The sequence below is a fragment of the Pituophis catenifer genome, unplaced genomic scaffold (genome assembly GCF_029215685.1).
Source record: "Pituophis catenifer annectens isolate HBS135680 unplaced genomic scaffold, rPitCat1.0.hap2 SCAF_12, whole genome shotgun sequence".
Classification (NCBI taxonomy): Eukaryota; Metazoa; Chordata; class Lepidosauria; order Squamata; family Colubridae; genus Pituophis; species Pituophis catenifer.
In genome coordinates, this window is record NW_027256892.1 from 2525132 (window position 1) to 2597220 (window position 72089).

At 43.6% G+C, this 72089-nt stretch overlaps 1 protein-coding gene across 3 annotated transcripts; it reads left to right on the forward strand.

Moving 5' to 3' along the window:
- The first annotated feature begins 20236 nt into the window (after positions 1-20236).
- On the forward strand, positions 20237-58583 carry SLC25A37 (solute carrier family 25 member 37). Of its 3 annotated transcripts, XM_070952357.1 has the most exons (4): positions 20237-20585; positions 50002-50230; positions 54873-54929; positions 57933-58583. In XM_070952357.1, exons 1-4 carry the CDS (start codon positions 20295-20297, stop codon positions 58451-58453), a joined length of 1098 nt encoding a protein of 365 aa, XP_070808458.1. In that variant the 5' UTR covers positions 20237-20294; the 3' UTR covers positions 58454-58583. The 3 variants fall into 3 exon arrangements, with proteins under 3 accessions (XP_070808458.1, XP_070808460.1, XP_070808459.1); XM_070952359.1 differs by lacking the exons at positions 20237-20585; positions 50002-50230 and adding an exon at positions 50246-50493; XM_070952358.1 differs by lacking the exons at positions 20237-20585; positions 50002-50230 and adding an exon at positions 50515-51922.
- The last annotated feature ends 13506 nt before the right edge of the window (positions 58584-72089 follow it).

The following is a 72089-nucleotide window of genomic DNA, read 5'->3' on the forward strand; positions in this document are numbered from 1 at the left end:
AATTATTTTCCTTTTCTTTCTTTGCTTAAAGAATAATTTCAGTGGTTTCATAAGATAATGTTAGACTGTAATGTCTTAGCATAGTCATATTTTGGTTCGGTTCGCACCATATTAAGCCAAATCAAGATTTGATGTTTGGCTGGCTTATTGGTTGTTGTTGTTGGGGTTTTTTTTTTTGTTTTTTTTTTTTTTTGGTGTGTTGCTGTGGTTGGTAAATCATGACTTGGTATAATTTGTGAATCCAGCCAATGGTGGCTTAATGGACAAACCCTGATTAAGTCAATGATAATTTAGAATGATGTGTGGAACAGGGTTTAAACAACATTGTACAGTATTTTACTTACCTGAACAGGTGGAAAATCAGTCATATTGCTACTGCTCATTCTGCTGAGTGCAATCTTGGACTTCTGCTCCAAAGATTTCTGCTGATGGGACCACTAACATATAAAGAAAGATGGTGGAAATACTTCGGTAGAGCTTGATCTAATAAGGTTTTCATTCTGCTCTTAATTCTGAACTTGTTACGTAACATTTGTCCAAGCACAGAAATGAGAGGCGCCAACATGCTAAGCCATAAAAGGGTTGGTTTGGGCTTAGCATGTTACGTGATCTCAACCATTTGTAGCCTTTTTAGCACAACGTGGTGTAGAGCAGGAGAGAGATTAAACTGTAGATTTTACTGGGCTCAGAAAAAGAATAGCATGATCAACCATGTCCCATTTGGGGGGTGTTGTCGGGCGAGATGGCTGCTGGTTGATCAAGAAAGATGAAAATGGATTACTACATGCATCTACCCTAGGGAGTGTATCTTTGTGAAATCCTGCTGGATCTCCAAGATAAGGAGAGTAGGCCTTATTTCTCAGAAAAAAAAATTGTCCTCCCTCTAGGGCGCTTCAAACCAGCCGCACCCCCGTTATCAGACTTAATCCACGGCCTGCTTTAAGAACCAGCAACTCGAATGACTCCTTGCCCATTTAGAAAGTAGCTTAAGATAACATTGGCTTTAGCCTTCTAATCAGCTGAGAAGAAACTGCCATTTGGGGTGGGGGTGGTTGGTGGACGTTGCAAGTCCAGCTCCACCCTTCTTGGGCCAGAAAGTTGAACAAGGAAGGGAGAACTGAGTCTCCCACTGAGCTATTTGTAGACGTCTTACCTAGTAAAATGTCTTGAATTACAGCTTTGCTTCTAAGGGACATTTTGGTTGTATAATCCCATCTCTAGGTAGAATGACTACTGTATAAAATTATATCCATTGAGGGAGGAGACTCTTTCCCATTCCACTTGTTGAAGAAGTTATTGTGACTAATTCTCCACCCCTAGCTGAAAACATTGTTTTATAGCCAGTGGTGGATTGCCCCCGGTTTGGACCGGTTCGCAAGAACCATTTAGTAAAACCGGTGGGAGGCCCCGCCCACTTCCCCAGATGTCATCATCAGCGTTCTGCGCATGCGCAGAAACAAGGTGAGCATGTGAGCGATCCCATTGTGAATTGGTAGTAAAGGTAAGTAGAACCCACCCTGCTTATAGCAGACAGACAATCAATTCCTCTACCCTGTTTTCTACTCAAATTGGCACCAGCTCTCCAAGATGTCAGACTGGCAGGGTATTTCCTAGGTTGGTCACCCCACAACCTTTGTCACCCAGATATCCAGATTAGCATATGGTACTAGAATAGAATAGAATAGAATAGAATAGAATAGAATAGAATAGAATAGAATAGAATAGAATAGAATAGAATAGAATAGAATAGAATAGAATAGAATAACAAAGTTGGAAGGGACCTTGGAGGTCTTCTAGTCCAACCCCCTGCCCAGGCAGGAAACCCTACACCACTTCAGACAAATGGTTATCCAACATCTTCTTAAAAATTTCCAGTGTTGGAGCATTCACAACTTCTGCAGGCAAGTTGTTCCACTGATTCATTGTTCTAACTTTCAGGAAATTTTTCCTTAGTTCTAAATTGCTTCTCTCCTTGATTAGTTTCCATCCATTGCTTCTTATTCTACTCTCAGGTGCTTTGAAGAATAGTTTGACTCCCGTTTCTTTGTGGCAACCCCTGAGATATTGGAAGACTGCTATCATGTCTCTCCTAGTCCTTCTCTTCGTTAAACTAGACATACCCAGTTCCTGCAACCGTTCTTCATATGTTTTAGCCTCCAGTCCCCTCATCATCTTTGTTGCTCTTCTCTGCACTCTTTGTAGAGTCTCAACATCTTTTTTACATTGTGGTGACCAAAACTGAATGCAATATTCCAAGTGTGGCCTTACCAAGGCATTATAAAGTGGTATTAACACTTCACATGATCTCAACCCAGAACTGTGTTGGCTTTTTTGGCAGCTGCTGCACATTGCTGGCTCATATCTAAATGAATATCTTTAAGGAAACTGCCAAGGCACAAACTCTCCAGGAAAGTCCACCATGGCTCAAATGCTTCTTAAGACTCCTGGCTTTGGCAGAGAAAGTTGGAATCTCCTCTGTATCATCATGCCACAAACATAACATTGCTCCAGGCAATGAGAAAAAAAAATTAAAATAAAACCCAGACACCTTGTGTCTAAATGTCAGGTAGCAAAACTTCCTCCAATATGGACCTGATACTAATGGAAAGCACCACAATGAAGCTCTGGACCAAACCAGTTTAATTTTGTGGAAATATCATATTTTCTATTGGTTTGTTATTTCTGGATGTAAATAGATGGTATATTGGGAAAATATAGCTATTGTCAAATAATCATTACATTCGTTCTCTACTCGACATCCATTATAGTGGAAAGTTTGAATTATCGGCAAGTTAGGTTAACTTTAACGACAGCCAGCAAGAGCTTCCCTTGTTGACCTTACTTGGGCCTCCAGTTTCCTAGCATCCAAAAGCTCCATTTATTTATTATTTTATTTGTATGGCCACCTATCTCAACTAAGCAACACTCGGAGGCTCACAACAGTCCAATGAAAACAAGTTAAAAGGCAATATAAGGTAAAGGTAAAGGTTCCCCTCGCGCATACATGCTAGTCGTTCCCGACTCTAGGGGGCAGTGCTCATCTCCTTTTCAAAGCCGAAGATCCAGCACTGTCCGAAGACGTCTCCGTGGTCATGTGACCGGCATGAGTCAACGCCAAAGACGCACGGAATACTGTTACCTTCCCACCAAAGGTGGTCCCTATTTTTCTACTTGCATTTTTTACGTGCTTTCAAACTGCTAGGTTGGCAGAAGCTGGGACAAGTAACGGGAGCTCACCCCGTTACGCAGAACTAGGGATTCGAACCATTGAAACTGCCGACCTTTCGATCGACAAGCTCAGCGTCTTAGCCACTGAGTCCCTAAAAGGCAATATACAAACATACAAAAACCATCCATGCTCAGTGTAAAACAGAAAATCATGATCGGTGGTAGAATTCATCTGCCATCAGCACAACAGTTCATATTGTAAGAGCTCCCCACCTTTGCCAGATCCCCAGGCACGGAGTTTTCAGGACCTCCCAAAAGACCGGGAGGGTTGGAGCCAATCTAGATCCGGAGCGGTGATGTTCCACAGAAAAGGCTCTCTTCCTGGATCCTGCCGGATGACAAACTTTCATAGATTGGACCCATAACATGCCTTTCCTGATGGGATGGGTAGATCTAAGCATGGAGAGATGGTCCTTCAAATAACTTGGTTCTAATGCTATATAGAGCATTATAGGTCCTAACTAGCATCTGGAATTGAATCCAGAAGCAGAGTAGCAACCACTGCAGCCCCCAAAGTAATGGGGTACATGCATTGATAAGAGCAGAGCACATAATTGCTTGCACTGCTATATTTTGTATCAGCTGCAGCTTTTGGGGGCTCTTCAAGGGCATCCCCATGTCAACCCAAGAGGCCTGCAAGAGGAATTTATCCATCTTCTTTGGGCACTAGGATTACAACAGAAGACCAGAATAACGAAGTAGGAAGGGACCTTGGAGGTCTTCTAGTCCAACCCCCTGCTTAGGCAGGAAACCCTACACCACTTCAGACAAATGGTTATCCAACATCTTAAAAATTTCCAGTGTTGGAGCATTCACAACTTCTGGAGGCAGGTTGTTCCACTGATTAATGGTTCTCACTGTCAGGGAATTTCTCCTTAGTTCTAAGTTGCTTGATTAGTTTCCACCCATTGCTTCTTTTCTACCCTCAGGTGCTTTGAAGAATAGCTTGACTCCCTCTTCTTTGTGGCAGCCCCTGAGATATTGGAACATTGCTATCATGTCTCCCCTAGTCTTTATTTTCATTAAACTAGACATACCCAGTTCCTGCAACCGTTCTTCATATGTTTTAGCCTCCAGGCCCCTAATCATCTTTGTTGCTCTTCTCTGCACTCTTTCTAGAGTCTCAACATCTTTTTTACATTGTGGCGACCAAAACTGGATGCAGTATTCCAAGTGTGGTCTTACCAAGACCAAACTCACACGGATCTGGAGATCTGGGACAGATGGGGATAAAGAAATTTCCACTACTTTCTATCTTGTTTTCATAATCTAAACCTCTCTGCCCAGATTATTCGTATATCTGAACATATAGGTGTGTTCGGAGGAAAGGAATGCGATTGTATCCGTATCAACTTATCCAAATCAACTTATCCGTATCATCTCACAAGGAAGAATGTAGGCAATATCTTTTAGAGTCAGCTAGCATGCTGAGAGCATGGGAATGTAAGAATTCTGTTACCTTTAGACATCTGGAAAGAATTAGGTCCCTTCTCCTCAGAGGTGGTATTCAGCCGGTTCGAACTGGTTTCAGCGAACTGGTAGCGGAGATCGCGGATGGGCCTGCCCCCCCCACCCACCCCAGCACTATGCCGTCATATTTAGGCATGTTTTCGAGGCCGGGCACATGCGTGGAAGATGCGTGTGTGAGCAAAGCGCACGTACGGAAGATCAGGTGCATGCACGGAAGGTGCGCACATGCGCAAAGCGAGCATGTGAGCACGGGTCGAACCAGTAGTAACAAAATGTGAAACCCACAGCTGCTTCTCCTGCTACATGGCAGGTCCTGACTCCTCACAGCCACTGGCCTCCCACTCACATACCCCCTTCAGCAATATTGTCTCAAAGTTTTGAGTCTTCATAAAGCAATGTAAGCAGGCAAGGATGCAGAGTAAGAATGCCAACCGAAGCACCCTCACTGCACTTTTTCAGTCCCACCGTGTGGTTTATTAAAGGGGAAATGGTTTAACCCCCACCCCCATCTTCCCACAATGGAGGAGAAGCAGCAAAGGCAACCCTCTGATCATTTATTGAGGATGGGAGCTTGGTAATAAATAAATAGATAGATAAATAGCTTTATTGTCATTGTATGTGTATACATAGTATACCCATACAACGAAATTCACTTAACACCCAAAGACCAGGTCCAACACACATAACAGTCCCCAAACACACTCCCACCCACAACAATTCCCCACCCCTCAACCACCCAAACATCCACACAACAGACCAAGTAATGCTGTCCAACAGCTCACTGATGGTGGCCCTTTAGTTCATGGTTGAGTGCAATTATAGCTCTGGGATAAAAGCTATTCAGAAAATGTGTGGGCCATGATAGCAGTGGTGGTTTGCCCCTGGTTCGGACCGGTTTGCAAGAACCGGTAGTAAAACCGGTGGGAAGCCCCACCCACTGCCCCGGATGTCGTCATCGGTGATCTGCGCATGCGCAGAAGCAAGGCACCCGTGTGAGCGAAGCGAGCGTGCACGTGTGATCCCGTTGTGAACCGGTAGTAAAGTAGAACCCACCCCTGCATGATAAGTGTCCTTCCAGGAGTCAGAAAGTAGAATGACGCAAGAGGAGTACGAATCTAACGGTCCCACTTTGCATCTCCAAAGGTTTATAGTTTATTGGCTTGACTTCTCAAGGCTCATGCGTGTCTCGGAACCTCATCATAACAGAGAGGAGGTGTACCAAGGACTGATACAGATTGCCCAGATCCGTAGAAAGGCCTAAGACTTTTTGCTGTCCCACCCTACTTATATAAATTCCCTCTCCGATGAAGAGGAAGTAAGACAGGAATATTGACTTAAGGCCAAGAATCACAGAAATATTTTACGAGGGAAAGGGTTCCGTAGGCGATGTTAGGCAACCTGCGCAACCACATTCCAGAGAGCAGTAGCAATCGTGTGTCCTCTTGGCGAATTAACACACATTTCTCTGGCACCAAATGTTGACTTTGCTTCAGATCTACTTAGGTTTAAGTGCGGGCACCTGGAAAGACAGTGCAGCATCAAGCCTACATTGTAGGAAGAGAACCGTGTAGATCTATGACAGTGAAATAAAAAAAAATCAAAAGTCTGAGACCACCTTTTTCTTTCTTTTTTTAAAAAAAGATTTTTATTTTTATAGACAAACATACAGTACATAATCAATCCATCAGTGCATCTTCTGAGTGCATCTTTTGTGTCTTCTCCCTCCTCAATTATTTCTCATATCTTAATATTTATCATTTCATTTGTTATAACATTTCTCCCCTCTTTCTTTACAATATTACTCTATATATCTATCTTCTCCAACCAATAATAAAATTGCCCCCGTATCTGAAAATATTCCGATTCCTCTCTTTCTTTAAGTGTCAAGGTCAATCTATTCATTTCTGCACAATCCAATATTTTCTTAATTATTTCTTCCTCCATAGGGATTTTCTCTGCTTTCCATCTTTGTGCAAATACTATCCTCGCTGCAGTTATCACATGTACAATCAAATATATATTTTCCTTACTAAATTTCTCTGGTAAGATACCCAATAGGAACAGTTCAGGTTTTAAATCTATGTTGTTGTATCATTTCTTCTAACCATGTTTTAATTTTCATCCAATCATTTCTTGCTTCTGGACATGTCCACCACATATGATAATACGATCCTGGTGTCTGATGGCATTTCCAACATTTTGCAGATTTCTCTTTAAACATTTTTGCCAATTTTTCGGGTGGCATGTGCCATCTATAAAATATTTTATATTGATTCTCCTTATATGTTGTAGACATTGTTAGTTTATAATTCCTTTCCCATAGCTGCTGCCATTTATCTAACTCAGTTGAATAACCAACATTTTTTGCCCGTGCTATCATTGTTTCTTTTACCTGTTCTTCTGCTAATTCCATACTAAGTAAATGATTAGATATATTTTTTAATTATGTGTTCATCTGTTTCTGTGAGTATCTTATCCAGTTCTGTCATTTCCTGAGACCACCTTTTTCAACTAACATATTTAATTGTAAGGTACACCTTGTACCAATTCAACATTAAATTACATTAAAATACATACGAAACAATCCCAAATGGTCATTCAATAATTAGTCAAAATATATTGGCAGCTTTGTTAAATAAACAAACCCGTCATGTGACCTCCCAAAAATCTACTCTCAGTTGGAATCCAACAACTCACTCAGAATCAAACAAGGTAAAACATAATTTCTTTCCTTTCCCAACAGTAAGTCAAAATTCCATGCATTTAAAAACGATTAATTGCCATGGTTTTCCCTCTACTTTTTAGAAGATTCTTTTTTTAAAAAAATACCTCTGCAGATTTGTCTTCCTACACACACCGATGTACAGATTCGTCTTCCATGCGCGTGCATGATATACTTTTGGCTATACAAGAATGCACCTCGGTTTTAGCAAAAAGTACATTGTACAATGTACAAACAATGTACATTGTTTGACATACTATCCTTTAAAGTACAAAGGATAGTATGTCCTTTGTACGTACAATGTATGTACATTGTACGTACAATGTACATTGTACGTACAATGTACATTGTACAATGTACAAACAATGTACATTGTGGACATACTATCCTTTGTAGTGTTTGTAGAGCCAGTTTGGTGTAGTGGCTAAGGTGCTGACTAGAAACCAGGCGACTGTGAGTTCTAGTCTTGCCTTAGGGATGAAAAACCGGCTGGTTGACTTCAGGCAATTTGATCTCTCTCAGCTCAACCCACGTCACAGGTTTGTCGCTGTGGGGAAAATCGGAGGAAGAAGGAATATTATGTATGTTGACCGTCTGGAGTTACTTATATAAAAATGAAAAAAGGCAGGGTTAAAATAAATAAATGAAATATTAATGTTGAGTCCACTTTCCTCACCTCTGTCGGTCTATTTACAGACCCATGCAAGCAGATATATAAATGGTATTTTCCTTTCCCTCTTCATGGGAGAGATGGAGGCTCAAAATAAATGTATCTGTTTCTAATTGAATGGCAACTGCGGAAGTTATATGAATCAAATGCACAGAAAGAGCTACATGGCCAGAACTATCAGCTACAAGTCGCAAAGTATAATTATCTCCAAATTCAGCCTCTGTCTGCCTCTGAGAGTCTTTTACGGATCTTCTCAGTGCGATTGTTGTTATCTGTGGAATGTGGTCTTACGAGTGCCATTAAACACCTTCTGGATCAAGGGTCTCCAACCTTGGCAACTTTAAGTCTTGTGGACTTCAACTCTGGGAGTTGAAGCCCACAAGTCTTAAAGTTGCCAAGGTTGGAGACCCCTCAAAGCTGGCTGAGGAACTCTGGGAGCTGAAGTCCACAAGTCTTGAAGTTGCCAAGGTTGGAGACCCCTCAAAGCTGGCTGAGGAACTCTGGGAGTTGAAGTCCACAAGTCTTAAAGTTGCCAAGGTTGGAGACCCCTCAAAGCTGGCTGAGGAACTCTGGGAGTTGAAGTCCACAAGTCTTAAAGTTGCCAAGGTTGGAGACCCCTCAAAGCTGGCTGAGGAACTCTGGGAGTTGAAGTCCACAAGTCTTAAAGTTGCCAAGGTTGGAGACCCCTGTTCTGGATAGTCTCCTCATGCTGTCATTTTGCATGAAACAGGGGGGGAAAAAAAAAGAGAAACATGGTTTTGACAATTAGAAAAAAATACAGTAGTAAGAAGGGAGGGGGGGGAAAGAGAGTTTTCTTTTGTAACCAGTTTTATAATTATACTTACAATGGCTGCACAGATAATTGAAAGCTAATTTTCAAATTTTCAATTTTCTTTTCTTTTGGCGCTTTGGTATTGTTCTGTTTGTCTTTTTCTTTATTATTTTATATTAGGTTTTGTTTGTTTTTATCCTTTTTTTTTTTTAGAAACTCTTCATTAAATTTTATATAAGCCTTCCATCCTTTCTAAGGTAGGTGAAATGAGGACCCAGTTTGTGGGGGCAATAAGCTGACTTTATATAAATATACAAAAGGATGAAGGCTATTGCTTAATGCATTGTAAGGCGCCCTGAGTCTCCGGAGAAGGGTGGCATATAAATCAAATTTTAAAAAAAATCAACACCTCCTACTGCCAACTCAAGTTCTCCGCTCTGGAGATTGTGCAATTGCTTCATTGTACATTTTAAACTCATCGGTTGCACAATCGCAGTGCCAAAGAGCGTTGGTCTAACCACGTGGAGTTAGGTTAAGATGTTGCAGCATGAGGTTGGTGATTTTGGCCAGACAATTCTACTTCCTTTCCTCGCCTGTCTGCCAGTTTCCCTATGAACAGTCAACCAGCATCTGTGACTGCTCTGGGCACTCAATTCTGGTCAGGCTAGGTGAGAGGTTACCTGTATTACTTTTTTCAATTGGGTTAAGGATGAGGGTAGCATTTTCCTTCTTTTTCCACTTATTTTTTTTTCCCCTCCTCTCTTCTTTCTTTCTTTCTTTTTTTCTTTTTTGAAAATTTTTATTTTTAAACAAACATACATAAAAACATAATTACACACAGTGTGTTAGTTGGTTACAAATCTTTTGTGCGTCTTCACCATATTCATAGCTTACAGTTTATCTAAATTCTTATATTATCGATCTAATATATATCTGTATTATAGAGCCTGAGTGGCGTAGGAGGCTAATGCCTCCTACTAAGGCAGCATTTAACATCCAGCTGCCTGCAATTACTGCAAGTTCAATTCTCACCAGGCTCAAGGTTGACTCAGCCTTCCATCCTTTCTAAGGTGGGTAAAATGAGGACCTGGTTTGTGGGGGCAATAAGCTGACTTTGTATAAAATATACAAAAATATGAAGGCTATTGCTTAACACCTTGTAAACTGCCCTGAGTCTCCGGAGAAGGGCAGCATATAAAAATAAATAAATAAATAAAATATTATTGTCTTCATTAATCATTTATTTGACTATAGCTGTTCTTCCCTCATTTTATACAAACTATTCTAACATTTAAGTTAATTTATATTATAACATTCATTGCATCATCCTAAATCGATCCAATAATAATACATCTTTATGTTATATTTTATATAATTCTACAATTCTTGTATCATAAAAATCTCTATCATATTTCATTTCCCTCCTCTCTTCTTTCTTGAAGGTGCCCTTCAAATCCAATTTAATGAGGTCCTCGTCCTGTTCTAAAAGCTTTCTGTATTAAAAGCCAGCTCTTAGGAATACTGAATTTGCTAGCAAGAACCATGATCTTTGGGGGGGGGGGAGGTGGGGAGGAAAGGGGGAGAAACAATAGAGGTAGTCCTTGACTTACAACAGTTCGTTTAGTGACCGAAGTTACAATGGCACTGTAAAAAAGTCACCTATGACCAGTGGTTGAAATCCAATTTTTTTTACTACCGGTTCTGTGGGCGTGGCTTGGTGGATGTGGCAGAGGAAGGATACTGCAAAATCTCTATTCCCTCCTTACTCCTGGGGAAAGGATACTGCAAAATCCCCATTCCCTCCCCATTCCTGGGGGAAGGATACTGCAAAATCCCCAATCCCTCCCCACTCCTGGGGGAAGGATACTGCAAAATCCCCATTCCCTCCCCACTCCTGGGGGAAGAATATTGCAAAATCCCCATTCCCACCCCACTCCTGGGGGAAGGATACTGCAAAATCCCCATTTCCTCCCTACTCCTGAGGGAAGGATACTGCAAAATCCCCATTCCCTCCTCAATTCTGGGGAAAGATACTACAAAATCCCCATTTCCTCCCTACTCCTGGGGGAAGAATATTGCAAAATCCCCATTCCCTCCCCATTCCTGGGGGAAGGATACTACAAAATCCCCATTCCTTCCCCACTCCTGGGGGAAAGATACTGCAAAATCCCCATTCCCACCCCACTCTGGGACCAGCCAGAGGTGGTATTTGCAGGTTATCCAAACTGCTCAAAATTTCCACTACTGGTTCTCCAGAACCTGTCAGAACCTGTTGGATTTCACCCCTGGCCTATGACCATTTTTCACACTTACGACCATTGCAGCACCCCCCCTGCCCCCCATGGTCACGTGGTTTACATTCGGATGCTTGACAACCGGTTTGTATTTATGATGGTTGCAGTGTCCTGGGGTCATGTGACCTTCTGACAAGCAGTGTCCACGAGGAAGCCAGATCCACTGAACCACCTGGTTGTCAGGCCTGGAAGCCATCTTTTTCGTTGGATCTTCAGGCCTGCCACATTTACTACTGTGGGAAACTGGGAGGGGGGATTGTATGGAGCGGGGTGATATGTAGTCATAATAACATTCCTTTCTCAGAAAGTCAAGGTCATCTTGCCCTGCACTTGGGAGGCTGGAACTGGGAGGGATCTCCAGTTGGGACAGTGCTTGGATTGGACCATGTGATGGACTTGTGGGTGTTGGGCAGGGACTTGGACTTTCCTTTGTGTGTGGAAAACCTGGAAGCTCTGAGATTGGGGTTTTCCCAGATGTGTCAATATGACATCTCTAATAAAATGGAACTTTGAAGAAACTCAAGCGTCGGAGTTTTCTTTTGTTGGGGGTGTTGCTTGGAACCCTGACACAGGTTAATTTAGCATCTGCAGGGATTCACTTAACTGGGACGAAACTCGCTTAACACATTTCTCACTTAGCAACATAAATTTTGGGCTTAATTTTCTTCTGTCTATGAAGATTCTCAGTCCTCCAGATCATGGTTTCCCAAGAGGCAACTGGGAAGTTTTAAAAACTTTCTGGTTTTTAAATTTTTCTTCTCTATATTCCCCTGCTCCAATTCTTATGAAAGCTGCCCTCTACATAGTAAATGATATGTAGCACTTCTACTGAAATATAGACTAAATTTACATTTCTAATATGCATTATTATATGGAACGATATGTTTAATTTGATTTTTTTTTTAAAGTAAAGAAGTCCCTGTGGATTTTACTCCACTCGTGGTTGGAGGCAGTGCTTATCTATGTTTCAAGGCCATTGAGCCAATGCTGTCTGAAGACATTTCTTTGGTCATGTGGCCAGCATGACGTCATGGAAGGCTGTTATTTTCCCACCATAGTGGTACCTATTTATCTACTCACACTTGCATGCTTTCGAACTGCTAGCTTGGCAGGAGAAGTTTGATTTGGAGGGGTGTTGTGGCCTGCCAGCGGCCTGCGCGGATCGTAGCTGATCCCGACGATGAGGAGGCTGGTGTGGTGTCGCGCCAGCAGCCTGCACAGCCGGCGCTCGCGTCGGACAGCGAGGAGGCTGAAGAGGATGCAGTGCCAGAGGCAGAGACTCAGCCAGGGCCTTCAGAACCTCCAGAGGCTCCTTCCAGTGGAGAGAGCGAAGTGGAGGAGCCTCTCCTCAATGCTCGAGCACGCAGGGCTGCCAAAAGGCAGGAGTGGCTACTCAGGAGGAGGAGGTCTCCTTGAGAGTAAGGCTTGAGGATAATTGGCCACTCCCTTAGCCTATTTAAGTCGCACGCGGTTAGTAAGTTTCTTGTTGGAAACAACTTGTAATTATCATCAGAGCATTTTTGGAAAAGTCTTATCGTATCTTGTTTTCTGGGCTGGTTGCCAACCTTTGCTGGACTTTGGTTTATTCTTGCTACTTAATAAATTTGATAAGGACTGTTGGTGGAAATCCGGAGCTGGGGCAGAACAAGGGGTGGGGGAAATCTATGTGGTCTTCTGAAGTTATTTTAATTATTCTTAGGCCTAAAATGGAGAAGGGATGGTAATCACAGGATCTTTGTCTGTTTAAAATATGGTGGCTATTTAAAATCCCATCTTTACTGCGCGAAGGGAGAAGCCTTAGGTCAAAAATTTCTGCTTTGCAAAAGCATCCAAATTCACCTGGCACTTAACTGAAGTTTATTCTAACGCTGTTGATCTAACATAGGATTTATGTTGTCACTTGTTAGTATTCTTGTCTTTAACCTTACTTTTTTTTTTTGTAAGACATTATGAAAACTTCCTCTTTAATATGGTGCTGATAGCGTAGGACTTGAGAATAAAAATCCCCCAACTTTTATTCACTATTTTCTACTTTCTGTACCTGCTCATTGATTAATCCTTAATGAAAAATGCCTTCTTGTAATTAATGCACTTAAACATCACAAACACATCTTAGTTACATCTTTTTTTTTTCCTATCAGGATCTCATGTGGTCTTTGCTTCATTCCCAGTGCATACATGAGATATTTTTTTACATGGTTCTTAGCTGAACTGGTGGTCCTAATCATACGCCGCCCTGCATGAACATTTATGTCCAAAATTGTGAACAGATCAGCAAGTAAGTATGTTTTGATCCGGCCACAATTTTCCAGATTGTTATCTTTGTGTCTCCCTTACATAGATACATGACAAAACATCTAAAATCTTGCAGAATTCTGGTGTTTGGGTTTCTCCAGTAAGGAGAAGAACAAATTTTGATATGTCAAGGATGTCATTTTTGGATTCTAGCCTAGATAATCATATAGTTGTTCATAGGAAACAAGCAGCAACGAAATAAGTTATAGGTAACCAATAATTAAAGGCAGCATTTAAAACCAGACACTTTAAAAAAACGAATAATTCTTTTCCAAATCTCTTTCATTGATTATATATTTTAAAAAATAATGTTCCCTACTTTGTGATGTGTTTGTAATTATGAAAATTAGTAGTTGTTCAGAGAACCTGGGCCCAGAAAGTAATACACATTTACCTCCAGGCGTTAAATTCAGTTTTAGAAAATGCTGTACCCTCCTTTCTTTTTAAAGGGCAGTATATAGATTCACAAATAAACAAATAACATAACGAAATGCAGCAGCCGGAGCTGTTCAACACTGAACAACAGCTGTTCAGATACACTTTGAACTACTCCCATCATTTTTGAGCTGCAAGGTTAAAGAGACGTGTGGTGCAAAACAGTTGACGGCCGTTGACATAAACTGCATTCAGTCGAAAACGAGATATATTGCATTTGGTTAAAAGCACAAAACAGATGGAGGCCCTTCTGAAGCCACGCTTAAAGTATCTTGCTGGGTAGCAGCCATGCAGTTGTGGATTTTCAGTGCAAATTGGGTCTTGAATCATTCAGCAAGTCATGCTGAGTTGCCTGTCAGCTTAAGTTGGGCGGAGTCTGAGTTGATTCTTACGTTTACTTCTTCTCTGGCAGCATACCATGCCAGAGAAGTGTGGAAGTTAGTGAGAGAGAACATTTTCTCAATCTATTTCTCGTAAGGGTACTTTTGCTTGCAAAAGGAAACTTAAGAATCCAGACAATTTGAACTGGTTGGCCTTCCTTACCCAATGAATAATTGCATGCCCTTTAGATTATCTTGACTCCTATTTAACCCCGGTTGGCATAACCCTAGAAACAGTGGAATTTCTAAAGGCCATGATGGTTCTGTACTGGAGATAATTTATTATGTACACACAGTGGTGGGTTGCCTCCGGTTCGAACCAGTTCTATAGAACCGGTAGTAAAACCGGAGGGAGGCTTCGCCCACTGATTGGACTGTCATCTATCAGAAATGGTGTAGGGTCTCCTGCTTGGGCGGGGGGTTGGACTAGATGACCTACAAGGACCCTTCCAACTCTGTACATCGTTGGCTGTTGTATTTGCATCCTTTGTAGCATGTATTTCAGTGACATCATCTCCATCCAATGCATCTGGAAGTCAGGCACAATGGAAAAGGATTTTTTTTTTTTTATTGCTGGCACCAAGATGATGGAACTGTCCTAAAATGGGGGTTTTTCCAATTCTTCTTTTCAGAGAATTATTTCCCCTTGCAGCAATCGTTTGAAGTTTGGCCACCTTCCAAAATAATTGTTGGAATCCACATGATTTCTGATCATACTAGCTGAAGACTGGCCAGAGTTGGAGCTCAACATTTGGGAGGATTGCATTTATTGAGGATTGAAGGTCTCTTCTGGATTTTCTGCCTAAAAAAAATGTGATTTACGGTTTTGATAATTAAATAGGATAGATCAGAGGTCTTCAAACTTGGCAGCTTTAAGACTTGTGGACTTCAGCTCCCAGAATTCTCCCATAGCTATGCTGGCTGGAGAATTCTGGGAGCTGAAGTCCACAAGTCTTAAAGCTGTCAAGTTTGAAGACCTCTGGGATAGATGATAGAAAGGAGAGCAACACAGGTAGTCCTCGATTTACAACAGTTTATTTAGTGACTGTTCAAAGTTACAATGGCACTAGCTAGTGACTTATGACCATTTTTCAGAGTTACAACCTTTGCAGAGTCCCCGTAATCATGAGATCAAAATTCAGACGCTTAGCAATTGGTTCATATTTATGACGCTTGCAGTGTCCCGGGGTCATATGATCCCCTTTTGCGACCAGATTCACTTAACAACCATCTTACTATTTTAACAACTGCAGTGACTCACTTAATAACTGTGGCAAGAAACTTCGTAAAATGGGGCAAAACTCACTTAACGCCTCTTTTAATGACAGAAATTTTGGGCTCGACTGTGGTCGTAAATTGAGGATTACCTGTATGATGTGACTTTAGAGATATTGAAAATATATTTGAATTTATCACTGCTGTGAAGAACATTGAAAGTGACTTCTTTATAAAGAAAAAAAATTCTTTTTTCCACTTTATTCTTGCTTCCCCCCCACTTTCCCTTTCTTTTCCCTACTTAATATTACTTTGCGTTATCTTCTCATTTCAAAGTTTTAATAAAAAATTATGTCTCTTTTTATCTGCAGGTAGCCTGCAACTCACGACTGCAATGGAGGCCGGAATTTCTATTATTAAGCAAAGTGGTTGCTAAGTAAGTTGTGCCTGATTTTACAACCTTTTTTGTCCGGCTGGTTAAGGAAATCGCTGCAGTTGTTAAATGAAGCATGCGGTCATTAAATGAATCCGCTAGACACACACCTCCCTCCCCACATTGACTTGGCTTGGGAAGGTTGCAAGTGGCGATCCCATGACTCCAAGACTTTCCCAATGTTTTAAATACATCCTGGTTGCCAAGCATCCGAATTCTGATCATACTTAATTAATTAATTAATTTATATTGCCACCTATGCGACTCAAGGCGGCTTACGGGGATATAAAACCACATTTAAAAACAATAAAAACTAACAAAAAGAATCAAATAAATTAATATAGTACAATATAACAAAATCACCCCCCCCACCGCACGAGCCATTGAATGGGTTCCATCCCGTTCTGGGTTCCCTAGGCCCGCTGGCAGAACCAGGTCTTCAGCGCCTTCCGGAAGCGTATTAGAGTGGGGATCGTTCTAATCTCTGGCAGAATGATGTTCCAGAGAGAGGGAGCCACCAAGGAGTAGGCCGTTCTTCTGGGTCCCACCAGGTGTATTTCCCTCAGGGATGGGACCCGCAACATTTCCTGCCTCCCCGCTCTGATGGGTCAAGTAGATGTGACTGACAAGAGACATATGAGGATGCCGTGTTAATTTGCAAGCCACTTTTTTTTCAATGCCATTGTAACATTAAATGGTCACTAAATGAATAATTGCAAGTTGAAGACTGCCTGTTATACAAAATAAACATTTGGTTGGTTAATGGTGGCCTACCCATTTTAAAGCAGTCTTGCCAAGGAATAGAATAGAACAGAATTTTTTATTGGCCAAGTGTGATTGGATACACAAGGAATTTGTCTTTGGTGCATACGCTCTCAGTGGACATAAAAGAAAATACATAAAATAAGGGGACATAATATATATGCCAACTTTTACTTATTTATTTATTTATTTATTAATCAAATTTCTATACCGCCCTACTCCCGAAGGACTCAGGGCGGTGAACAGCCAAGATAAAATACAGACAATACAAATATTAAAAATCCCTTAAAATTATTAAATATTTCGGCCGAAACACAGATTAAAACACCCAATTTATAAAATCACGAATTCAAAAATTTAAAATTTAAGAATTTAAAAGAGGGGAGTTAGGCCAGGCCAGCTTGCTGAAATAGAAAAGTTTTGAGAGCACGGCGAAACGTGCGCAGGTCCGGGATCTTCCGTATCTCTGGGGGGAGCTCGTTCCAGATGGTAGGTGCCCCCACAGAGAAGGCTCTCCCCCTGGGGGCCGCCAGTCGACACTGTTTGGCCGACGGCACCCTGAGGAGCCCCTCTCTATGGGAGCGTACTGGTCGGTGAGAGGCTATTGGTAGCAGAAGGCGGTCTCGTAGATACCCCGTAGATACTTCCCGTCACTTTGGCCTTGGAGGTTAGTGATTAAACCAGTGTTTCTCAACCTTGGAAGCTTGAAGATGGGTGGACTTCAACTCCCAGAATCCTCCAGCCAGCGCTGCTTGACTTGAGTTCACCCAACATGCCAAGAAAACACCAAAAACAATTTGAACAACCTTTTTGTTCCAAACCAAACAAGCCACATCGTGATATGTAAATAAATAAATTACTGTATTCCAAAATGCTTTGGGGGAAAGAAGATGGGCCTGGATTTTTTGGGGGGGGTTATTATTTTTTTTTTTTTTTGCTTTAATTTATATGCCGCCCTTCTCTGGAGACTCAGGGTAGCTTACAATGCGTTAAGCAATAGCCTTCATACTTTTTAATATTTATACAAAGTCATCTTATTGCCCCCACAATCTGGGTCCTCATTTCACCTACCTTTGAAAGGATGGAAGGCTGAGTCAACCTTGAGCCTGGTGAGATTTGAACTTGCAGTAATTGCAAGCAGCAGTTGTTAATTACAGTGCTTTAGTCCACTGTACTACAGGCTCTTGTCTTTATTTATTTATTTATTTATTTATTTATGTCAGATTTATATTGTATCTACTGTGTTACTCTCTGCACCCTGCCTTAAGTGGTGAAAAATGAAAACAGTATAAATATGTTGCAATGAAAACGGTCAGATGATTAAACCACCGTGTCTGCGACTTGCCAGCCCTCTTAAGTTCACGGTGCAAAAAGCTACCCAGTTGTGGTTTGTTGTTGCAACAAACCAGGATGCCATTTCCTCCCCCTCGTTCGGCTCAAACGTCTTCTCTGTGGGGGCACCTACTCTTTGGAACAAAATACCCCCTGGAATAGGAATAATCCCAGATCTTCGCACTTTCCGACGTGCCCTGAAGACCTTTCTGTGGGTTGCCAGGTGTCCACTATTTGAGCGGACAGTCCGCTTTTTTCACATTATGTTCACTATTTTTTTTCACAAAATAGTGGACACTTTTTTTATTCAAAAGCTTTATGATGAAATGGTACGTAATCTAAAGCTGTACAGTCTCAGAGTATAAGGATAGGAGAATTGCGTTTTGTCTTTTTTTTCATAAGTTAGAATGAGACAAAGATCGAATATCCATTGAACTCAATTCTCCGAAAAAATTAATGATGAGATTAAAATAAAAATATATGATAAAATTATGTACAGTTCACATTTTTAAAATGTATTGTAGCTTGTGTCGACTGACCTAAAATGGCGTGTTAAAATGTTTGTAAGAAAATATATAATTTAATTGTAATTTTTTTTTTATTTTTTTACTACTTAACACCCCTCCCCCCTTGTTTCAACAAGCAGGGCTAGCATAAACATCTAAATTCTATGCCAAGGTCTTAGCAGATACACCAAGTTGACTCAATTTATTATTTACTGTTTATAAAAAAAAATATTATATGTATATAAAATCTTCTTCTGTTCACTGCCCTGAGTCCTTCGGGAGAAGGGCAGTATAGAAATTCAATAAATAACAATAACAATAATAATAATAATTGAGTTGAGCGACTGTGGAAAAAGAAATCATGTGTTGTCCCGATTGTAATTGGAGCCCTTGGAGCAATACCCAAAGGGCTACCCCGCTATTTAGAAATTCTAAATTTACCAGACTTGAACATTTTGACTCTACAAAAAACCACCTTACTCGGAACAGCTTACATCCTCCGACGATACCTTAACAGTTCCTAGGTCCTTGGTTAGGACTCGAGCTGCTGAGCTATTAACCAGCCTCAAAGGCTGTGAATCTCACTAAAGATTAAATAATAATAATAATAATAATAATAATAATAATAATAATAATAATAATAATAATAATAATTGAAAGCCAAGGCGCTTTTTTTTTTTTTTGCAACAGTGAAAAAGCAGAATCAGAGGCCAGTGGGATCCCGGATTGTGTGGATGGGGGAAATTTTATTTATTTATTTATTTATTCATTTATTTATTTTTAAATTTGTATACCGCCCTTCTCCCCGAGGACTCAGGGCGGTGAACCGCCAAGTAAAAACATAAACTACAAACATTAAAATACAATTAAAAAAGATATATATAAATTTGGCCCCATGCTTAAAAACAATAACAGACAATTAAAAACATTTTAAAAAAGTGTTAGGCCAGCCCGGCTTGCTGGAAAAAGAAGGTTTTAAGGGCACGGCGGAAGGCACCGAGGTCTTGGATTCTCCTTATCTCTGGGGGCAGCTGATTCCAGAGGGTAGGTGCCCCCACAGAGAAGGCCCTCCCCCTGGGGGTCACCAACCTACATTGTTTGGCTGATGGCACTTGTCCTTCCCCCCTCCCCATATCAAGACATTGCAGGCCGGCCAGACTGGCATTTTCCCAACTAACTAACCAAAATAATAATAATAATAATAATAATAATAATAATAATAATAATAATAATAATAATAATAATAATAATAATAATAATAATAAATCCAGCTCCATTGCGCTTTCCCAGACTCCAAGCCCGGTGCCCTGACGTCTCCAATCCCGTCTTGGCAAGGGAAGCGCAGGCCTGGATCCCCGGGCGCAACCAAGGCCCCTTTTTTATTTTTATTTTTTGGCCTTCCCGAGGATTTGTTGGCAGGACTGTTAAGTCCCCTTCCAGCTCCCAGCCCGAGCCGCCCCAGCGGGCTGGCTTGGCCAGGAAGCCGCGGCGGCAGAAGGAAACCCAGCTTTGTGTGCCAATGGCGCACCGGGCGCTGCGCTTTTACGCACGGCTATTGGCCGGCGGGTGGCGGAGCGGGGAGGAGGAGTGGGGGGGGGGAGGGCGTGTCGGGGGCGGGGGGAAGCGTTACTTTCCGAAGTGAACTTTCTCCTCCCCCCCCCACCTTCGCCCTCCCCCCACCCCGTCGTCTCCTCCCCCCCCTCCCGCCCTCCCCGCCTCCCTCCCTCTCCACGGTGTCTCCCCTCCCGCAGCGGCCGCTTCGCCTTGTTTTTACGCGCGGATGGAACTGAGCTGCAGCGTCGCGGGGAGGAACGGCGGCGGAGGAGGCGGCGGCTCCAGCAACGGCGGGCAGACGACGGCCAGCCTCGCGTCTTCCTCCTCCTCCTCTTCTTCTTCCTCCTCTTCCTCCGCCGCCGCCGCCGCCGTGGGGCTCCTAATGGACGGCGAGAGTCCCTGCGAGGAGGACTACGAGACCCTGCCTACCAACGCCTCCCTCTACACGCACATGACGGCCGGGGCGGTGGCCGGCATCCTGGAGCACACGGTCATGTACCCCGTGGACTCCGTCAAGGTGGGTCTGGGGGCGAGTGAGGTGCGGGGGGGGGAAAGTGGGACGCGTGGGCCAGAGCGGGAGAGAGCCTCCCCCTTTCTCCTGGGGTGTCCCTGCTTCTCAGATCTGGCCGGACTACAAAGCCCATCGCTGCAGCCGGAGAAGGCGAGCCTACCCCAACGCATTTGGTTGGGATAGAGGTTTGGAGGGGGGGGAGACCCTCTCCTGGGCATTCTTCTTTGCCCCCCCCCCCACATCCTCCAGTTTCTCCTTGCACCCTAATCTTGGGTTTCCCTCTTTTTTGGGGGACATTCCTACTTAGGGGTGCAAGAATTCACTTTAAGCGTTGGGGGGGGGGGTTCCTGTAAAATACAACTTTTGGTTGGGATAGAGGTGGGGTGGGGGGGAGACCCGCTCCTGGGCATTCTTCTCTGCCACCCCCCCCCCCCTCCTCCAGGTTCTTCTTGCATCCTAATCTTGGGGTTCCCTTTTTTTTTTTGGCATTCCTATTTAGGGATGCAAGAATTCACTTTAAGCGTTGGGGGGGGAGGTTCCTGTAAAATATAACTTTTGGTTGGAATAGAGGTGGGGTGGGGGGGAGACCCGCTCCTGGGCATTCTTCTCTGCCACCCTCCCTTCCTCCAGGTTCTTCTTGCATCCTAATCTTGGGTTTCCCTCTTTTTTTTGGCATTCCTACTTAGGGGTGCAAGAATTCACTTTAAGCGTTGGGGGGGGGGGGTTCCTGTAAAATATAACTTTAAAAAAAAAAAAAACCTGGGTCTGTGCAATTCTACAAATTGTAGTCAGGGATTGCGAAATGGCCCTGGCAGCTGGGGTTTGGGACAACCTGGCTTTGGGGCAGCGTTGATCTGCTCCAGGTTTATTTATTTATTTATTTATTTATTGGTTCGATTTATTTGTCACCCTTCTCCAGAGACTCAGGGCGGCTTACAATGCATTAAGCAATAGCCTTCATATTTTTGTATATACCTGCTTTGTAGGGCTTTCGGCCCCCCCTCCTAAGCGGTGTTCTTTTTTTATACAAAGTCAGCTTATTGCCCCCCACAATCCGGGTCCTCATTTTACCTACCTCGGAAGGATGGAAGGCTGAGTCAACCCTCAGTCAACTGGTTGGGTTCCCCCCCCACTCCCTCCCTCCCAGAAAGAGATCTGTTGGGCCACTTTTCTTGCATTGATGGTTGTCAACAAATCTACTTCTGCCTTGAGTTGTGCTATCACACTCTTGGAAAAGGTATACAAATCGGCCCCGGGGCCTTGCAATGGTATAATAATCACATGCATTGCTAATTATGGGGTTGGAAGTTGGGGTGTTTCCAGATGTGGCAGGTACTCGGCAGCCCTTCGGTGGCTTCACCCAGGTTTGGTGTGACGCGATGCTGGCCTTTCTCGGTCCGTGGGAGGGAGATTTGGCTCAAATAATCCCAAAGAGTCCTTCATTTGGAAACACACTTAAGAGATGCCGGCTTGGTCGTAGAGCAGATTTTTTTTGACAAGCGTGTGGAGAAGAGCATCAGCTTCAGCCTAATTAATTGGGCATTATTAATCCCTGGCATTAAGAATTAACCTCATTAGAAGGCCAGCAACTGCAACTGTAGTAAATTTGTAAAGAGCTGGGACAATGCCTAGAAATACTTCGTGTAGACGTCCCTGTGTAGCATCTACATGTTGAACTGGGCCCCAAATCTGGACTAAGCAGTAGCCACCCTGAGTCTTCGGAGAGGGGCGGCATATAAATTGAATTAATTAGATTAAATTAATTAAATAACTCTGATCATAGATTCCTGACCATCCACCTTCTTTTAGCTGGAAATGATCTCTTTTCTGGTGGCACAAATTGCTTAATCATCTTTCCTACCTTGACATTTTCAGTAGGGCTGATCTCACACACACACAATTTCTAAATAGTCCGGTTTACTCATTTGGCACCAACTGTTCCTTCAAAATATTGCTGAAGGTTGTGTGTGAGCTGCCTTATCCTATTTTTTTTTTTTGACCTGTACACTTATGTCTGTGTTTTAGGCCTTGCCTGCATAGTCTTCAGCAGGATGATTGATCAGTTTATTTCCAAGGAACCGTTTATGGCTCTATGCCCCATAAATGCATTTTCATTTTCATTTCTTTGAAATGCAGATGGTCTGAGAATTCAACTTCAAATTGCGATGTGGTGAATTCTGTAAACTCTAATCCTCCCAACCCATCTGCCAGGCATCGGGTTGGGAAAAAGTGATCTGATATAGTCAGATCAGTTTTAAGGACTCTCAGCCCAAACTAGTGAGACAAGGCAGACCATCAAGTCAATAACATCACTGCTGCTGTTCGCAACCAGGCGATTCCTGGTTGAGCAAAATTGGGGTAGATTTCTGAATTGCTTAACTTAGGCTGAGTTCCCTTAGCTTCAAAGAAAAGGAAGCTTGTGTTTCCTTCCAAAAATAAAAAATAAAAATAAAAAATCAATGCTTGCTTCACCTAGCTGAATTTTTGCAATAGTGGCAGTTAGGTGTTTACATGCTGTAACTCCTCCAGCAAAATGCGGTGTGAGAAACAGCTTAGCTTCTACCACGGAATTGCCTTGCGTGGACGGGCAACAGCGTGGAGCCTAATAACACCATGGGCGTGGGTCCGGTACAACAACTTTCATTAAGAAAAAATGTGGCAATGTGCTGCTCAATTGCATCAGGAAAGGCCTTGAGGTTTTGCAGGTGGATTTCACCTGTAGCTCAGGACAGGGATAGGAGCAGGAAGTCAAGTCATGTTGTTTTCCTTTTCTCCTCTCTCTACTGTGCTGCGTAGTGCGTGGTGAGTCCGGTAGTATTTCAATGCTGGCTTCAGGAATTCCTTCCGTCACACCACCTAATTCTGGTGCTAGAGCAGGTTGTTACCGGGTTGTATTCTCAGCAAGATGAATTCGTTGTACATTAGCCACCGTTCCACAAGACGTCTGCCTGAAAGCACCTGCATCTTTCATTTAAAAACAGGTTCCGTGGCTTGGGTGGTTGAATTCGGCATTCACGACTCTTTTCTTAGAATCCTATCTGGATTCTTCCTCCCGTTGACCCAAACTTGGGAAGTATTGGCTCAGCTGCAAAAATCGGCATTTTAAAAAGTATTTTGAGTCTTGGGGTGGGTGGGGGTGTGTCTCCTTTTTTTTTAAAAAAAAGTTTTTTTTAATTTTTTAGACAAACATTTAATACATCAGTCATTCCTTCCATGTGACATCTCGGTCTTGTCTCCAAAAATTCTTCTTTTTGTTGTTCCTTCTATCTTCATTCTTGCCAAGTCCATTACAGCAATTCCTCACTAACACAGTATTCTAATTATAACACTTTTTATACATAACTATTAATTTAGTTGTTTGTATCTCTTTTCTAACCAGTGGTAAAATTGATTCCATATCTTAAAAGTATTCTGAATCTTCTCTTTCTCTAATCATCCATCTATTCATTTCTGCACAGCCTAAATTTTTTTTTTAATTACTTCTCCTTCCAAAGGTATTTTTCTCTGCTTTCCAATTTTGTGCATAAACAATCCTTGCAGCTGTTATTACATGTATAACTCAAATAAATATTTTCTTTACTAGTTTTTTTTTTTTTTTTTAATTTGATTTATATGCCGCCCTTCTCCGGAGACTCAGGGCGGCTTACAATGCGTTAAGCAATAGCCTTCATTTTTTGTATATTTATATACAAAGTCAGCTTATTGACCCCACAAACTGGGTCCTCATTTCACCTACCTTAGAAAGGATGGAAGGCTGAGTCAACCTTGAGCCTTGGAGAGATTCGAACCAGCAGAATTTTTTTTTCTGGGAGGATATCCAGTAGGAACAGCTCTGGTTTAAAATGAATACGTTGCTGTATCATTTCTTCCGGGGGGGGGGGTGGATGAGGGGTGGGGGGGGTTCCCCTCTTAACGACATGATATCAGGGAACCTCTTTGGAGTTTGCTCCTAATTAAGGAGGGGTGTGTATGTGTCTTCTTCCAGTAATTCTGTGCTCCCCCCCACTTCTCAGTTAAGAAAAGCAGGTGGCATATTAAATGTGGAATCTTGCTCCTGAGGTCACAGTCCCTTTGTATCCTTATTGTGTGTCTCTTAACAGGATCAGCCTGTTTCTCTCTTCCAAGTATCAAGTTAATAGTGAAGCTTGTTCACCTGGGTAGCCAACCTGTGGATTAAGCCGGTGAACACCTTTGTGGTGAGAGAGACATAATTGGCAGGGGAAAAAAACACCCACCAGGGCTCTGCTTTGCTGTTAAAATTGCTGACACCATGTCAGTCTTTTCAGGATGACAAATTGAGACTACTGGAATGCAAGCACAAACTTGGGGGGGTGACAGCGTGAGTACGAAAATGGCATTTGTGCCTGAGCTGGACTATTGAACCTGTGTGTCGAGAGTCTGTTTTTCCTCGCCAGTGGGAGTCTGAGGTCTCATCCCCCCCACCCCCAATGAGCTACCATACTTTTTGGAGTATAAGACGCACTTTTATCCCCCCTAAAAGAAGGGTGGAAATGTTGGGGCGTCTTATGCACCGAATACAGCCATTTTTGGCCTCCCGAAACCGCACCCCGTGCGTCCCGTTTTCACGAAAAATAGGCCCGTTTTTTGCAGAAACGGGATGTGCAGAGGGTTTGGGAGGCCTGCAGAGTGCTCCTGGGGGCTGGGGAGGGCAAAATCTTTTTTTTTTTTTCTTCTTTACCTCTTCGAAATCTTGGTACTTCTTATACTCCGGTGCGTCTTATAGTCCGAAAAATACGGTAAATCATGCTTTTGTTGGTTTGGAATCAGGTCAGTGGTGAAATCCAATTTTTTTTTACTACCGGTTCTGTGGGCGTAGCTTGGTGGGCATGGCAAGGGAAGGATACTGCAAAATCTCCATTCCCTCCCCACTCCTGGGGGAAGGATACTTCAAAATCTCCATTCCCTCCCCACTCCTGGGGGAAGGATATTGCAAAGTCTCCATTCCCACCCCATTCTGGGGCCAGCCAGAGGTGGTATCTGCCCGTTCTCCGAACTGCTCAAAATTTCCGCTACCGGTTCTCCAGAACCTGCTGGATTTCACCCCTGGATCAGGTGTGTTGTGTGAACCCAGCTAGTTACGCCTTACTGCAAAGTGTCCAGACACGAAGCACACCCAGAGGTCCTAGTGTTATAGTAAGGTTATATTAACAGACTCTTGCAAGCCTGGAAGCCGATGTCTCTCCCCCCCTCCCTTTGTCTTTACAGTCCAAACTACAGAGGGGTCCCTTCTGAGATATTTCCTACATCCTCATTCCTTCTTTGGACTCGCCTACTTCTTATCTGACTGTTGTCTAGTCTGGGTCCTTCTTCTTGCCTCCCAAGGTCACATACCATTACATAAAGTATTATTCAACAACCATTGTACAAAGCAGGTTGGTGCTTTTGGTAGAAGGGTTTTATAATAGATGTCACAAGCATGTCTAAAAAGAAACGGAATGATGATCGCACATGAGATTTGATGTTGGCATAACCGGGGGAATTAATTGAACTGACTTCCTGGCCCTTTGCTGAGATTTTTAAACGTTGCCTCCGTTTATTAATTCCCTCTCAGGCCTGCCTAATTTTAATTATGACCGTTTTGAAATCAGCTAGCTGCAGATCAGGGGTGTCCAACCTGGGCAATTTTAAGACTTGTGGATTTCAACTCCCAGAGTTTCCCAATTAGCCATGCTTGAAGTTGAAGTCCACAAATCTTAAAACTTGCCAAGGTTGGACACCCCCACCCCCCCATCTAGATTCTTGGTACAAGATAGGCTTATTCTGCGGTAGGATTAACCCCACTTTAAAGGTTCAGATGATACGGTAAAGTAGTAAATCCAGAATGGAGAATGAAATTTTAATTTTGGTGGCTTGTGCAAAAGGAGAAAGGTAGAACGATGTGTGTAAAGAGCGTGGGGGTGGCTGATATTTTTGATCTCACAATAAATCCTTGTGCCAACTAATTTTAGCCAGTGATGGTATATGTTTTAAAGAGAGTGTTCAAAATACTGTAAAACAACGTGTACAAAATTGGGCAATAGCCAAATTCTGATACTACGGTATTCCCTTCCCCCCCAACTACCAATTTTTTTTTTTTTAATTTGATTTATATGCCGCCCTTCTCCGGAGACTCAGGGCGGCTTACAATGCGCTAAGCAATAGCCTTCATTCTTTTGTATATTTATACAAAGTCAGCTTATTGCCCCGACAAACTGGGTCCTCAATTTACCTACCTTAGAAAGGATGGAAGGCTGAGTCAACCTTGAGCCTTGGCGAGATTCGAACCTGGAGTAATTGCAGGCAGCTGGTCTTAATAACCAGCTTAATAACAGGGTGCCTTAGACCACTGTACTACCAAGGCTCTTTAATGGTTTTCTTGAAAATCCTTAAAGAAGCATTGCCAAGACGATCATGAAGCAACATAAACCATTTTAAGCATACCCTTTAATTTTTCCAGTATGGTGATTAGGCAGTCTTAACAGATTAGAGATCTGTAAAACAGAAAAGCTACTTGAGTTTGGGGAAATTCTCTTTGCTGCTACTCACATTACAAATTCCAGCTGCATACTTACACAGGTATTTGCAAACATTTGAGGTCGGTTTGAGTGGAAGTTTGGTAGGTAGGTAGGACAGATTGCTAGTGGGATTGGGGCAAATATATATTTGTGTAACATTAACTTGAATACGGTGACTAACACGGTAATTGTCAGCGGGCGTCAACCATTTGCAAATTTATTCTGTTCACGTTTATAATAATATTGTAAAAGCAACTATTTAACTCTCATTGCAAAACAATATTTAAAATTGCAACAAATTCTAACAAAGCTTAGGTCAGGTTTCTGTAAACAACTCAGGCTTTTATTTGGGGCTGCCTAGAATCAACTCACTATTAAATTGGGTTGTTTTAATTTACGGCCAAAATATTTAATTATTTTAAACTGTTTTTAAATTTTGTATGTTCTGTTTTTTACTTTGGCTGTTCACCGCCCTGAGTCCCATTTGGAGAAGGGCGGTATAGAAATGGAAATAAATAAATAAATAAATAAAGTTCTGGCTGTGCACCGCCCTGAGTCCACTTGGAGAAGGGCGGGATATAAATTGAATAAAATAAATAAATAAATAAATAAATAAATAAATAAATAAATAAATTAATAAATGACAAAAATTTAGGAAGGCAGTAAAGTTCTGGCTTGATCACAGGGAATGCAGACTAGATTTTTTGTTCTTCAGTAGGTTATTGAGAAAGGTACGAAAGTCAGATATGAAGAAAAAAGTATACCGTTTGTTGGTTTAGAAAAAGTGTGTTGTAAATTGAATGGGTTTCTACAATCTAAAATGTTTTCACATAAATATGGAATCAAAGTTTGCTTGCTAAGAGCGGTAAGGATTATATCTGATGAATATAAATAAAGCATGCACGAGACTACTGTCAATTAAATGTTCCTTTGAATAAGAAATAAGACCAGGTTGCGTGCTATAAATATACTTAGTTGGTAAGTATTTTTGCATACATTTATAGGGAGGTTTGTGGTGGCATTAGAAATGTGTTGATTAGAACACAGGAAACTCTGCGTATTTTGTATGCAAATAATTAAAGGTTTTGTGGTGAATGTTAGTTGGATTAAATGATACGGTGAGAAGTACGGATTTGAAAATTATCCTATCAAGGACCAGGGTAGTGGTTGTGTTTGACAAGGAAATGGAGTGGATGGATTGTAATTTAAATGGCAGAAATTAGCGGCAAGCGGATGAATTCGTAGTCCTTGACTTAACAACCACAATTGAGCCCAAAATTTCTGTTTGCTGAGTGAGACAGTTAAGTGAGTGTTGCTTCATTTTGCAACCTTTCTTGCCACAGTTGCTAAGTGAATCGTTGCAAGTTGGTAAGCTGGTAACACAATTGTGAAGTGAATCTGGTTTCCCCATTGTCTTTGTTCGTCAGAAGATTGCAAAAAGTGATCACATGATCTGAAGACACTGCATCAGTCATAAATACCTGCCAGTTGCCAAGCATCTGGATTTTGATCATGTGACCAGGGGGATACTGCAACAGTATGAAAGAAAAAAGAAGAACAAGATGAAATATAGGGTTAATAATTAAAAAGATGAGGGATCGGGGTTGCCTGAATTCCACAATGGAAAACATTAAATTGAAAATGAATACAGCAGTAGAGAGAGATGAAGGAATTGGAAGGGAGGAGGAAGGAGAGAGAGGGATGGAAGAGTAGGGAGGAAGGAAGGGAAGGTAAATCAGAGTAGGAGAAAAGGTAAGACGGGGAAGAGAGGAGGAGGAGAAGGAGAAGGGAAGGGGAAGTAGAGAAGAGAAGAAGGTGGGGAAAGAAAGTTGGAAGGAGAAGAGGGAGAGGTTAGGTTTGAGGAGAAAGATTGCTGTATAATAAAAAAAAAGATGAAGTGGAAGGAAGGCACCTCTGAACAAACAAATATAAATATATTAAGAAAAAGAACGAATTGTTTAAGAATAAAAGAGGATAAATATGCACAAATAGTAAAGTTAGAATTTAGGGATAAATGAAGAAGGTGTTTATGTGTGCAAGTATAGAAATACTGAGGTATATTCAAAAAAAAAAAAAAGGAAAGGGCGGAAGACGATATTGACAAAAATTGTAATTGAGTAAAATATATTTGAATTTGACTAATTGTATAAGATAAGAAACAACCAACACTGTTAAAAAAGAAAAAGAAAGATGTAGGTGAAGATATAGCAAAAAAATCTTGGAACCTTGGCAGAATTTCCCTTTCAATTCTCTTATAAAGCAACAGAATGAAGGCGGAGTAGAAAAATCACAAAAATAGGGTAGGGTTATCTTGAGTTTCTTTCTCACCTGCTCTTCCTTCCCAGGGTGAGATTAACATTCGTTTAAAGTTCCAGCCTTGAAGCAGAAATGCTCTTTAAAGGATAGGATCCCTGTTTCTCCAGGTGCTGCTGAAGTAGAAACTCCACCAATCTTGGGCAGAGTAACCAACACTGGGGATACTGGGAAATCGTTCAGGAAATTTTGTTCGTTTGTGCCTTAGGTTGGTTGGTTGTGGCAGGGTGAAATCTGCAAGTAAAAACAAAAAGTCCCATATCTGCAAGATGTGTACAACAGAGGTGGTTTCACATGTTTTTACCAACGGTTTGCCACGCGGACGCTCGCTTTGCGCACGCGCCTTTTGCACACGCGCCTGGCCTTCCGTGCATACGCTTTGCTCTCTCTCACGCCTTCCGCGCATGCGCCTGGCCTCAAAAATGTGGCTAAATAGGACGGCATAGCGCCAGGGCGGATGGACATGCCCACCCGCGATTGCTGCTACCGGTTCAGTACTACCACTGGTGTACAAATCCGGATGTCAACACGAGAAGATGACAATTCAAAGTGGGAAGGGGTGGACTCATTATTTCACATTGGCTTTGCCTAAGATTATGCCTTTATGCTAATAAGGGCATAATCTTAGGTAAAGGGGCCTTGGTGGCGCAGCGGACTAAACTGCTGTTAAAGTAGCACTTAGCTGCCAGCTGCCTGCAATTACTGCGAGTTCAATTCTCACCAGGCTCAAGGTTGACTCAGCCTTCCATCCTTCTGAGGTAGGTAAAATGAGGACCCGGTTTGTGGGGGCAATAAGCTGACTTTGTATAAAATAGAACACCGCTTAAGGGGGGCCCAAAAAGCCCTACTAAGCAGGTATATACAAAAGTATGAAGGCTATTGCTTAAAGCAGTGGTCCCCAACCTTTTTATCGCCGCGGCCCGCTGAGTGCGCGCAGGGGTGGGGCCACGGCCCAGGAGCCTTTGCGCAGGCCCATTGCGCACGGCCCAGGAGCCTTTGCGCAGGCCCATTGCGCACGGCCCAGGAGCCTTTGCGCAGGCCCATTGCGCACGGCCCAGGAGCCTTTGCGCAGGCCCATTGCGCACGGCCCAGGAGCCTTTGCGCTGCAGCGTTCCTGTCCCCCGGCCGCTGTGCGGCCCGGTGCCAGGTACTCCACGGCCCGGCACCGGTCCGCGGACCGGGGGTTGGGGACCACTGGCTTAAAGCATTGTAAGTCTCCAGAGAAGGGCGGCATATAAATAATAAATAAATAAATAATATGTTGAATCAATTTTCCTCAGTTCTCCCCTACACCCCATAAGAAGCTGTGTCTTTTGTTTTATTAAGCGAAAGGCTCTTGATTTGAGACGGCGAACTGAGGCCTGATCTGAGGCCTGTTTTTCATCACTGATAACTGACCCTGCCGTTCGGTTAAAGTCGTGAAGCTGCTTGTGTTGTTTTCCACCACAGAATTTCTCTGTGGTCAAGTAGGTGTAATCGTCACTTCGTATTTCCTATTTCCTATGTTCTAAACCAGTGATGGTGAAACTTTTAGAGGCCGAGTGCCCAAACTGCAGCCCAAAAGCCACTTATTTATCGCAAAGTGCCAACACGGCAATTTAACCTGAATAATGAGTCTTTCGTTTAGGAAAAAAACCAACTCTTTTCCTCCGGGGTGGGGGGGAAGGGCTCGAGAAGGGGATTGGGGCAGCCCTGGTGGGATCAGGCATTTTGCAGGGCAGCCTAGGGGGCGGGGTCCTCACCCTGGCAGAAAGTGAGGGGAGGGGGAGAGAAGAACCTGACGGAACTGGAGCTGCAGAAGCGGAGACCGATGTAACCTCGGCCCGCTGTAAACATCAGTCTCTGCTTCTGCAGCTCCAGCTCCATCAGGCTCGTCTCTCCTGCCCCCTAGGCTGTTTCACGAGATGCCTGATCCTACTGGGGCTGCCCCAATTGGCAAACTCTGTGCTGGGGCGACGGCGCGCATTCCCACAGAGAGGACTCTTGAGTGTCTCCTGGCACGCATCCATAAGTTCGCCGCCACTGTTCTAAATGATACATTAACACAATATTTTGTAGGCATTCACAACACAGTATTCTATAGACATACATTCATTGCATATGTATTCAGTATATCAGTGCTCTTGACTTCAGTCTTTCTCTCATTTTTGTACACATTTCTGTACTCTTCCTGAGCTTACTTTCTAGTTGGAATTCAGATTGTGGTGCTTTTTGCTCTGACAGCGGATTTGCTTGCTTTGTACAACACATCATTATACTAAATTAGCTTTTTTTTTCCAAATTAGTTCATTCTGGATGAGTTGGGCATCAACACCCATCATCCCCAGCCAGCATGGTGAAATATTGGTGGTTGAAATAGAATTTTATCTGGATGATTCTTGGCGTAGGGAGTGTTAGATCAATGGAATTTGCTCCGAGCCAATGACAATCGTGTCTCGGTTGTTCTTGAAACAACATTGTTCCTTCTAAGGAACAATGGAGATATATATCAAATGATTTCCCATTTTATCTTTATGGTTAACCGACAAAGCAGATTAGACTGTTTCTACAATGCTCGGCTATAATGTGGTGAGCTTGGTTGTTTTGGTTTCGGAGCCCTGCCACTGTGTTTTCCAAGCCATGGTTTATAAGTTGGCCTGTCAGGTACAAGAAATCGGGGACCAGGATGCAGTTCAAAAGAACTACAAATTTATTTCATGCTATCTCTATACAAGAATCTGAACTGCTAACGATCAAGGCGAATTGATGCCAAATAGGAGTCAACAGACTTCAAGGGAGGAACTGGACTTAAGACTGTTTTTTTTGTAATTTTTTTTTTATTTTTTAAATACAAAGATAAACCATTCCATCTTTCTTTATGCAGTGTGTTGTCTGGTCACGAAATCTCTGTTCTACATCATTCCTTATTTATAACGTCTTTCACATTCACGTTAACATTAATATTATAATATATCAAACATTTAAATATTGTAGAACTCTCCATTTTCTTCTTAGTATCTTTTAGTAATAACACCATATTGACATCAAATATTATTATTCTCTTCCCACACATACTAACAATTTTCATCTTATTTATACCTGTATCTTAATATATTTTCTGCTTATTTTTTTTTGTTGTCTTCATTATTCCCCAACCATTCATAAAATATTTCCCATATCATATAATATTCAGTTTGCTCTTTCTCCTTAATTGCTAATGTTAATCTATTCATTTCTGCACATTCTAATATTTCCCTTATCACTTTCTCTTCAATGGGAATCTGGACTTAAGACTCTTATGGGGGCACAGAGATTGCTGACTGATGATGGATTTGACTCCGCTTTTGGGCTCAGCCTTGTAAGGTGTCATGTGATCCAACTTTTATGACTTACTATTCTGAACCAAATGTCCAAAGGGTGGATCCAGCCATAGGATCATACTGTGATCTTCAAGCCATTAACCAGAGATTCTTGTGGCTGTACTTGCCTTCATGTGTTCCTCATGTGATAGCTTTACACATGAGAAATGGCTGTTTATATTTATTTTATTTATTTTACAACTGCAGCTGCATAGGAAATGTCTTTGGAGGCCAACTATAAAATCGTATAACAATTGCAACGTTTTATAAAAACGATTGGCCTGGTTTTACATCTGACAGAAGATGACCAAGCATTAGGCTACAATTCAATGATTTTTACTGAACCTCGCAATGTTTCTTATTCAGACTAATAATACTTTGAGAACAACGGATTTGAAGTTCCAGCTGTGTCTAAGAACGTGCATCTTTGTGTACAGAATTTGAAATGGCCACTCTTTCCAAAAAGAAACCACAGTTTTTTTCTTTTAAATTTTCAAAATGTAAACATTATTTTTAAGAGCAACAAACAATCTTATTTTCAGAATCCTGTGGAATTAATTGTAAATCATCCCCCCCCCCAAAAAGAGCCTTGGTAGTACAGTGGTCTAAGGCACCCTGTTATTAAGCTGGTTATTAAGACCAGCTGCCTGCAATTACTGCAGGGTTCGAATCTCGCCAAGGCTCAAGGTTGACTCAGCCTTCCATCCTTTCTAAGGTAGGTAAATTGAGGACCCAGTTGTGGGGGCAATAAGCTGACTTTGTATAAATATACAAAAGGATGAAGGCTATTGCTGAGCACATTGTAAGCCGCCCTGAGTCTCCGGAGAAGGGCGGCATATAAATCAAATTAAAAAAATAAAAATAGACCAGTATACCTGTCCATTGTAGCGACTCCTGGAAATCAAAATAGAATCAAACCTAGCTAGTTACTGGGACAAGAAATAGCAGAATAATATCAATACTGAAAATCAGACGAGAAAGTTTTGGGGGGGGGGGGAAAAACAACAAGGAATTATAAACCACTTTTGTTTTATAACTAAAGTACCTGGACGAGAAGTTAAGTTTGACTGGGAGGTTTTACTTTATTAAAATCCCTTGTGATTTAAGTAGACCAGGGATTCTAATACAGTCCTCAATTTACGCCCAAAATGGAGCCCCAAATTTATGTTGCTAAGTGAGTGAGAAATTTGTTAAGTGAGTTTTGCCCCATTTTATGACTTTTCTTGCCACATTTGTTAAGTGAGTGACACCGTTGTTAAGGGAATTTGGTTTCCCTTTGATGTTGCTTGTCAGAAGGTTGCAAAAGCAGATCACATGACCCTGGGATGCTGCAACCGTCATAAATGTGAGACAAGCATCCAAATGTAAAAATCACGTGACCATGGGGATGCCGCGACCGTCCTAAGTGTGAAAAAGGTCACTTTTTTCAGGGCCGTTGAAACTCCAAATATGTCACTAAGCGAAGTGTCGTAAGTTGAAGACTACCTATAAATAATTAACTACTTTGGCATTGGAAATAGCCCAGATTGTCTGCACAAATAGGGTTAGCATGTTACGTATCTTTGACTTGTTTGAGATGTGCTAATCTTCCAAAGATGATGCCTGAAGGCCTCTCTGTCTTCTGCCCCAGCTACGGACCCCAAAGAACGCAGCACACACAAAGTCTGTACAAACCTTAGTTTACTAAAATAAAATCAGTATTTTTTTTTTTTCAAACAAAGGCTGTTAATTAACTTTCTTAACAGCCTGCAAGAATCCAAAGAATAAATAATCTTAATCTTACTAGGATTGGCAGAAAGCCCAGAAGCAATTTGCAAAGAACTAAGATCGAGGCACGAAGGAGAGTGAACAAAGTTGTTCCCTGCAAATTGCTTCAGTCGGCGTTCCTCCTTAAATAGGCTAAGGGAGTGGCCAATTAGCCCCAAGCCTTACTCTTGAGGAGACCTCCTGAGGAGCCACTCCTGCCTTTTGGCAGCTCTGCGCGCCCGTGTATCGAGAAGAGGCTCCTCCTCTTCGTCCTCTTCACTTAAGGGAGCTTCTGGAGGTTCTGAAGGCCCTGGCTGAATCCCCGCCTCTGGCACGACATCTTCTCCAGCCTCCTCATTGTCCGACTCGAGTGCCAGCTGCACAGGCTGCTGGCGCAGCACCACACCAGCCTCCTCGCTGTCTGAATCAGCCACCAGCCGCACAGGTCGCGTACGGGCCACAACACTCTGAAGTGATACCTGGAATGTAACGTGGGGTGGATTTTGTGTTGTTTTCTAGGTTATGTTTAAAGCAGGGCTTAATGCATTCCCTGGTTATTTAATAGCGCTAATACGCACCCAGGGTGAAATTTACCAGTGCTGTCTCAGCTGCAGGAAGCACGTGAGGGTTGTCTGTTATATCACAAAAGCAGGGAAGCGTTCTTTGGTTTCACGCCTTGCTCGTTTTTCCAGTAAAGTTTGCTTCATCGTGACTTGCTAAAAAAAAGGTCTGGATGTTTTAATACAACAGAGCGATTCAAAGGCCACTTAAAATGCAGTGATCCTCAAGCTATTATTCCAGAGCTTCTGGCAACTGACAATGCATTTAAAATAAAGTTCCAGCTTAAAACGCTTTTTTTTTTTCCTCAAAAAAAGTAGAATGTTTCAAACGCTTTATATAAATTATTAGCATTTTTATTTTTTTGTCCAAACAGGGTGCTTTTGTTGACCTTTGCAGAAAAAGAACTGGTGATATAACTCCCGATTTCTAGTGTTTGGAAGCTCTTAGCGAAAGACGGTTGGGAAAGCTAAATTCTATATCATAAATGTTTTTAGGTATTTGCTAAGATTACAGTAGTGATATAGTCCATACTGTGAATCAGGAAATGCCTACAGCACATCTTTATTTTGCTGTAAACCTGTTAAGCCAGCTCTCTTTCTGCATTAAGAGAACAATTCTGTCATATATTACACCACAGTAATATAATATGTGTCAGGTAATATCAACTTTTAGGGATGATGGCCACGTTTGGAATGCTTTGGAAAACTTACTTATGATAATGATGGGAAATTGTTTTGTTTTGCAGTATGCAGGTAGTCCTTGATTTATGACCACAATTGAGCCCAAAATTTATATTGTTAAGGGAGACATTTGTTAAGCGAATTTTGGCCCGTTTTACGACCTTCCCAGCTACGGTTGTTAAGTGAAAAATAGCAGGTTTTTTTTTTTTTTTTAATTTGATTTATATGCTGCCAAACTCAGGGCGGCTTACAATGTGCTCAGCAATAGCCTTCATCCTTTTGTATATTTATGCAAAGTCAGCTTATTGCCCCCACAACTGGGTCCTCAATTTACCTACCTTAGAAAGGATGGAAGGCTGAGTCAACCTTGAGCCTTGGCGAGATTCGAACCTGCAGTAATTGCAGGCAGCTGGTCTTAATAACCAGCTTAATAACAGGGTGCCTTAGACCACTGTACTACCAAGGCTCTTACTAACTGTTAAGTTAGTAACACTGTTGTTAAATGAATCATGGGCTTTGCTTGTCAGCAGGTTGAAAAAGAGGTTCACATGACCACAGGACATTGCCACCGTCATAAATATGACCCAGTTGTCAAGCATCCAAATTCTGAACTCATGACCACGGAAAAGCTGTAACGGTCGTAAGTCTGAAAAAACGGTCATAAGTCACTTTTTTCAGTGCCATTGAAACTTTGAACGGTCACTAAACAAACTGTTGTAAGTCAAGGGCTACCTGTACTCCCGTATTTTTTGGAGTATAAGACACACCTTTTTCCCCCCAAAAAGAGGGTGAAAATCTGGGTGCCTCTTACACTCTGAATGTAGCCCCTCCCAGCTTCTCAAAGGAGGTGTCAAGTTTCCGAAAGATGCCCTAATTAATTCATGAGCCATGATCCAAACTTCAAAGGAAATATAGTCATTTATTAGGAGCAACATTCCAGCAATACTCGGATGCAGTTAGAGCTGATCCCACGTAGATTTATGTTCCCCTATGACCCTGTCTCTCCCCTCCTCTCTGGCCATGTCATAAATCACATTCTCCAATTAACCACTTTGGCTGGCTGTGAAACCTAACACCCTCCTTCTGATTGTGGTCAGGAAGAATGTATGGAATTCACTTCAGCTCTCCCTCCCTCCTGCTCATGGCAACTTGAAAGCTTTGCAAGTTGACAGGAGGTTTCAGAGGCTGAAAAAAGCATCAGAAACAAAGCTTCAGAAAAGAAGCCCCCAAACAAAGCTTCAGAAAAGAAGCCCTCAAACAGAGCTTCAGAGGCTTTTTTTCTGAAACTCTGTTTCAGAGGCTTTCAGAGGCAGAAAAAAAAAGCAAAAAAAAGCAAGGCACAGAGCTCACAACCAAGGAACCTGTTGCTAAAATCCACCTCTGGGAACAGCTGATTGGGGGTGTCCCGGGAGGCTGATCCACCTGCCAATCAGCTTTTTTCTTATTTTCCTCCCCAAAAACTAAGGTGCGTATTATACTCCGGTGCGTCTTATACTCTGAAAAATACGGTAACTTCCCGGTTTTTAAAATTGTGGAAACCTTTTGGGAAAAGTGCATTTTTGAGGTTTGATGGCTAATAACACCACTTTTTTTGGGGGGGGGGGAGTTTCAAGATAATCCTAATCCTCTGCTGGAATGGCCTGGGAATAGCCCAAACCTTCACCGAATTGAAAATCTATGGAGCCGACTAAAGAAACTTGTTAGTCAGAAACTGACGGTATCCTGAGTAGTCCCTCCCTGTGAGAACGAACTGGTCGGTGGGAGGCTATTGGTGGCAAAAGACGGTCTCGTAGGTACCCAGGTCCTAAGCCATGGAGCGCTTTAAAGGTGATAACTAACACCTTGAATCACACCCGGAAGACCACCGGGAGCCAGTGCAGCTCGCGTAGGAGAGGTGTTACATGGACGCAACGAGCTGCGCCCATAATCACCTGCGCGGCTACATTCTGGACCAGTTGGAGCCTCCGGGTGCTTTTCAAGGGGAGCCCCATGTAGAGAGCATTACAGTAGTCCATACGGGAGGTAACTAGGGCATGAGTGACCGTGCGCAAGGTCAGTTTGAAGGAGATTGTTTAACCCAAAGGAATAATTCATTGGTTGGCTTGAATGTCGCAACGTAACACTGCATTTTGACCCCTGTTGGCCAGTTTCACACTTCATGCCAAACCTCAGTTAAGCAGGGTGTATGTAGATCTTCCATACCAAGTAGATCCTGGCTCCTATTTTTAAAAGAAATGTATGGGCTGCTTGTGGGGAAAAAAAGGAAGAAAGAAAGAAAGACGGATATCCTTCCATTGATTGCGATTCATTGGTAATACTCTGCAGGCCACTGAATAACCGGATCCTTATTATGCAACGCGTTTGAACGGCAGAGCTTGGTTTGAAAGTTTTCAAGGTTATTGAGAGGTCTTCCCTTTCTGCAACATCCAGCATGAGCAATCGAAGTGGCCACTTCGGTCTCATCTCTCAGGCTGACTTCTCTTCCCTCCCTTCCCCCCCCACTTCTGAAATTAAATAAACTGTAAGAGGAAAAAGTCCCAAGTTGCGTCAGAAAACCTGCCTTGGCCTTCTTCCTGATAAAAAAAGCCTTTCAAAGCACTCCAGCCAAGAAGGTCATTCATTTGAGGCCACAACAGCTGGAACCGAGGGTGTGTTGTGTAACTGGAATACCTAGAGGGGAATTTATTTATTTATTTATTTATTTATTTATTTATTTATTTATTTATTTATTTATTATTTAAATTTCTATACCGCCCTTCTCCAGAATAGGACTCAGGGCGGTGAACAGCCAGAGTAAAAAACAATACATACAAAATTTAAAAACAATTTAAAATAATTAAATATTATTGGCCAAAAATTAAAATAACCCAATTTAAAATCAATTTAAAATTAACTCAGGCCAGCCCCGCTAGTTGAAATAAATGGGTTTTTAGGGCCCGACGAAAAATCCGGAGGTCTGTTATTGTACGTATCTCTGGGGGGAGGTTGTTCCAGAGGGTGGGCGCCGCCACAGAGAAGGCTCTCCCCCTGGGGGTCGTCAGCCGACATTGTCTGGCGGACGGCACCCTGAGGAGAATTTAACTTCTAGTGCAGTGATGGCTAACCTTTTTGCCATCGCATGCCAAAAGCTGGGGGAGTGCGGGATAGTCACGCGTGCGCGTGCCCACACCCATAATTCTAGGTGCTCTGGCCCCCCCACATGCATGCACGCACGATCCCACCATGCTCCCCCCCCACTTTTGGCATGTGATAGCATGGTGGGCACGATAGACCCGTTTTTTTGCCCTCCCTAGGCTCCAGAGACTTTCTAGGAGCCTGGGGAGGGCGAAAACAGCCTTCCCTACCCCACCGGAGGCCATCCAGAAGCTGGAAACAGCCCATTTGCCAACTTCTAGTGGACCCAGAAGGCCCCAAAATCAGCTGGCCAGCACACGCATGCATGTTGGAGCTGAGCTTGGGCAACGCTCGTGTGCCCACCAATATGGCTCCGCGTGCCACCTGTGGCACGCGTGCCATAGGTTCGCCATCACGGTTCTAGTGTCTCTGTCATTTGGGAGGAGGGATTTCCCTCCCCTCCTCAAAATAATCTTTTGGGGGAAATCCAACTTGGTTGCATTCTCAACAGAATAACAGAGTCGAATGGAACCTTGGAGTTCTTCCGGTCCAACTCCCTGCTCAAGCAGGAAACCGTATACCCGTGATGGCAAACACACGTGGCACAGGTAGCCATATCGATGAGCATGCGAGCTCAGCTGATTTTTGGGTCTTCTGGGCCCTCCAGAAGTAGGGAAACAGGCTGTTTCCTGCCTCTGGAGGGCCTCAGGGTGGTGGTGGTGGAAATGGAAGGCCCATTTTTCTCTCTCCCCACCCCCCGGAGGCCCTCCAGAGGCCGAAAACGGCCCGTTTGCCAACTTCTGGTGGGACAGATGCAAAGACACTAGACGTTAGAAAGGCCGTTTTCGCCCTCCCCAGACTCCTAGAAAGGCTCTTGAGCCTAGGGGGAGAGAAAAACAGGCCTAGCGGGCCCACCGGGCCATCGCCTGCCCGGTGGGGAGGGGGTGTGGTCGTGCGTGCATGCGCGGGAGCGGAGAGCATACAATTATGGGTGTGGGCGCGTGTGTGTGACCCCCCCTCACTCCCCCCCACTCCTGGCACACGATGGCAAAAAGGTTAGCCATCATTGCCCTATACCATTTCAGGAAAAAGATTGTCCAGTCTTTTTTTTACAAACCTCCAGTGTCGGAGTACTCATAATTTCTGGTAGCAACCATTCCATTGGTTAATTGTTCTCACTGTCAGGAAATTTCTCCTTAATTCTAGGTTGCTTCTCTCTTTGATTAGTTTCCAACCATTGTTTCTTGTCCTGCCCTCAGGTGCTTTGGAGAATAAGTTGACCCTCTCCCCCCCCCTCTTCTTTGTGGCAGCCCCTCAACTCTTGGAAGGCTGCTATCATGTCACCTCTAGCCCTTCTTTTCATTACTTTACTTTACTTTTATTTGATTTATATACCGCCCTACTCCCAAAGGACTCAGGGCGGTGAACAGCGAACAATAAAATACATATATACAAAATTTAAAAAGCAGCAATAAAATCGAATTAAATAGTTTGGCCCAGACAAATTAAAACCCCAATCAATTTAAAACAAATTTAAAATTTGAGTATTAAAAATATTAAAATTATTAAAATTGTTTAAAAAGAGGGAGAAAATTAGGCCAGGCCCGCCTGATGGAATAAAAAAGTCTTGAGAGCGCGGCGGAAGGTGCGCAGATCCGGGATCCTCCGTATCTCCGGGGGGAGCTCGTTCCAGATAATAGGTGCCCCCACAGAGAAGGCTCTCCCCCTGGGGACCGCCAGTTGACATTGTTTGGCCGACGGCTCCTCGAGCCCCTCTCTGTGAGAGCGTACCGGCCGGTGGGAGGCTATTGGTGGTAGTAGGCGGTCATATCCAATTCCTGCAACTGTTCTTCATATGCTTTAGCCTCCAGTCCCCTAATCAACTTTATTGCTCTTCTCTGCACTCTTTCTAGAGTCTTAACATCTCAACGTCTCAGATTGAATCTTCCCTCTGTCCCTTCGATCACTATGCATTCCTGTTTCTGCTCTACCACATTGTTAAGGTCTACAAATGTAGCCAGGAAAGAATGAAAAACAACCATGCAGCCACAACATATAGATGTGCACTCATCCAAAAACAAGCATCATTCAGCAGAAGGAGCGACACGGGGTGGGAGCGGATTGGGTTAATTTCATTAAGAAAAACATTCACTTTTTTAATTGCATGAGTTGCCAGCAGCTTGCACAATTTGTGGCGGGTGTATGCATGTGTATGTGCGTGAATGAGCGATCCAAGATTTGCTGAGTATGTGCACTGACTAATGTTTTCTGGCAATCCGCTTAGGAATGATGATGGGCAATTCCCATCACTGTTTGCCGGGGGAAGAAATTGGGACTAGGAATTTAAAAGGCAAATCCTTTGCCCAGTTATATGTTTACTCTGCAATCCTTGTCGGTTTTGCATTTTTGCTTCTGCCGGTTGGTTGGGCTTGGGATTGTTGTGCTTCCCCGATTAGATTTCTCTATCATTGAGTGCTTAACAAAGCCTCTCTCTTTTGCATCTTTGGAAAACAGAATAGAATGAAGATAGAAGAATAGAATAGAGTAGAATAGAATAGAATAGAATAGAATAGAATAGAATAGAATAGAATAGAATAGAATAGAATAGAATAGAATAGAATAGAATATAGCATAGCATAGCATAGCATAGCATAGCATAGCATAGCATAGCATAGCATAGCATAGCATAGCATAGCATAGCATAGCATAGCATAGCATAGCATAGCATAGCATAGCATAGCATAGCATAACAAAGTTGGAAGGGACCTTGGAGGTCTTCTAGTCCAACCCCCTGCCCAGGCAGGAAACCCTACACCACTTCAGACAAATGGTTATCCAATCTCTTCTTAAAAACTTCCAGTGTTGGAGCATCCATAACTTCTGCAGGCAGGTTGTTCCACTGTTTTCAGTGTCAGGAAATTTCTCCTTAGTTCTAAGTTGCTTCTCTCCTTGATGAGTTTCCATCCGTTGCTTCTTGTCCTGCCTTCAGGGGCTTTGGAGAATAGCTTGAGAGAGCTTCAGTACTGTGCGAAAAAGGTTATCTATCGGCAAGGGCTTTAAAACAGAGACACAGAGATGCCATTTTTCAAGTGGGTCAGATACTGTAGTACCGAATGTGTGCAGAGTTTTAAAAAGCTGGTGGAGAGGTTGTAGATAACTTTTTCAGCTTGGCGGTAGAACTTATCATCGCTGGACAGATGCAACAACCCCCACCCCCACAACAGCCCAGGGTGTTATGTGAGATGATTGGGTTTTCCTGTCCCACCCTCGAATTTGAGAAGCGGATGACGGGGGCTTAAGGCCTACGTTCTTTCTCCTCCTTGCTGTTTTCCTCCAAGCCGATTCATCAGTGAAGGCCGCCACCACAAAGGCAGCTTCATTTCCAAGGGCGGCTTGTCTGGCAGGGATGAAAAGGAAAGGAAGATGGATGGATCAGGGGTGTTTTTGAGAATATTTAAGCACCACACCCCGTTTAGTCAGAAGGAGCTTTAGATGAAATAAGTTCTTCGGTTTGTTTACACTATTAGGGAAAATTACTGTGTCTTACGAGAGATGTAAAGTTCAACTAAGTTCAAGAACTCATAACACCCTTCCTTCCTTCCTTCCTTCCTTCCTTCCTTCCTTCCTCCCTCCCTCCCTCCCTCCCTCCCTCCCCCCTCCCTTCCATCCTTCCTTTCTTCCTTCCCCCCTTCCATCCTTCCTTTCTTCCTTCCCTCCCTCCCATCCTTTCTTCCTTCCCTGCCTCTTCTCCTTCCCTCCCTCCCTCCTTCTTTCCTTCCTCCATTTCTCCCTCCCTCCTTCTTTCCTTCCTCCATTTCTCCCTCCTTCTTTCCTCCCTCCCTCCCTCCCATCCTTTCTTCCTTTCCTGCCTCTCCTTTCTCCTTCCTTCCTGCCTGCCTGCCTCCCATCCTTTCTTCCCTCCCTGCCTCTTCTCCTTCCCTCCCTCCTCCTTTCCTCCCTCCCTCCCTCCCTCCCTCCCTCCCTTCCTTCCCTGTCTCTTCTCCTTCCCTCCCTCCCATCCTTTCTTCCTTTCCTGCCTCTCTTTCCCTCCTACCCCCTCCTCCCTCCTCCTTGCCTGCCTCCCTCCCTCCCATCCTTCCTTCCTTCCCTGCCTCTTCTCCCTCCCTCCCTTCCTGTTGTGGACCTATCTATGCACACACAATACTACTATCAAGATTATGCTTCTCCAGCATTTTCTTATATTTCAATCTGGAACAAAGTTATTCATAAGAGAAGGTAGATTTGAAAGAAAAAAAGAACAAAGAGCCAATTGACTGGCTGTTTGTTAAAGAGAGGGTGGGTGACTCATATCCTGAGATCTTCCAGTTTGTTGGATGCCATAATTTTCAGCGTCGCTTGGAATTTTGAGAGGAAGTAAAAACAAACAAACCCACATCTAGTGGGGTTTAGGTGGCAACTACCGATGAGGTTGATCTTTCTGTAATGCAATATCCCCTCCACTCTCCTCCCCTGGATCAGACCTTTAAAAGTTGACCCAGTTTGCACGTACTAGAAGTTAAACGGAGGTAGATAATATTAGTTGCATCTTGAGAGCCACCGTTTGGCAATTCTAGCTCAGACACGTCTTTGATCAATTAGGACAATTGATTAGGTAGTGTAAGGAAAATAGAAGGCATACTTGGATCATATATATAAGACGTTGCATTAATGGCACACTTCTGTAGTTTAAACCAGCGGTCACCAACTGGTGGTCCACGAGAAAATTTTGGTGGTCGCATTTTTTATATTGCACTAAATCAGGAGGTCCTCAAACTACGGCCCCTGGGCCGGATACATGCAATGAATGTTTGTGTTGCTGCAGAGAGTCTCCCCCTTTGGGGTCTTTTTGTGTGGGTTGGAGGGGGGCAGAAATTCCGACTTGGGGGCTGCTTCAGCCTCCTGGTGTGGGGCTTTGGGCGAAGGCTGGAGGGAAGCGCCGCTGGTGGCAAAGGGCCTTGTTCCAGTGGGACTGCATCATGGCCTGGAACTGGCTGACCATCTCAGTCCGCTGAGCCTCCAGGCGCCGGTACCTGGCCTTGCACTCCTGCAGGTCTTCCCTCTGCTTGGAAAGCCTATGCTCGTAGTCCTCACTGAGGTGCTTCTACTGAGCCTCCTTCTTGGTTAGATCCAATTTGAACTGAGCTGTTTTGCCAACTCTTTCTCGTGGTGGCTGCTTAACTCCAACAACTGCTTTCTATTGGGGCCCTAAGGAGCCCGGGCGGGGAGGCGAGGAGTGGCTGGGAAGGGAGGGGTGAGTAGAGGCTGGCGAGGCACCCCTCGATGTGAGTGACATCGAGTTGGCCACACCCACCCAGTCACATGACCACCTAGCCACGCCCACCCAGCTGGTCACTAGTCAGATCATATTAGTGGTCCGCGGGATTTAAAATTATGAATTTAGTGGTCCCTGAGGTCTGAAAGGTTGGTGACCCCTGGTTTAAACAACAAACAACTCCAGTTCCTTCTTTAGCTTTACTATCCCATCTCTGTCATCTAGTAATACCAAGTCAAGATCTTCATAGGATTGGAAAGTCAGGCTGAGTATGCATTTATGCTTCAGCTTGTTCCCAAATCATAAGGACTAGAAATTAAGGAAGTAAGCGTTCTTAAAACTCTGTCTATTGAGATATTTTCAGCGTTGCTCATCTTCCATTAAAATAAATTATATAGACAATGTATAAAAACCAGACTGTATATTGCCCTTGACGCGGTTCTTTAATTTGCTTTACACTATAATCATTTAAAACTTATATTATCTCTCATTCAACTGTAGGTGTAGGTCTGTGTCTACACAAACACATAAGCACAAGCGATTTTTAATGGGATTTGCCAAAGCCAAGAATTTTGGCAGCTGGCAAATTGGTATTTATTCGCTATAATTCCTCTGCTGCGTTTTCTGAGGATTTAGAGCTGACAAAATGATTTTTGGAGATTAGATTTGCATGTTGTTCAGGCTTTTCAAATAGATGGTTATGTGGAAGTGGGATTTGCTAGACTTGGGTAACTGAGAAGCCTGGGATTTAAGCTTTGCTGTTTCTCTCAGCAAAGTATTATGAGATAAGAGGAATAATTTTTCTCTCTTGAGAAGGACCTGAATGTTACGAACGAGGATGTGTTGCGTGAACTGGGGACCACTTTATCCACAGAGAAGCTGAAGAAATCCCACCAGACTGAGTAGACTTGCTCAACTTCCCTTGAATTTTACAAGTTCAGCAGTCCAAGCCTGCTAGATAACTCAATAACTAACTTGATTATTAAACAACCATCCAAGAAAGGGGAAAGGTTAGAAACCAGAAACTTGGAATTAGTTAAGAACAGGGGTGAAATCCAGCAGGTTCTGACAGGTTCTGGAGAACCGGTAGCGGAAATTTTGAGTAGTTCGGAGAACCAGCAAATGCCACCTCTGGCTGGACCCAGAGTGGGGTGGGCATGGAGATTTTGCAGTATCCTTCCCCCAGAAGTGGGGAGGGAATGGGGATTTTGCAGTATCCTTCCCCCAGGTGGGAATGGACATTTTGCAGTATCCTTCCCCTGTCACGCCCACCAAACTACACCACGCCCACCAAGCCACAGTCACAGAACCGGTAGTAAAAAAAATTTGGATTTCACCACTGGCTAAGAAGCTATGTTTTTCTCCCAAAGTGTTTTTTCCAACAGGCGGGGCTAAACATATGAACATGTGAATGATTTTTTAAATGTTATCTAATTCTGGGTTTTATTTAATTGACCAAACTAAGTAATAATTTTAATTAGCAATTTTATGATGTTTGTGTGTCTATATTTTTCTTGACTGTACACACTGCCTTGAGTCCTACGGGAGAAAGGCGGTATAGAAATATAATTAAATAAATAATAATAATAAAAATAATAAATAAAAGGCGACTGGACTTCCTTGTTTTTTTTCCTTGAAAATGTTTTGGTTCTCATTCAAGAAGCTTCTTAAGCTTCTATTGACCCAAGAAAATCCAGTTACCTTTTGAAGAAAAAAAAAAAAAAACACCTTTGCAACTACAACTTGGATGATTAAGAATCTCTGTAGACATCTCTTTCTTTCTTATATGGTTACCTAAGAATTGTGATGCCCAGGAAAATGGGATGATGCCTTGGCTATAGCATATGGCCCAAGAATTAGGTTGGATCTTCTGCTAATGCTTGCAGAGTAGAAAATGTTCAGGGCTGTACATTTTCAGACATGTGTAACGAGCACAAAAGCGGCGTTTTTTTAACAGAATTATAGTCCTCCTGCATTAGTCAGGTTGATATTAGGCTGTTGGGACATGTCTGGTGAGACATCTGGAGTTTTGTAGGCATTCGGCTTGGATTTAAATCACGCCAGTCATTAGTCTTGTGCATTCCTGCGCTGTGATATTTTTGAATCAACAAGAGGTGGAGAAAGGACTGCCTTAAATCTGGTAGACCAGTCACAGCTTGATGCAGGAAGCATCAAGGGCCACAGCACCTGTCATGGATGATATTTCTGTCTCTGCTTGGGAAAAAAAAAGTAGTCTAGTCATTGGGTATTGTCAAAACTACTAGTAGACTTTCTGCTGACATCCAGCTGAAATCTACACCTTATGTTTAAGACTTTTAGATGCAGGAAACAATCTGATTTTTTTTATTTTTATCCACCCTGGGAAAGACACAATGTCAACGACACATCAACAAAGCAACATAAAGCAACAAAGATGATAAGGGGGACTACTGGGGACTAAATCATATGACAAGCAATTGAGGGAAATAGGTATGTTTAGTCTAGGGGTCGGCAAGACGTGGCTCTGGAGCCGCATGTGGCTCTTTCATCCCTCTGCTGCGGCTCCCTGTTGCTGATCAGCTCCACAATTGATAGGGCTTTCGGTTAGGACAGGTAGAGGAAAAAAGACGCCGCGCTAGGAGGAGACACTATGGTGGGGGAACTGACTTCCGGTCGGCTGCAGAATTGAACGGGGAACTTCTGGTTAGGAACTTTGTGGCTCTTTGAGTGTTTAAGGTTTAGTCTAACCAAGAGAAGGACAAGGGGTGACATGATAGCAATTTTCTGATATTTGAGGGGGCTGTTCCAGGGACGAGGGGGTCTATCTGTTCTCCAAAGCACCTTGTGGACAGGATAAGAAGTAATGGATGGAAGCTCATCAGGAGAGATCCAACCTGGATCTCCTAAAGAGAAATTTCCTGACATTGAGGGCAATTAATCAGTGGAACGGTTTGCTTCCAGAAGCTGTGGGTGCTCCATCATTGGAAGTTATCAAGAAGTGATTGGATAGTCATTTGTCCGGATCTTCTCCTGCTTGGACTAGAAGACCTCTAAGGTCCCTTCCAACCTTATTATTTTATGTTCTATGTTCTAAATCCGTGATGGTGAACCTATGGCACACGTGCCGGAAGTGGCACGCAAAGCCATCTCTCCAGGCACACTAGCCATCCGGGTTGCTCTTCCGGGTTCTAGTGCGCTGGTCATCTGGTCTTCATGTATGCGGGAATGTTGTAAACCGAAAGAGCAGCTGCCCGGTACCATGCACATGCTGGGAAGATGATCTTCCGGTTTACGGTGCACACATGCGCACCGGCCAGCGAATCTTCGTGTGTGCATGCGCACCATAAACCAGAAGACCACGTGGCTGGTGCGCATGTGCACGCCGGAAACCGGAAGATCATCTTCCCGGCGTGTGTATGCGCACTGGGTGGCTGCTCTTCCGGTTTCCGGCACGTGCCCAAATTTGGCACGTGCCGTTGACGAATCGTATTCGCCAACACTGTTCTAAATCATTACTGCTAACTATTAGTAACCAGTGGCTATCTAATTTCTCATGTTACAGGTTTGCATTAGAGCAATGTTTCCCAAATTTGACCCTTTGAAAATGTATGGACTTCAACTCCCAGAATTCCTCAACCAGGCATACTGGTTGGGGAATTTTGGGAATTGAAGTCCATGCATCTTAAAATAGCCAAGTTTGGGAAACACTGCATTAGAGGTATTATCACTTCTGGCCACTATATATTTGGCTTAAGATGGGTCTCCATTGCTGAGATCTGTGCCCAAAGTATGTATTCCTTCTCTGTAGACCCATATTGGCCTCAAAGGGCCTTGCAATAACTTTGCTGGAGATGGCACTGCCATGCTGGGCAGGCTTGGAGCACCCCCTCCTGGCATGTTCCAAAAACATGTTTTTACATGCTTGGGTTTTTACAGGCATTTTCCCCCATTGCATTGTGGGAAATAATCACATTCCCTATATTTAATTCATGGGGTTTTTTTTTTAATATTCCGCTTAACTTCAGATTTGGTTAAGTAACATTTAGTTTTCTCTGGACTTTGTCCACATTTTTCCTTTGCCCTGTCTACTTTTTCTATGCTGGTACAGGTAATTCACCTTGAGCCTGGTGAGATTTGCAGGCAGCTGGCAGCTGAGTGCTAGCACTTAACAGCACTTAGTCCGCTGCACCACAGAGGCTCTTGTTAACAGATTAACACTGAAAGGAAAAGAAAAGAAAAGAAAAGGAAGAAACAGAATACTTTTAAACATGGGACTTGTTTTACCAATGGCTAAGTAATAGAAACAGATTGGAAACTGCCCAGACAACACACTGTTCAGATGGATATGGAACTTTTAATGTTTATTTAAAAAAAATGTATCAATAAAACATATTTTTTTGAAAAAAAAATGTTATAAGTCAAGAACTATCTGAAGGCTGTTCCAAGATTAGGTATGTCTCCTCCCCAAAGGAGGAGCCTAGAGCCGTGATGGCAAATCTATGGCATGCATGCCAAAGGTGGGCACGCATTGCCCTCTCTGAGGGCACGCGGATTTCTCTCGGCGGGCACGTGAGCCGTCACCCCAGCTCAACTCCACCGCCACATGCGCATGGGCCTCCTGCCAGCCAGCTGATTTTTGGGTCTCTGCCATGCATGCAGGGGGGCGGGACACATGCGGGAGACATGTTCACATGCGTGGGGAGTGGGGTCACAGGCTCATGCATGGGGGTCTTGCACAGGGAGCGCGTGGGGGTGCGGCCCGTTTTTGCTCCAAGGTGGCTGCAGAGAGGCCTACTAGGCCCAAAACAGGGCAGAGGGGGGTCGCGTGGACATGCTCAGGGTGCAGGGGGTGCAGGAGGAGCATTCGGCACGCAGCGATGGGGGTGGGGGAAGAATGAATGTTTTAATATAAATGTACAATTATGAGGATAGAAGAGATAGATTAGGCAAAATTGAAAGGAAATTGGAAAGAAAGTAGATATTAATATAAAATTGGGGATGCTGGGATACCAGATAGGGGAAATATTGGACAACAAAGAAGAAACAAAGAAGAGAGGAGGAAAGGGTAAGATAGAAGAGGAGAGGGAGAGAGAGGAAGGGAAGAACAATGTAGGCTGGTGACCCCCAGGGGGAGGGCCTTCTCTGTGGGGGCACCTACTCTCTGGAATCAGCTGCCCCCAGAGATAAGGAGAATCCAAGACCTCGGTTCCTTCCGCCGTGCCCTTAAAACCTTCTTTTTCCAGCAAGCTGGGCTGGCTTAACATATTTTTTAACATATTTTTAATTTTTAATTAGTTCGCTATCTTAAACTGGGGCCAAATTAATATATATCCTTTTAATTGTTTTTTTAATGTTTGTATTGTATGTTTTTATCTGACTGTACACCGCCCTGAGTCTTTCGAGAGAAGGTGCGGTATATAAATTTGAAATAAAATAAAAAAATAAATAAAATAAAATAAAGAAAGGGGAAAGGAGAGGAAGAAAAGATAGGGGAAAAGAGTAGGAGAGAAGGTTAGAAAGGGGGAAAAAGAGGGGAGGACTGGCGGAAAGGAAGGGGAAGTAGGGAAGAGGAAGGAGAGGAGGAAGGAAGAAAGTAGGAGAGGAGAGGAGGTAGAGAAGGGAAAGAAAGAAGAAGGAGAAGAAGGTTTGTTGTAAAACGAGGGGACAGAAACGGTAGAAGAGCAACCCCGAATGCAACTAAAATGTTTTACTGTTATGCTTTCTTTAAAAAAAGTATGTATATGTATGATTAATTATGGATAAGAGAATGTACATTTACAATGTGTGTATAAGAAATAAAAATAAAAACTTTTTCAAAAAAAAAAAAAATGGGTTAGACATCACAGGCCTCGAGCCTCTCTCTGCTCCTGTACATCATCCCTCTTCTATTTTGTCTTCTTGTAGACTCGGATGCAGAGTTTGCAACCCGATCCCAAAGCTCAGTACCGGAGCGTCTTTGAGGCCTTAAGGAAGATCGTCCGCACGGAAGGCCTCTGGAGGCCGCTGCGAGGAATTAACGTCACCGTCTTGGGAGCCGGCCCGGCCCACGCCTTGTACTTTGCCTGCTACGAAAAAATGAAACGCACTTTAAGTGACATTATTCAACATGGAGGCAACAGCCATCTGGCCAATGGTATATTGACATAACCCAATGGGTGCCCTCTTGGCGCTTTGACTCGACTTGCGTACTTTTTCATGTGGTCTGACATCTTCAGCATGCAATTTCTGCTTCTGGAGAGACAAAAAACAAGACGCTTGGAAGACTCCATCTTTGGCAACCAAGGCGTTCTTGCTACGTTCAACTTCTTGTCTATTTCCTACAGGCACCTGCTCAGTTTTAGAGGCACGCACGTATGAAGAATACCGAAGATACGTAGTGCTCCAGTTCCTCTAAAAGTTAGACGTTAAAGTGTTTTGATCCTAAATACCTCTGATTGGGCTCTGGGAAGGAGTTGTCTGAAATAGCTTGTCGGTCTTAACATGGGCAGCTTTCTAGGAAAATTTGGTTCTTAGATTTCGGGTTTCGCTTCTCTCCAGAAATCTGTTTTGTCACTGCTAAATCTTACCATATTTGGCTGTGCTGCCAAGAATGTAAAATTACAAGCTGGCTTGGATCACTCCAATCTCCACCTCTGGTCCGACATTTTTTACTTCCTATAATAATCAGCCAGCTGTCTTTAAAAATTTACCAGTCTTTCTCTCCAGCATATGACACTCAGAGGCATATTGGTTCTATAATTGGAATTTCTGCTTTTAGGATCCACGTTGATGCTTATTATGTGCTTCGTAGCAAACTGTGCGCTAGAATAAATTCTGCAGTCTCCTAATCGGCAGTTCACAAATATGCATCTAATTGCATTTCTATTATCCTCCAATTAACACAAATAGCTTTTCACTGATTTTTGTTTGTTTATTTAGATCTTCTTGGCACTGAATGAAAGAATACATTAATATTTAAATGTATGCCACCAAAATCCTGTTTGCTTGGAAGACACTGAAATCGAAAATGGTGCACTTCTCTTAATATACAAGAAATACAGAGTTGTAATCTCCTTAGATAGGCAGTTAATTGAGCCATGCCAGCACAGTGGTTAGAATGCAGTATCGTAAGCTAACTCTGCCCACAGCCAGGAGTTCAATTCTGACCGGATCAAGGTTGACTTAACCTTCCATCCTTCTGTGGTCAGTAAAATGAAGACCCAGATTGTTGGGGGCAACATACCAATCTTATTCAACATGCTACCATGTTGGATGCCTTACTTCTTGGTCCCACTAGATTCACCTTCTTCGGAGAGGTGACCTGCAGTATTCCTTCCTTCCCTGCTCTGGTAGGATGTTAGGACCTAAAATTTGAATTATGTGCCTGGAACAGGTAATATGTGATGCTTAGGCATATTAAGAAGATCAAAGTACCATCTTCAGTTTGAGGGAATCACTCCCATTTTTTTGAAGATGCTGTTTTTGGGGCCAGGGTGGTACTGCTTTTCACCATAGTTGCCTCACTGGTAGAGGTCCTTGGAGGTCAACCTGGATTAGTGATTTTTTCTGGAGATTATTTCTGGCTGAGATGGTAATAAACAAGGCACTCCTCCTTGTCTCACACCAAAGTATTCTTCAATGTTATTGGCTTAACTTGTGATTATAATTACGGTATTTAAAGTGGCACAGTCTAAGAAATTGTTTATAATGTTCTTAGCATCCATCAGTATTAATAATATGTATTTTTCAAGATGATGCCTGTTTCTCTTTGTTTAAGAACAATGAATACCACACAATAATGTGATATTCCCGGAGCTTTCATTGTATAATGATTTACTTTAAAAAGGCAAGTTGTCTGAATGCATCTTTTCTAGTGTTGATGTTGTGGATAAGAGAGAAAACATTCTAACTGATCAGAATAGAGTTTCAGATTAATTTTTTTTTTTATTTTGCCCTCCAAGAAGTAGACCAAAGTAGGAGGAATTAGTGGGTAATCCTCCATGGTTTAACTTCGGAATACTGGAAAGAGATAATTGTTTTATTTCCAAGAGAAATAATTTCAAGTAAAGTTTTTTTCTCTCTCTTGAGATAGAACATTTTTAAATTTGGTCATGTGGCCTTTCTACATAATGCAGAATTTGGGGTTATGCAAGATTAATAATTCGAAGTTCAATATACCGTATTTTTCAGAATATAAGACACATTTTTCCCCCCTAAAAGAGGGTGAAAATTTGGGTGCATTTTATATGCCAAATGTAGCCAAATACACGAGGCATGGAGGAGGTGATGGTCTATGGCAATCCCTGCAGCCTGGAACAGCTGATTGGGGGTATTGAGGGAGGCTGGTCCACCCGCCAATCAGCTGCTCGTGCTGAATCAGGCTGCAATAATGTGCTGAAGCTGACCTGGCTGTTCGCTATTTGCTGCAAGGACTGTCAGAGTTTGCAGCAGCAAGCAAAACACAAGCGGAGGAGGGGAGTTTCAGTTTCAGTTTTAGTTTCAGAGATCAGCACAGCATGCAGCTTTAGAACAATTAACCTAAGCCATGCCCAGGCTCCTTGCTGTCTCCTTCCTTGTTGCTCACACAGCAAATACTGTTTCAGTTTCCAAACAATCTCACACACTGACAGGATGCTATCCAGATGAATACCGATGGATGCTGGTAGGCACAGGCAGAATTTTTTTTTTCTTATTTTCCTCCCCCAAAACTAAGGTGCATCTTATACTCCGAAAAATACGGTAATTTTAATGAAGGGTGCTGAGTGCTGTTCTTATGCTCAGTTTGATTTAAAGATGCACGAGTGGGATTATGAATTTTACATGGATAGTTGACATTTTATTTCAATAACCGTAAGTTTTTTCCGTATAGAGAGTGTTTGTTAGAGTGAAGGGAAAAAAGGATATAGATATCTCTTCCCTGACCTTGAAGAGGAACTCTCAATTGCCCTGTGAATCCTTGAGATTAAATTATTTTCCATTAATTAAGATTATATTAGCATTTGTCAATTGTTTCTCAGTGCATTAATCCACAGCAGAGATGTCCAACCTTGGTAACTTTAAGTCTTGTAGACTTCAACTCCCAGAATTGAAGTAAACGTCAACTCCCAGACCAGGTGATCTGAGGGACCATCTCTTGCCAGTCACATCTACCTAACCCATCAGAGTGGGAAGGCAGGGGATGCTGTGGGTCCCATCCCCGATGGAGATACACCTGGTGGGACCCAGAGGAAGGGTCTTCTCTGTGGTGGCTCCCTCTCTCTGGAACATCATTCCCCCAGAGATTAGAACGGCCCCCACTTTAATACTTTTCTGGAAGGCACTGTAGACCTGCTTCTGCCAGTGGGCCTGGGAAACCCAGAGTGGGATGGAGCCCATTAAATGGCTCGTGTGATCTGTTGCCATAGTGGTGGGTGAGAGGTGGAGGCGCAATGGTGGGATTCAAATAATTTAACAATTGGTTCTCTGCCCTAATGACCAGCTGGATGGGATGGCCATGGTGGGCACGGCCAGGGGGTGTGACAGGCAGCACTTGGCCTCCTACACCCCCCAGGAGCAAAAACGGGCCGCGGGAGGGGAGCCGCCCCCCTGCCCCATGTTTTGAGCCTAGTAGGCCTCCTTGCAGCTTCCTAGATCTATCTATCTATCTATCTATCTATCTATCTATCTATCTATCTATCTATCTATCTATCTATCTATCTATCTTCCTTCCTCCATCCCTCTTTCTTTCTTTCCTTCTTTCTTCCTTCCTTTCTTTCTTTCCTTCTTTCTTTCCTTCCTTTCTTTCTTTCCTTCTTTCTTTCTTTCCTTCTTTCTTTCTTTCCTTCTCTCTCTCTCTCTCTCTCCCTCTCTCTCTCCCTCTCTCTCTCTTTCTTTCTTTCTTTCTTTCTTTCTTTCTTTCTTTCTTCCTTCCTTCCTTCCTTCCTTCCTTCCTTCCTTCCTTCCTTCCTTCCTTCCTTCCTTCCTTCCTTCCTTCCTTCCTTCCTTCCTTCCTTCCCAGGATGGGAGTTGAAGTCCTCAAATCCTACAGTTGACAAGATTGGACACCCTTGATCTATAGTAATAGTTTTTTGCCGTCATTATTAAGACAATTCCAAATGTTCTCTGCCACCACAAAGGAAATCTTTTGTCATATGTTATGGCTGATAATTGAGTTCAAATGGTTATATTTCTGGTTATATATAGCAAAGTTTTTATTTACTTAACTTGTGCCCTTTGAGTAACTTGCTGAAGGGCCGCTATTGGTGAGGTTAGGGAAAACATAATGCCAGCTGACATTCTCTATCGCACTGAAAGTTCTAATTTAATGGTAATTTTGGAAAGAGTTCTGATTGGCTGCCAGCAATAACATAGCTCCACGTTGTATATTTCTAGCATCTGTAAATCTAGGCAACATATTCTTTTTTTTAAAAAAAAAATGAGAAAGAAAACCTTTTATTCTTCCCAGCCATGCTGTTGGTAAGTTCATGGACATTTATTTAGATATTTTTAAAAATTGTTATTGTGGAGGTTTCCATTTGGTACCTTCAGATTTTTTTTAAAAAGAAATTGTTTCACAGCTGTTAAATGCAATTCTTTATATTCCTTTTGTATGTGATTCTTAGGATGTGTACTTCTGTGATACTGTATGTTCTTTTTCAAATGATCTGCAATATGTTAGGTTGGTTTGCAAGATGCATAATGAGCCTGGAGGCTTGAGTGCTAATCATTAAGGGGATGCAGTTTTGTGCTCAGGATCAAAGATGGCTTGTCAAAACTTGCTTTGTGAAAGGGGCCTGTCTTGGTTTCTTCTTTTGCAGGCATGGCTGGGAGTATGGCTACACTTCTTCACGATGGTGTCATGAATCCAGCAGAAGGTAATGCTTTTTTTGGGGGGCAATTGGCCCAGTGAGGCTGAGAGAAGGGAAGGATAATTAAAAATTTATCTGAGATATGCATTATATTGCCCATCAGGGTTCCATATCAGCTATCAGAAGTTTCTAAGAGAGATATACGGAATTTATTTTAACATCATAGGGCCGTGATGGTGTTCTGTCCCAGCTTCGGATTCCCAGAGAATGTGACACACACCAAGCTTCGCAAACACTGTTTCATTCCAAACAAAGCCCTTTCGAGAATGCAGGCTTCCCATGGAAAGGATCCTTATTAAAGTTATTATGAACAACTTTCCTATCCAAGGAGCCTGGATAGCTCAACAGACTAAAAGCCTGTTATTAACATTCAGCTGTCTGCAATTATTGCAAGTTTGAATCTCCCCAGGCTCAAGGTTGACTCAGCCTTCCATCCTTTCTAAGGTAGGTAAATTGAGGACCCAGTTTGTGGGGGCAATAAGCTGACTTTGTATAAAATATACAAAAGTATGAAGGCTATTGCTTAACACATTGTAAACCGCCCTGAGTCTCCGGAGAAGGGCGGCATATAAATTAATTAAAAAAAAAAAAAAAACAACAAAGTCCAACAAAGGTTGGCAACCAGCCCAGAAAACCAGATATGAGAAGTGGCTCGCTCTCCAAGATGCTCTGTAATAATGAGACATTGTTTCTAGCAAGAAAGCACTAGCTGCATGCCACTTAAATAGGCTAAGGGAGTGGCCAATTATCCTCAAGCCCTACTCTCGAGTAGATCTCCTCCTCCTGAGTAGCCACTCCTGCCTTTTGGCAGCCCTGCGTGCCCGAGCATTGAGGAGAGGCTCCTCCACTTCGCTCTTTCCACTTGAAGGAACCTCTGGAAGTTCTGAAGGCCCTGGCTGAGTCTCTGCCTCTGGCACCACATCCTCTTCAGCCTCCTCGCTGTCTGACGCGAGCGCCGGCTGCACAGGCTGCTGGCGCGACACCACACCAGCCTCCTTGTCATCGGGATCAGCCATGATCCGCGCAGGCCGCTGGTGGGCCACAACAGATGGTAATCCTATGGCACATGGCATGCAGAGCCCTCTCTGCGGGCATGTGAGCTGTCACCCAACTCAGCTCCACTGTGCATACATGCGCGCGCCTCCTGCCAGCCAGCTGATTTTTAGGATGCGCGGGGGGCGGGGTGCATGCAGGAGACGCACACACATACGCAAGAGGGTCACAACATGCGCAGGGAGTGGGGGTCGCGTGCACATGTGTAGGGGGGGGGCAGAGCACGGGGAGGGCACTCCTCCCCACAGCCCGTTTTTGGGCCCAGGAGGCTGCAGTGAGGCCTGCTAGGCCAAAAACGGCAGGGGATTGCACGCACCGGGGCAGGGGCATCGTGGGGGATCACGTATGCATGTCTGGGGGAGGTGGAAGGAGCGTGGGGGGGTCATGCGCTCATGCGCAGGGGACACACACATTGCATTATGAGTGCTGTCACGTGTGTGCGCTGTCACGTGCGCATGCTTTTGGCACACAACGAGAAAAAAGTTAGCCATCACTGTCATAGGGTTATAAGAAGAGTACAGGTAGTCCTCAACGTACGACCACAATTGAGCCCAAAATTTAGGTTGTTAAGTGAGAAATTTGTTACGTGAGTTTTGGCCCATTTTACGACTTCTTGTCACCTTGGTTGAGTGACTCACTGAAGTTCTTAAATTGGTAACCTGGCGGTTAAGTGAATCTAGCTTCCCCATTGACTTCGGTTGTCTGAAGGCCACAAAGGTGGATCACATGACTCTGGGACACTACAGCTATCATAAATGTGAGTTAGTTGTCAAGTTTTTCAATGTAAATCACATGACCATGGGGATGCTGCAGTGGTCATAAGTGTGAAAAATGGTCATAAATAACTTTTTTCAGTGCCGTTTTAACTTGGATTGGTCACTAAATGAACTGTTGTAAGTGGAGGACTGCCTAGCAAAAGAAATTCTTCCTAGGGATGATCAAAAAGATAATGGGGGGTCCTTGGTAATCTCTGAGATTGATTGTTTTCTCGCACACAATTCCTTACTCCACTAAGTAAAATCAGCAGATGTGTGGATGAGGTTATCCAGTTGGGTAGTGAAACATCTGCAAAGAACCAAGCTCAGAGAGCACCAAGGACCCCCTCAGTTCAACCCTGCGCTAAAAATATTATCCCCTAGTGATATCTCTGATATAATTATGAAGAGAGCATTTTAGCCAATAGTTTCTCCTCTCCTCATATCCAAGAACAACTCTCTGCTCCATGAAAGGAGGCCTGTAATCAGGGGTGGGCTGCTGGGGGATTCGCAACGGTTCAGGAGAACCTCTAGCTAAGTTTCTGTGCAGTTCGGAGAACCCCCAAATCCCACTCCTGGCTGGCCCCGCCCACCCCGCCCCTCCCAGGAGTCCCCCACACGGCCCGTTTTGGATGCAGGTAAGTGCAGGGCATGCGCGGAGGCTCGGGGAGGGCAAAAAACGGGCCTACCAGAAGTTTGGGCCCATTTCTGGCTTCCAGAGGGTCCCTGGAGCCTGGGGAGGCCGTTTCCACCCTCCCAGAGGCTCAAGGAAAGCCTCCGGAGTCCGGGGAGGGCAAAAACGCAGGAGGCCGACTAGGCCATGGCCACGCCCACCCAGCAACCAGTCAGAGAACTCCTTGCTAACATTTGTAACATTTGTAACGTGCTTGCAATATGGCAGTGAGGGGAAAGCATCCCAGCCAACCTTAAAAAGAGGCACTATTCTCTGTCCTTTGCTTGGAAAAGATTCGAATTGGTGCAGCGGGATTAGGCAAGTGATAAATCACACGGCAGCCACTGCAACTTTCCTGCCCTGCTCCCAGGTGGCCCTTCAGGAATGGGTATCTTCCACTCAAGCGTGTGACCTTGATCTAACTTGGATTTCTTTTTGTTGTTTCTTGTCTCTCTTCTTGTTGTTCCTTCGCTCTGCTTTCCTTTTCCATCCGGGGACGCGTGCCACGCCTGATCTCCTGATGGCCAGTCGTGAAGCAACGCATGCAGATGTACAATTCTCCGCACAAGACAGTCACGGAATGCATCCGGACGGTGCATCGGACTGAAGGCTTGGGGGCCTTTTACCGCAGCTACACCACCCAGCTCACCATGAACATCCCTTTCCAAGCCATCCATTTTATGACCTACGAGTTCATGCAGGAGCAAATCAACCCCCAGCGACAATACAACCCTCGCTCGCACATCGTTTCGGGGGCCGTGGCGGGAGCCGTGGCAGCGGCGGCCACGACCCCCTTAGACGTTTGCAAGACCTTGCTCAACACTCAGGAGAACCTGGTGTTGAGTTCTGTCAACATTAGCGGGCACCTCTCTGGCATGGCCAACGCCTTTAGAACAGTCTACCAACTGGGAGGGGTCACCGGGTATTTTAAGGGCGTCCAAGCACGTGTGATCTACCAGATGCCTTCAACTGCCATCGCCTGGTCCGTCTATGAATTTTTCAAGTACGTCCTTACCAAACGCCAATTGAAGAAAGGCGCTCCTTGCTGAGGGATCGCCCCGGAGCAACTGCAGACAAAATCTCTGAGAAAGCTGTCGGCCTCTCTCTCTCTTTCTGTGTGTGTGTAAACCTCACCAGGTTCTTTATGGCCATTTGTAAAGATAGCTGGTGGATCCCTGACTGGATTACGCCTGTGTTTGTGTGTGTGCGTGCACCAAAGGATGTTGTTTTGGAGAGGAGATGGCTCTTTCTCCCCATCTTCTTCCTGCTTTTGCTAAATCAAAATGTTTATTCTTTTAGACCTGTATTTATAGTTTTCTAGGGTGTTGATAAGTGTGATGAGATTTGTACAAGTTTGTACTTATTTTTTCACTGGAATGCTTGGGGGAGGTGGGGGCTAAGCTGGGGAGGGTTGCGTATCGGGGGGGGGGGAAGACAAATGCTTCAGCTATGGGCAGCTTTTCCAAAAAGACTAATGCCTTTAAACCGAACAGAGACAATTACGCGATGGATAAAATAGATGGATAATGTTTATCCTTTATTTTTCTATTATTTTTTTAAGGGAAAAAAAAAAGAAGAAGATCGTGCCAGGGTGACTGCTTTGTGAATTTTAAAGGGCTTTACTGTTTTTGTTGTTTCCATTGGTAAGAAGAGTATTTTCCTCCTAAACTAGAATAGCGCCGAGCAAATCTGGTCTGATATTATACTGGCTGTCAAATGTTTTTTTTTTCTTTTCTTCTTTTCCTTCCAATGTACTTGAAGGGATTTCAGACCGGGGGTGTCTGTGTGGGACAGATGGGGGTTGGGGTCAGAAATATTCAGATTATGGTTCTTAACGATCAATGAACAGTCTCTTTGTGTAGATGGGATGCTGAAATACACACAAAAAGGAGTTTGGTCTTGTTTGTGTGGCAACAGCTATGGATGTCACCTTGACACGCACACACACACAAAATCCCCTCCAGATGGTCTGGAAATCCCAAGGTTTTATGTTACATTTTCCCTTTCTTAAGCATGTCTGAACTGGGCTGCTTCTGATAATAACCATTCAAAAGCCTTTTCTTTGGCCACGCTTTAGCAGGTGTTAAACCTCTGAAGGTGCTCCAATGAATTGCATCTCATTTTTGGATTGTCATTGTGCTCTTTAATTTATTTCTACTTCTCACCAAAGCTCTGCTTCCCTTTGGGCCTCCCTTCTCTCTACCCCTAAGCCAGACGTACTATGATACACAAGTATATTGATTGCACTCGTGTGTAAATGAATACTCAAGAGACGTGCTCAGGAATGGGGGCATCAGGTTTACATTGCTGCAATAAAGCTTGCCTCAAATTGCTTCTCCCAAAAATACTGACAGCCATTCGCTGGTGTTCCATTTTGGCATTGAAAACCTTTAGTGAAGGAAGGGTTTCAAGTCCATCTTACCTCCAAAGTTAAGAAAAAAGAGAAATGAGGGTGAAATGTTGCACCTGTGAGCATCCCTTTTCAGGTACTTGATCGATTAAAATGAAGATGAATAGAGTAATTTTAGCACTTGGGACAAATTGGGAGTGCCGCTATGAAAACTAACTATGCTAACTAATATTCTAAGACAGCGGCCTCCAACCTTTTGGGCACCAGGGACAGGTTCCGTGGAGAAAGGTTTTTCCGTGGACTGGAGGGGACGTGGTTTTGTGTGCTGCCTGCATCCCACGGATGGGGCTTTGCTTGTTTGCGTGGCCCGGTTTCTGGCATGCCACGGCCCAGTACCAGACCCCTGTTCTAAGGCAAAGGTTTTTACAAATAACCTGTCCTTGCACACACCATGCATTTAATAGGAATGGTGCAGGGGTGAAATGCTACTGGTTTAGACCAGTTCCGGCGAACTGGTAGTAAAAAAAGTGCTACCAGTTTGCCTGAACTGGTATTCCCGACGATCAGCTGTGCTGTGCGATTTAAATCCTGTTTAGAAATCCTGCTTTCTAGCGAATCTAAATCATGCGGCACAGCTGTTCCATCCCCCTCTCGCTGTTCTACTTACCTTCTTAAGCCTCCTTTTTCAGCGCTGCGCGCACACAGCAAGCTAGTAGCAAACTTCGGAGGATTTCACCACTGGAATGGTGTCCAGGGTTATCTGATGAGTTACTCATCTCCTTTTGTGCGTAAGGGCAGAAACTTAAATCTTAAAGCTTGAATTGCAAATGTTGACTACTTAGATCAGGATGCTTTCAGAAAATGTAGTTTCCCAGCCCCGATGGAAATGAAACAAAACAATAACTCAAGAAATATTTCCTTGGGGACTTCAGGAAACACTACTGCTTGCAATAAATATTGTAAAGATTGACATCAATATTTTCCAAATGGGCTTCTGCCCTCCCCCCCAACTGGGCCTAGGATTGCAGTAGAGAATTCCCAGCCAGCCTTGAGAGAAAAAAATGTCTTCATAACCAGCTATGTTCTATTCCAAATACAGAATTTACAACGCCATTTGGTTTTAAGTCATTACATTATATTTGCAGGCTTTGAAAGGTTAAAAGAAAAAGAAGAAGAAGCAGAATGTAAAGTTTCCAAAAGATGCCCTAATTAATTCATGAGCCATGATCCAAACTTCAAAGGAAATACAGTCATTTATTAGGAGCAACATTCTGGCAATACTCGGATGCAGTTAGGACTGATCCCACGTAGATTTACGTTCCCCTATGACCTTGTCTCTCCCCTCCTCTTTGGCCATGTCACAAATCACATTCTCCAATTAACCACTTTGGCTGGCTATGAAACCTAACACCCTCCTTCTGATTGTGGTCAGGAAGAATGTATGGAATTCAGTTCTCCCTCCCTCCTGCTCATGGCAACTTGAAAGCTTTGCAAGTTGACATAGAACCAGGTTTAAATCAGGGTTTTTCAAACTTGGCAATTGTAAGATGGGGGGATTTCAAATTCCAGAAGTCCACACACCTTGAAGTTCCTAATTTTGAAGAAACGCTGATTCATTGTACTTAAGGACCGACTCCCAGTTTGTTCAAGAAAAACAAAAATAGCAAACCAGTGTCGTTAAATAGAACTGTTCTTCAACAGTGTCAGATTGAAAAGTCTAACTTTAAAACACAAAACGAATAATGGGGAGGTGGGATTTTGGGACAATTCCCCTTTTCCCCTCCATGCTGCTTTTTGGCCTTAGAAATACTCCCCAAATAATGTACCCACCAAGATTCTTACATAGAATCTTCTTCCCAAAAGTGGACTGGATTGAACATAGATGGTGATATGTACGAGAGTGACTATGAGTTAGTGGTGGAAGGAACAGGATATAGTTCAGTTGCTCTCCATCTGGGTGAGCTATTTTTTCCTTCTAAACCTTTCTCATTGTTGCCTAATTTATGGGGACAGTCTCAGATTTAGCACACTTTGGCATGCTCAGAATGCAACCTGTTAATCTTTTTCCTCAGTAAAGAGGAACTGATTTCGAATCAATGTCTTGAATGAGGTCCCTGAATTGTTTTTTTTTTTTAAAAAAATATGTGCTTATAAGCTAAATCCGAATGCGTAAGTGTTACCCTGAAGTATGTTGGACTTGAAGTATTTGCAGGCAAAATTCACAGTGGGCGAAGACAAGGCCTGTCTGAATTCTGAGTGGGTTTTTTCTAATAGCAGCAGCAACCACAAAAAATGCACGACTGAATACACAACGCAGGTAGTCCTCGATTTACAATAGCTTGTTTAGTGACCTTCAAAGTTATGGCGGCACTGAAAAATTGGACTTAATGGCCGTTTTTCACCATTACGACCTTTGCAGAATTCCCCCTGGTCACATGATGAAAATTCAGACGCTTGTCAACTGGTTCATATTTATGACGGTTGCTTCATCCCGAGGTTATGTGATCCCCATTTTGCGACCTTCTGACATGCAGAGTCAATGGGGAAGCCAGATTCGCTAAACAACCATGTTACTAACTTATCAGCTGCAGCGATTCGCTTAACAACTGTGGCAAGGAAGGTCGTAAAAACGGAGCACTTAACAAACGTCTCCTTAACAACAGAAACTTTGGGCTCAATTGGGGTCGTAAGTTGAGGACTATCTGTAGTACTTAAAATGCTTAGGTTGGCGTTCTGAATCATCCTTTTTTGCTCTGTTGTATTGAGTCCCACTGTGTGCTGGGCTAGAATTCTCTACTACAGGGGTGTCAAACTCTAGGCCCGGGGTGCTTAGATCTGGCCCACAGGGCTACCCTGGAAATAGCGAAAGAACGGTCTGTGGTGCCTCTGCCGGCAAAAATGGAGTGTCAGGATTCCAAGTAACGTAAAAGATGGCTTCCAGGCCTGACACGGAATTTGGAAGGGCTTCCGTGCTCCGTTTTCTCTGACAGAGGGCTGCAGGAGGCCGTCGCAGCCGAAACGGAGCTCGGGAGCCCGTTTTTGCTGACAGAGCGGTTGGGCCACCACAGGTGCCCCCGACACGAGTGACATCGAGCTGGCCACGCCCATCCTGGCCACGCCCACGCTGGCCCCCCAAGGTCGAACACAACCTTGATGCGGCCCTCAAAGAAATAGAGTGTCAGCATTCTGATGCTGCCATAAAAAGACGAGGCTTGACTTTTCACCTACTTATTTTCTCTGTAGATAATATCCCCTAGGACAGTGGTCCCCAACCTTTTTATCGCCGCGGCCCGCTGAGTGCGCGCAGGGGTGGGGCCACGGCCCAGGAGCCTTTGCGCAGGCCCATTGCGCACGGCCCAGGAGCCTTTGCGCAGGCCCATTGCGCACGGCCCAGGAGCCTTTGCGCAGGCCCATTGCGCACGGCCCAGGAGCCTTTGCGCAGGCCCATTGCGCACGGCCCAGGAGCCTTTGCGCAGGCCCATTGCGCACAGCCCAGGAGCCTTTGCGCTGCAGCGTTCCTGTCCCCCGGCCGCTGTGCGGCCCGGTGCCAGGTACTCCACGGCCCGGCACCGGTCCGCGGACCGGGGGTTGGGGACCACTGCCCTAGGAGATGGGATGGGAGGGGGGAACATTCCTGTGGGGTGAGGTCAGAAGCTGGGGAGACTGACTTGAAAGATGGCCAATGAGAAGATGAGAATTGGGGAACGGGAAGGATTTGGGGGTCAGAGGGTTAGTATTGGCTACGACGAAGTCGGGGCCAGATCTGTCGTACTCAATAAATGGAATATTTCAGCAAAGATTAATTGTTTGGGAGTGCAATTTATTTGAGATGACATTGAAACCTGACATAGAGTTTGACACCCCTGTTCTACTAAGATAACGGCAATAGCTGCTCCCACCAAAGGCCTTTTAAAAAGTGAAGCGAGATTCTGCAAATGCCGAAGTGCGGATTCCGCTGCTTTGCACGCTACAGACGCACATTTTTAAAGTGATTTTTTTTTTTTTTTGGAAAGCTGACATTTGCCGTTTGAAAATTGCCTTCTTATAAATTTACCAATGTAGACTTTTTACCAGGAATGTTTGTACGTGTATATATACAATCATGCTTATGCGCGTGCACACACAAACACACACTTATGCCCAGCAGAAGAAAATGTGTTTTGAAATGCTGCTACAGTTAAAACACTGGGGCTCAAGTAATAAAAAAAAATGTGTTTGATTTATTAGATCAAGGTCGGGTTTTTTTTCCCCAAAAGCGGCTGCTAAAAATGCTCATCGACTAAAAATGTTTCTTGGGGTCATTATTGTGGAGCATCTGGCTTTTCCTTTCACCATTGAACAGTGGCTGATGGTATTTGCATATGTTTCCCCATTTAATTTACAGAACCAGAAAGAGAACTCTTGAGGATGGCTGAACATACTACTGGTAATAAGGGAAAATATTTGTCGCTCAGGGTTGACATGAGTTGGGTCCTTGGTGCTCTCTCAGCTTGCTTGTTTTCTTGCAGATGTTCCATTACCCAAACTAGGTAACAACATCTAGACAATGGTGGGATTCGGCTGGCTTGGGCCGGTTTGTGTGAACCGGTAGTTAAATTCCTGGCTGGCCCTGCCTCTTCCCGCACCTTCCAGGAGTTCCCACGCACCCCATTTTGGCTCCCAGGTAAATGCAGGGAGGCCTACTAGGCCCAAAACGGGGCACAGTGGGGTGCAGTGCCCCTTCCCTGCAGCCCGTTTTTACTCCCAGGAGGCTGCAGGGAGGCCTACTAGGCCCAAAATGGGGGAGCACATTGCCCCGCGGCCCATTTTTGCTCCCAGGGGGGTGCAGAAGGGCAAGTGCTGCCTGTCACATCCCTGGCCACATCCACCCAGCCGGTCATTAGGGCAGAGAACCAGTTGTTAAATTATTTGAATCCCACCACTGGGCAAGAAAAACAAAATGCACAGGTACGGTATATGTGGTACCTTGCTCAATAGTAGTAACTGCGAGAGGGATCTTGGAGTCCTAGTGGACAACCATTTAGATATGAGCCAGCTGTGTGCAGCAGCTGCCAAAAAAGCCAACACAGTTTTGGGCTGCATAAACAGAGGGATAGAATCAAGATCACGTGAAGTCTTAATACCACTTTATAATGCCTTGGTAAGGCCACACTTGGAATCCTGCATCCAGTTTTGGTTGCCACAATGTAAAAAAAGATGTGGAGACTCTAGAAAGAGTGCAGAGAAGAGCAACGAAGATGATTAGGGGACTGGAGGCTAAAACATGAAGAACGGCTGCTGGAACTGGGTATGTCTAGTTTAATGGAAAGAAGGACTAGGGGAGACATGATAGCAGACTTCCAATATCTCAGGGGCTACCACAAAGAAGAGGGAGGCAAGCTATTCTCCAAAGTACCTGAGGGTAGAACGATGCAATGGGAGGAAACTAATCAAGGAAAGAAGCAACTTTGAACTAAGGAGAAATTTCCTGACAACAATTAATCAGTGGAACAACTTGCCTGCAGAGGTGGTGAATGCTCCAACACTGGAAATTTTTAAGAAAATGTTGGATAACCATTTATCTGAAGTGGTGTAGGGTTTCCTGCCTGGGCAGGGGGTTGGACTAGAAGACCTCCAAGGTCCCTTCCAACTCTGTTATTCTATTCACTGCATCTAGAGTAGCATTGATGATGTTACCTAGTTTGGGTAATGAAAAGTTTGCGAGAAAACAAGCAAGCTCAGAGAGCACCAAGGATCCCTCATGACATACTTAGAGAATAAGGAAGATGACCTTGACAGAGATAAGACAATGGAGTCTGCGTATCTGTCCTCTTATTCACTGATGTTTAGGGTTTAGGGTGTAGTTCTCAGGTGGCATTGGTACATTAGAAAATGATAGGAAGCACAGTTTCCCTTTGATTTAGCTGAATATTTCATATTTTTATGGTAAGGATGGGGAATGTTAACCGTTTGAGGCTCACCCTTTGTAGGTAGGCCAAGACCCACTGTAACGAGGCATAGGGGAAAATTTCAAGATGTTTCATTGTCTCCTGGCCTTTTGGAAGGTCTCCACAAGCTCCAAAAGGTTGCTTGATGTGCCTATTGTATTGTACTCACAACATTGGGTATTCTCTGGCTTAGAACGGCAAGGAGTTGTGTCATCAATGTTTAGCCATCACAATTAGAGGGAGCTCCAAAAATGTGTGTGTAGCTAAATTCCATTGTCAGTCCCATTGAAGGAACAGTAATACTCGAGATTCCAATTGAAAAGAATATTTGTTGTTAGTTGCGAAGTTGTGTCCGACCCATTGTGACCCCATGGACAATGTCCCTTTAGGCCTTCCTGTCCTCTACCATCCCCCGGAGTCCATTTAAGCTCACACCAACTGCTTCAGTGACTCCATCCAGCCACCTCGTTCTCTGCCGTCCCCTTCTTCTTTTGCCTTCAATCGTTCTCAGCATTAGGCTCTTCTCCAGGGAGTCTTCCTTCTCATTAGGAGGCCAAAGTATTTGAGTTTCCTCTTCAGGATCTGGCCTTCTAAAGAGCAGTCAGGGTTGATCTCCTCTAGGACTGACCAGTTTGATCGCCTTGCAGTCCAAGGGACTCGCAGGAGTCTTCCCCAGCACCAGAGTTCAAAGGCCTCCATTCTTTGGCACTCAGTCTTTCTTATGGTCCAACTTTCACAGCCATCCATTGCAACTGGGAAAACCATAGCCTTGACTATACGCACTTTTGTTGGCAGGGTGATGTCTCTGCTTTTTAGTATGCTGTCTAGCTTTGCCATGGCTTTCCTCCCCAGGAGCAAGCGTCTTTTAATTTCTTGGTAAATATTCGTTACTAAGGGTTAAACCCTAGAGTTCTCAGTCTTCTCTAAACTTGGTTGCTGGCCTGTGAATGTTTCGTTACCCAACTAGATAACATGATGATGATGATGTTATCTTGTTGAGTAGTAATGTACCTAGTTGGTAATGTAACTAAGAATTCCACTCTTAGTTGGAATTATATCACTAACTGTTGGAATCTCACAATGTTTACTTGCTTCTGGTGTCAAATAACCATGGTGTGATAGCACTCTTGTTCTTTTAATGTATTGTGGGGCAGTAGGACTTGAATCTCGGCTAATAAACCTGTTTCTTAAATGGAGAGGGAGATTCATTCATTCATTCAGTTCTTCAGTTTCTATACCACCAAACAATGCAGAACCTTAGAAGGTTGACTCATACAGGTTAATAATAAAACATCCGCAGTAGGAATGTCCCAAAAATGCAAACTATCCACAGTTAAAAATAAATTTCAAAGTTAAGTAGCAAACCCCGATAGAAGACGGCTCAGCCATGCATTCATCTTAGAAGAATTTAGTCCAGAGTTGTCCAACAAGGGCAACTTTTTAAGACTTGTGGACTTCAACTTCCAGGATCTCCCAGTCAGCCATGCTTGGACACCCCAAAATCTACTCATTCTGCAAATACTCTGCTGATGAAAACTGCATTTTGGGCTTATTTTTAGATGGAATCAAGATGGGAAGGGCTGCTTGATTTCAACTGAGAGGGTATTCCAAAGGGCAGGAATTGCCACGTTCCTGCCTTGGCTCCTTTTACAGGCAACAGTTTTCATGGGGCAACCAGGTTGGTTGAGATCAGAAGGATCATTTTTGCATATCAGCATTTGTCACGCTGTATTTGTCATAGCTCAAAACCACCATTTTATTTAATTAAATCTTTATTAAAGAACCTTTTTTTCCAGAATAAACGATACAAAGGAAAAGGAAAGTATAATTTTCTAAAAATGAAAGAAAAGTGTTAAACAAGTAATAAAAATGATGGTGTGACAAAGTCATCATGATGCATTGAAAGATCTGCAAGAAATACCACTTGCCTGCAAGCAAGTATTGGTGGGACCATAAAGTAGAGAAAGTAATAGAAAACGAAGAAGCTAAATAGTTCTGGGATTTTAGAATTCAACAGGCACCTTCCACATACGTAATACCTGAGACTTAACAATTGTCAATAAGAAAGTCTGCATTGTGGACATGAGGAAAGCAGAATGAAAGAAAGAACTGGAGAAGAAAAAATTACAAAGAAATATAAAAAGACTGTGGCAAAAGAAAGTAAAAATAGTCCTAATAACGATAGGCATCCTGGTGCCATCCCAAAACAGCGGAAGTACTACTTCAACAGCAATGGCATTGACAAATTCACTATCAGTCAATTCAATCAATCAATCAGAAAACTTTGGAGGTTTTCTTGTCCAGCCCTCTGCTCAAGCAGGAGGCCCTATACCCGTGACGGTGAACCTATGGCACATGTGCCACAGGTGGCACACGGAGCCATATTGGTGGGCATACAAGCTCAGCTTTGGCACGCATGTGTGCGCTGGTCAGCTGATTTTCAGGCCTGAGCCCACCGGAAGTTGGCAAATGGGCTGTTTCCGGCCTCCGGGGGGGTTGTGGGAAGGCCGTTTTTGGCCTTCCCAGACTCCTAGAAAGGCTCTGGAGCCTGGGGAGAGCAAAAAATGGGCCTACCAGGCCGACCGTGCCATCACGTGCCAAAAGCATAGGGGGTCGCGCACACATGTGCAGAGGGGCGGGGCGCATAGAATTATGAGTGGGCACAAGCACGCTCGACACCCCCCCCATGTGCTCCACCCACTTTTGGCATGCAATGGCAAAAAGATTAGCCATCACTGCCTCGTACCATTTCAGACAAGTGGCTGTCCAGTCTTCTTAAAAACCTCCAGTGATGAAGCACCCACAACTTCTGAAAGCAAGTTGTTCCACTGGTTAATTGTCCTCAGTGTTAGAAAGTTTCTCCTTAATTCCACTTTGCTTCTCTCCTAGATTAGTTCCCACCCAGCTACGGACCCCAAAGAACGCAGCAAGCACACACAAAGTCTGTACAAACCTTAGTTTACTAAATTAAATCAGTCTTTTTCAAACAAAGGCTGTTAATTAACTTTCTTAACAGCCTACAAGACTCCAAAGAATAAATAATCGTAATCTTACTAGGATTGGCAGAAAGCCCAGAAGCAATTTGCAGGTAACTGATAAAAGAACTAAGATCCAGACACGAAGGAGAGTGAACTAAGTTGTTCCCTGCAAATTGCTTCAGTCAGCGTTCCTCCTTAAATAGGCTAAGGGAGTGGCCAATTAGCCTGAAGTTATACTCTCAAAGAGACCTCCTCCTGAGGAGCCACTCCTGCCTTTTGGCATCTCTGCGTGCCCGTGCATCGAGAAGAGGCTCCTCCTCTACTTCCTCTTCACTTATAGGAGCTTCTGGAGGTTCTGAAGGCCCTGGCTGAATCCTCGCCTCTGGCACCACATCTTCTCCAGCCTCCTCATTGTCCGACTCGAGTGCCAGCTGCACAGGCTACTGGCGCAGCACCACACCAGCCTCCTCAGTGTCGGAATCAGCTACTAGCTGCATTAGGCTGCTGATGGGCCACAACAGCTCCCACATCAGGAACGGACCAGATAGGAAACAGGACACAGCACTGGAATACTGCTATTATGTCACCCCTAGTCCTTCTTTTCTCTTGACTGGCCATACCCAATTCCTGCAACCGTTCTTCATAGGTTTTAGTCTCCAGGCTCTTCATCATCTTAGTTGGTTTTCTTTGCACTTTTTTTTTCAAAGTCTCAACATCTTTTTGTAACGTGGTGACCATAACTGGATGCAGTATTCCAGGTGTGGTCTTACTAAGGATTTATAAAATGGTACTAATACTTCACGTGTTGCAAAATTGCAAAAGCAGCTTTAACCCGGAAGAGTTAAGTTCTATAGCAATATCTTTAACACCATCAAGCATCAACATCTACTATCCAAGGTCCTTGGGGAGGACTTAATCGGTAGGCAAAAATTCCAAATCCAGTCTGAAACATCTGGCTGGCTGTGTGACAAACCATAATTAAAAATAAAAAAAGAAAAAGACGCAAAAAAAATGGCTTCCAATCTCTACACCAGTTATAAATGGGTGGGCTGCTGGGGGTTCACAAGGGTTCGGGAGAACCTCTAGCTAAGATTCTGTGCAGTTCGGAGAACCCCCAAATCCCACTCCTGGCTGGCCCCGCCCACCCCACCCCTCCCAGGAGACCCCACACGGCATGTTTTGGATGCAGGTAAGTGCAGGGCGTGTGCGGAGGCTCGAGGAGGGTGAAAAACGGGCCCACTGGAAATTCGGGAAGACCGGAAACAGGCCTGTTTCCGGCCTCCAGAGGGCCTCCGTAGCCTGAGGAGGCTGTTTTCAGCCTCCCAGAGGCTTGAAAGCCTCCGGAGCCCGCAGAAGGCAAAAACGCCACCCCTACTATGGCCACGCCCACCCAGCAACCAGCCAGAAAACCCTTTGCTAAAATTTTTGAAGCTCACCCCTGGTTATAAATGCATGTATATTTTATCTTCTTGTACGGTAGCTCTTTTTCTATGTTCTACCCTTTCTAACTATCAAACCCTTAAATTACAAGTTCATCTTTTTTTCCAATTTTCCACAAAAGCTCCATAAAGGGTTTCCAGTCATTCACAAATGTCTTTTCTCTACAAGTCAACGTTACCATCTCTGCAAATGCTGTCATCTTCACCAACCATTTGTCCATGGTGGGTTTTCCATCTTTGTGCATTTAATAATTGCACGGTGGTTATCCTTGTACAAAACCCGTTTTGTCCCAATGACAAAAAGTCTGGTTTTAAAACCCACACTATGTCCAGAAGACTATTTCTGCACAGGTGTAATGAAAACAGACTGCCAGTGAGTAAACGGACCACTGCATTTTGTATAATTTCAGTCCTGGGTGGCCTTCGTAGACAGCTCCATATAGAGATATGGAATGGTGGATGGATCACGAATTGATGCAAGAGGAACGAGACACAAAGACTGGCAATGCATACAGGTAGTCCTCAACTTACGACCACAATTGAGCTCAACATTTCTGTTGCTAAGCAAGACAGTTCTTAAATTGACCACGGGCATGCTACAATGGTCGTAAGTGTGAAAAAACACTCATAAGTCATAGTTTTGAGTGCCATTGTAACTTCCAACCGTCACAAAACAAATGGTTGTAAGTTGAGGGGTACCTGCATAACATTTGGCTTTCAACAATTTTTGAAGCAAGCTTCCACGTACAGTTCTCCAAAGTAGATTTGGAAATAGCTTGTGCAACAGCTTGGAAAAGTGGTTATGAAGGTAAGAGTTCTGCTAGAAACGAGCTGGTTTTTTTTCTTCTTCTTCCTGTGTAGACATATTGTATGTAGCAATAGCAATAGCACTTAGACTTATATACCGATTTACAGTGCTTTCCAGCCCTCTCTAAGCGGTTTATAGAGCCAGCCTCCTGCCCCCGACAATCTGGGTCCTCATTTTACCCACCTCGGAAGGATGGAAGGTTGAGTCAACCTTGAGCCTGGTGAGACTCGAACTTCTAAATTGCAGGCAGCCAGCAGGCAGCAGAAGTAGCCTGCAGTACTGCACTCTAACCACTGTGCCACCGTGGCTCAAGTACAAACAGAGACATAGATAGAGAAGCAGGCTTAATAGGAAGTTTTTCTTAACTTTATTTGGCCAAAAGGTGGCAGGGTATAATCACTGTTTCTGCTTACTTTTTGTTGTACATTATGATCGGATGGCGAACATTTTGCCTTGATTATATTCAGCAAGTTGAAGAAATGTAAATTTTTCTTTAAGAACTAAATGATGGGTGCGTTCTGAAGTTTCAAACCTAATGCCTATGGTGCAAAATTTTCAGATGACACCCCCTTGGAGCAAAACCAGTCACTGGCATTTTCTGATAGTTGTACTATTTTTTTTTTAATTTGATTTATATGCCGCCCTTCTCCGGGGACTCAGGGAGGCTTACAATGCGTTAAGCAATAGCCTTCATACTTTTGTATATTTATACAAAGTCAGCTTATTGCCCCCACAAACTGGGTCCTCAATTTACCCACCTTAGAAAGGATGGAAGGCTGAGTCGACCTTGAGTCTGGCGAGAATTGAACTCGCAGTAATTGCAGGCAGCTGGATGTTAAATGCTGCCTTAGGAGGCATTAGCCTCCTACGCCACTCAGGCTCTCAGGCTTTAAGCGGGAAGCTAAGTGGTCAGGTGTGTGAAGCCTCTCTCATACGTGCAGGTAGTCCTCGGTTTATGACCACAACTGAGTTCAAAATTTCCATTGCCAAGCAAGACAGTTGTTAAGTGAGTTTTGGCCCATGTCATGACCTTTCTTGTGATGTTTGTTAAATCACTGCAATTATTAAGTTAATAAGTGAATCTGTCTTCCCCATTGACATTTCTTTCTTTAACTTTATTGTCATTGTACGTGTATACACAGTATACCCATACAACAAAATTCACTTAACACCCAAAGACCAG

Bases quoted from the DNA above. Each gene is read 5' to 3' on its own strand.
- SLC25A37 (XM_070952357.1), top strand. From the start codon at position 20,295: ATGGAACTGAGCTGCAGCGTCGCGGGGAGGAACGGCGGCGGAGGAGGC. The intron at 50,231-54,872 runs GTATATTGACAT...CTTCTTTTGCAG, and splicing joins CAACAGCCATCTGGCCAATG to GCATGGCTGGGAGTATGGCT. The intron at 54,930-57,932 runs GTAATGCTTTTT...CCTGATGGCCAG, and splicing joins TGTCATGAATCCAGCAGAAG to TCGTGAAGCAACGCATGCAG.